Source organism: Polypterus senegalus, chromosome 7 (assembly GCF_016835505.1).
Source record: "Polypterus senegalus isolate Bchr_013 chromosome 7, ASM1683550v1, whole genome shotgun sequence".
Taxonomy (NCBI): domain Eukaryota; kingdom Metazoa; phylum Chordata; class Cladistia; order Polypteriformes; family Polypteridae; genus Polypterus; species Polypterus senegalus.
In genome coordinates this window covers 45,997,317-46,069,405 of record NC_053160.1, presented here as the reverse complement: position 1 = coordinate 46,069,405, position 72,089 = coordinate 45,997,317, and positions in this window count along the sequence as shown.

The following is a 72,089-nucleotide window of genomic DNA, read 5'->3' as shown; positions in this document are numbered from 1 at the left end:
ACAAAGACTTGTCTACCTGCTAAGTAAGACAGAAATCATTTTAAGATGCTGCCCAAGAGGCCCATCCATTGTCTAAGACAATTTATAAGAATATTGTGGTCAATGGTGTCAAATGCTCCACTCAAGTAAAGAGAACAAGAACAGATATATGAACTCTGTCCTCATTAACCTGTAAAACATTTAATACTTCAACCAGTGCAGTTTCTGTACTGTGATGTGTTCTAAAACCTAACGGAAACTTACCAAGAATAGAATGTTGAATTAAGTGATCATTCAGCAGCTTAATTGCAGCCTTTTTTAAAATTTTACTTAAGAAAAGCAGGTTAAAAGTTGGTCTAAAGTTTTCAAAAACTGGATTATTTTTCTTGAACAGGGGTTTAACAACTGCAGTCTTCAGACAGTCAGGGAAGACCCCCATATCTAATGATGAGTTCACTATGTCAAGCACACTATCAATTAACACATTTGAAAAAGCCTGTTGGTATTGGGTCAAGGGCGCAGGTGGAGAGTTTCAGTTGACAAAATATTCTGTGTAGTTCGGGTAGATCTATTCCAGTGAAAGAATTTAACTCGCTTAAAAGGAAAAGGTGGGATTCAATAGAATTAACTTTGGGGGGAAGTACTATATTTTTTTTAATATCATTTATTTTGTGTTTAAAAAAAAAAGCCTTACAAGTTTCACTACTACTTTTTAGGAGGCATTTCATTGAGTGAGCTGGGTTTAAAAGACAATCAATAGTTGAGAATAAAACTCTTGGATTACCATCATTATCATTTATAATTTTAGAGAAATAGGACTGCCTCTCAAGGCAGACTGCATTGTTATATTCAGTTATTTTAGCCTTTAATATTTCATAGTGGAATATCAGTTTAGTTTTTCTCCTTTTACGCTCAGTTCTCTGGCATGTTCTCTTTAAATCAGACAGTCTTTTTGTCTTCCAAGATATGATAGTGCTGGAGGATTTCTTAACTGTTTTTCGAGGGACCTCTTTGTCAGCTGCAGCTCTCAACTTAGTATAAAAATTTTCCACCTTACTGTTAATGCTGTTAGCGCTATTCAGGTAAGCACTAAAATTGGATTGATTGTTTAGAATATTAATAATAATAATAATAATAATTCATTACATTTATATAGCGCTTTTCTCAGTACTCAAAGCGCTATCCACACAGGGAGGAACCAGGAAGCGAACCCACAATCTTCCACAGTCTCCTTACTGCAAAGCAGCAGCACTAGCAAACATTGAAGCTGCAAATGTATCAAAATAACGCTTTTTAACAACAAGCTTCTCATTAGTTGTAGTTATCAGTATTTCTACATTAAATAATAGGCAAAAGTGACCTGATATAGAGATACTTTTAATCCTTTTGAAATCACTAACTCCACAATGTGTCTTCCTCTATGTGTAGGCTAGCTGACATGCTGATTGAGATCAAATGAGTAAGTTCAAGAATTCTCTTGCTGTCTTGATGTCCTAGCATCATAACACCTACCAGTAAAGCATTCATTTGAAATGCACCTCACATATTCCTCTAAAACTAACAGTACTTGTGACCCAAGTGTAGATGTAATACGGTAATGTGCTCAATTGCCAGGAGCACATGTTGATTACATTCCTACATGAGTGAGCATGTCTGGATGAAATGTATTAGTTAATACTGCTAGTGACATAATGAGTTTATATGTTGGCTTCTTATGCTGGGATACAAATGCACTTGTTATTTTTATTTTGTCCATAGTCTTTGTTTTCAGTGTTGATTATTTAATTTCTATATATCAGCAGTTTATTATTGCATTCCTTGTCTTTTGTGGGTGGTCCCCCAGGCAGTGGAGCCACATGCCCATCACTGGAGAGTACTGCGCTCAGCCCTATTAAGGAGGAGGACATCCCACAGTACCTTGTAGTTCATTTCAAATGCACTTGTTTTTGTGCCTTGTGAGTATTGTGAATTTCTTGATTTTTGACCATTTTGCTGTTTTTTTCCATTTGCCTTGGATTTTGTATTGGGACTTTTTTCATACAGGAACTGCTTTATTGTTGCAGGCAATTCTTTTTGCCTTTTGTGCTCCACAGAGCTTTCATTTGTGAAACCTTTTATTTGATAAAGATTCTGTGTTTGCCCTAACATCAAGCCATACATTTGATTGTAAACCCCCAATTGGGCTATTTTACTAAATGCAGAACTCGCTTTGTGGTTTGAAAATCCAAGTTCTTAACATTTATAACACAAAAAATACAAATGCCAGAAAGAAAGGGAAGTTTTCTTTTATAAAAATGACTTTCTGTTGGAATAAGACTAACAGTAAAATATTATCTGATGGCTTAATTTTTTTGTAGTTTTACCATTTAAGTTAAATCACTTAAAATAAATAGAAAAATGTTGAACAGTTTTAGTAATCCAAAGTCAAATTTTAATAATGTAGCCAGTGCAATGAAAGTCCTATTGGATGTTTGAGGATGGCTTGGAGGAGCCAGTCTTCTATGAGGGCTACATCTGCTGAAGATGCCAGCTGATCCAGAACCTTAAACTCTTGGTCTCTGAACCCTAAGGTGGCACAGGAGAAGATTCCAAACCAGACATGTAGAGATAGGTAGGTCATGGTCAAGAAATGCAAAGTAAAAGGTGCACATTGTTTGGGGGCAACAACCCCAGAACTGGAAGCATCAAACTGTTTTCAGGTCCTTGCAATGCTGGACGTTGTCTCTGAAGATTCTGAGGTGGTAGGCAATCATGAGGAGATTAGAAGGCTGAAATCTTAGTGGTGGATAGAAGGCCACAGGTTTATGGGGCATTGGGTCTTCTTTAGGAATAGATGAGACCTGTTCTGCCACGATGGGTTACATCTGAACCAGAGGGGTACCAATGTTTTGGGGAGACATATGAGTAGGTTAGTCGAGGATTGTTTAAACTAGAATATGGGGGTGGGGGCAGGGAGCTTAGGACAGGCCAGGTTTAGAACTGTGCTTAGAGGAACAAGCAATAGTATAAAAAACAAAAAAGCATAGTAATGTAAATTGTAACGTTTAAATGCAAAAAGTACAATGAGTAACACATTAAAAATAGATTGCCTTAATGCTAGAAGTATCAAAATACAACAAGTGAGTTGTATGTAACAGAGCATAATTATGATAGCAAAAACAGAAACCTTGCTAAATAAAAAAGATGGGGAGGAGTATAATATAGAGTGATACACATTTTTAGGAAGCATAGGCAAAACAGAAAAGGAGGTGGGTTTGCTGTTTATGTCAAACAGAATTTAAATGCAAATCCTATTCAGTTGAACGATGAGCACCATCTCACAATCTGATTAAGGAACCATGCAGCCATCTCTTTTCCTGCTTAGTTCCTGGTTGGTGGAATGAATTACCCACTTCCTACCGTACTGCCGATTCCCTCATTGTATTTAAGAAGCAATTGGAAAACCATCTGTTCTGTGAATATCTGTCTAATTGACAGGAAAAAACACAAAACATTTGCTCTGTGATATTTTATTTTGTTGGATCATTTGTTGTTAGACTAAATTAATTACATTATTGAATGTAATCCGTGATTGTATATTAATTAGTTGTTACATCTTTTTCACTTGTGGCAATCAACTTTTTGTTACCTGTCCTACTACACTTGCTGAACAAACAGGCCCTCGCCTAATGTTACCTCTTTTGTAAGTTGCTTTGCATAAAAACATCTGCCAAGCAAATAAATGTAAATAAGTAACAAGCTGGTTAAGTTTGTATATGATACCAAGATAGGTGGATTGGCAAATAATCTGGAATCCGCTGAATTTACTAGCCATTATCAATGATTCTATTAGTGAGGGATCTGTGCCCTCATTTTATAAACATGCTGCTGTGCGTTCCAGTCTAAAAACGGCAGATTTAGATCCTGGAGTTTTAGCCAATTTTTGCCCGATTTCCCAACTGCTATTTCTGGCTAAAATTCCTGTAGTTAGGATATACAAAGTATATAGTGGGTTGGATGATGGATGGATGGATTATTTATAATCAATTGGTTGATCACCTTAACTCCAATAATTTGTTTGAGATCTACCAATTTGGCTTTAGGCGTTATCATGGTGTTGAGATGGCCCTCCTTAAAGTATTCAACGACATCTCTATAATTACTGACTCAGGTGGTGCTGCAGTCATTGTCCTCCTGGACCTGACTGCTGCCTTTGACACTATTGACCATAAGATATTGCTGTAGCGGCTTGAACATCTTGTTGGGCTTAAAGGGGCTGCTCTTAACTGGTTCAGGTCATATTTAATTGGTGACTTTCAGTGACTTTAAATGCCTCTTTTTTGTCTACTGCTCCTCTTAAATATGATGTTCCTCAGGGATCCATTGTGGGTCCTATTTTATTCTCCATATACCTTCACCCTATTGGAGCTATTTTTAGGAAATGTAACATTTCTTTTCACTGCTATGCTGATGATACTCAGGTTTATATTCATATCTGCAACTCTGCAATAAATCAACTGAACAACTGTCTTTCTGAACTAAGATCCTGGATAGCTAATCATTTTCTTGATCTGAATCAAAATAAAACAGAGGTGCTTATAGTGGTCCATCAGCTAAAGCCCAAATTGGTCTTGGACTTCTCGGCTCTTTCTCTGTCTTTTGCAAACCTCAAGTCCGCAATCTTTTTATTATCTTTGACAGTAACCTCTCTTTTGAGAAACAAGTAAATTCTGTAGTCAAGAGTTGCTTTTTCCAGCTTCGACTATTAGTTAAGATCAAGCCTTTTTTATCTTCTAGGGATCGTGAGAAAGTTACTCATGCTTTTATCTTTTCTCGCCTTGATTACTGCAACTCGCTGTATTTTGGGATTAGCAAATCCCTGATACGCAGGTTGCAGTTGGTCCAGAATGTTGTCGCTCGCTTCCTGGTTGGGTCAAGAAAGTATGACTCTGTTTCTCCAATATTAGCTTCTTTACACTGGCTGCCCGTCAGTTTTCAAATTTATTTTAAAATCTTGTTGCTAGTTTTTAAATCTTTACATGGGCTTGCTCCTGCCTATTTATCCAAATTGTGTGTTTTACACCAGCCATCCAGAGTGCTTAGATCTTCTGGTCAGTTGTCTCTTGTTGTCCCTCGTACCAAGTGTAAAACTATGGGGGGCAGGGCTTTTGCAGCTGCTGCTCCTCGACTGTGGAACTCTTTACCTCATCATATAAAGGAGTCGTCTACAATTGAACTGTTCAAAACAAGATTAAAGACTCATTTCTATTCACTTACATTACTTGACCTTCAGTAATACTGACGGTTTTCTCATTGTGATTATATAACATTACTTCTATTTATTATTTACTTTATTTATGTTCATGTATTTTATTTCCATTTATGTTATTTATGTTATTTGTATGTTTTCTTTTATTCTATTATTGTAAAGCACTTTGGCCACAGCATTCCTATGTTGCTTTAAATGTGTTATATAAATAAATTGACATTGACATTGAATTTTATACATAGGGATTTAAATGGTAAATGGTAAATGGCCTGTATTTGATATAGCGCCTAACTAGAGTTCAAGAACCCCCCTAGGCGCTTTACAACACAACAGTCATTCACCCATTCACACACACATTCATACGCTGGTGATGATAAGCTACTATGTAGCCACAGCTGCCCTGGGGCACACTGACAGAAGTGAGGCTGCCGAACACTGGCGCCACCAATCCTTCCGACCACCACCAGCAGGCAAGGTAGGTTAAGTGTCTTGCCCAAGGACACAACAGCTGCATTCTCATGCCGGGAGCCAGGATCGAACCTGTCAGCATACAGGCTTGGGCAGATGAAATTAAATATACAGGAAGTAAAAATGTTAGATTTGAATACACAATGGGTGGTCTGAAAATCAAAAGTACACCTTTTGAGAAGGATTTATGTGTAGTGTACAAGTCCAAGGAGGCATTCTTCAGGAAGACCAGTTCAGTATAATGCAAACTTGGGAAAAACTTACACCTGAGGAAAGTCGAAGTTACCTATTACCAAAGTTGTGTCACTGTTTGTTAGGACACAACCAGCTCACAAGTGTATGACCAAAGAAACATATCTAAATATGACTAACAGAAATAATACATCTTTAAAAAGCATTTTTGCTATAATTATTAAAGCAAAATAAAAGAAACATTTGAAATTTTAAGGCTAAAGGAAATGTTTATCTAATATCAATTTTAATATGAAGATGAAATAATATTTCACACAATAAAAAATAAATTAAATATCAAAACAGATATTCACCTCATATTGTTCTATATTTATACAATCATGTCTTATTTTATTGTAATTTCTAAAGTCTGAATGTAGTATGATACCACTCTTTATAAATGAGCAAAAATATTCAACAAAGAAAAAACTAGCACCATTATTGTAATATAATAAAAATAATTTAATAATTAACTTATGGTCTGCGTTCAGTAATAAATACTGTAATTTTTAAACATTAAAGCAATCATTACTGTCAGGAAAGTCTCCTACCATAAGGGAGGGTCAGAGACAGCTTAAATAATTCATGAAGTAATAGTGAAATCCATGAATAAATCAATGATTAATATAAATAGTCGTCTACTCTTGTTTACATATATCTACATCTTAGTCTTTGTTATACTGAAAAATAATTAAGACTGTGACCACAGGCATCACTTATTAAGTCCTTATTAGGGGCTTGGAGCCCCCACCTTGCTATTGTTGCTGGTCAAAGGTGATCCCCGTGGAGTTTTGAACTTTTGAGTAGTCAAAAAACACTTACTGTAGAGTTTTCCATGAGTCACCTGCTGTATGCATGTCAGAACATTTAACAAGAGGAAGGGTGGGCTAGGGTCTCAAACAGCAGTGACTGGGCCCCGGAGAGCATAACATGTAGAATTGTCTCTTAAACATCGGGGACTTCCAATGACACCACTAGCTAAAATGAAGTTACTAGTACTGTACTTCATTACATATTATATATTTGGAATTAAATGAACCTTCAAATGCTGGTCAATAGACTAAACTCTGACAGTTATATATACTTTTATTCATGTTACAGAGAATAGATGTAAAATGAAAAAAAAAAACTTTAACTTTATATATTAAAATATAATTTCAAGCAAAAATGACTTTGCTGTTTAGTGACAAAAATAACCATTATCATGGGGGTACTAATTGGGATGAGTTAATCCATTGGGATCTGTCAGTTAAGGCTAGTGGTCAACCATAATGTGTTTTTTTACTAATGAAGGACAGAAATTTTAGAGAGGGTTTCACTATATTTCTAAGGGCCATGATGTAAAACAAGAAACTAACAGCCAATGATTAATGGGCCTTCCATGATGGATATGAGTAGACTACAGGCTTAAGATTTAAAGATGATTTCCCCTCACTTGATCAGAAGTGTAAAGTGCACCAGTCTTGTAGTGTAATGTAAATGTATCATTTAACTTAGCTGTTTACTGCTGAAATGCCTGCTGTAAAGGGTATGGATTAAAAGAATTTCACAACAGAAATAACCATTTCTACTCAGAAATCTATTCTTTCTATTAAAATTACTATTATTTTGTTACATTTCCATCAAAGCATTAATGTAAAAGATTTGTACCATATTTGCGACAGTCTATTATTTTTCCTGAAAAAGAACATATTACTTTACAATCATTCTAGCTCTGTTACAGTCGTTCTGCTGATTTAATAGGACATTCCTTTAAAATATTAAAATAATATAACAATTATAGGCAATGAATCAAGTTCTTCATCTTGGCAAGCATTCATTTAAACTGTCTAGATTTGAATGATTTGATTATTTAAAAAACTGAAGCTACTAAAAGAAAATAAATAGTCCACACTACCAGTCCAAAAATGAATTAAAATATTTTCCTCTTGAAAGCCATAACCCAATCGGATTTATTGATGACAGGAATTGAATATAAACTTAAAAATGAATGCTTTGTTGGCTTGTAAATAAAATAAACAATGAATACACACAGATGAAAGTAGGAATCAAAAATGATTTTATTTAGCAGAAGCTACCCAAGAAAGTATAACATTTAAGCACATACAAATTATTGGATATCTTCCAAAAATTTTCCAGATAAGAAGCAAATGAGAAAAACATTGTTATATTGACTGCACAATGTTTAGCACTCCAATTCATTTAGATGGCAAGCTAGTTTACACAGTGGTGTTAGATATCCTGACCAGAGCTGAATTATAGAAAAGTTTGGCATTAATTTTTTATTATTTTTTTCACAGTCATGACAAATATTCAAGAAAATAACACTTAGCTGTGAAGATGACTTTAAAGCACGTGGTTTTAAAAAGTAAAATATTCAGTTCAGTCTTTTCTTTGAGTTAACCGGTCTTTTTGAAGTTGACCCCAAGAAAGGTCAGCCTCAGCAAAGAGTAAAGTCCTGCAGACTCTATGCTTCCTACAGACCACAGCTGAGAAATACACTGATTATGTTATTCATGTAGAAAGATATTTTGCTCACTTAGCACTCGTTTAATTTATAATGATAACCTTAATGGCGTTTGCCAAAAGCATATTGCATTTTTTCATAATACTCTTTCAATGCACTGTTTAGACATGGACTAAAGATTGGCCAGCGTTTTCATTTTTATGTTATGGCTTTAAAATGCTTTCCATAATATTATAAAATTGTCTTGTTAGCTTTTTCCCTTTTTAAAAGCAAAGCTTGCTTTTTGTAAACCCAGGGTTACAAATTCAATGAGTGACTGGCTATTCATTGTGGCAAAGAGATGTGATGAGAGTGAATGGATCAAAGCTGAATTGTCTAAAAATGTATTTGATGATGTGAAACAGGCAGCTGAAAGATGTGAAAACATTTTTGGATAAGCAAAATATCACTCAGCAAAAATAAAACAGAATGAGCTGACAAGGCCATCGTGAAAGCAGGTTTTCATTGCAGCAAAAAAAATTAAGTAATAAAAAACAGTGAAAACACAGCAATGTGCAAAAATGGCTCATGTTTGGTAACTAGCAATTTAAGTGCAGCCTGCTTATATATATGTGGGAAGCATTTACAAAGGGCATACATAACAAAGCTGTTTTGATTCATTAATGACTAGCAGGAGTACCTGGCATTGCACGGGAATCTATAACCGGTGAAATTCCGAAATGAAAGAAACAGAATATAGAAATAGAACAAACAGTTTTCTGATTCACATTTTATTGTAATAGGTATTATAAGTGCTTATTCCAGAGCCTTTGGATACACTATATTTTTTGTTTTCCCTTGTGGTGAGAAAATGAACAGATTCTGAGGATTGCCCACTGTAGAACATGCTACATAGAGTTGTCCGTGTGAAAAGCATGGATTTTTGAAATTGATGCCTGCAACTTGCAGTGATTGCCCTTGAGCCTTATTAATTGACATAGCTAAAGCCAAATGAATAGGAAATTGGAGCAGTTTGAAATCAAAGGGTAAATCATTCGGAATCAGCGGTATTCTTGGTATGAAAACATCTTTATGTCTTGCGCAACGTGTCATGATAGTTGCTTCAATAATATTTGGATAGAGAGTCTTGACAAAAAGGCGAGTGGTATTACGTCTGTATTGAACCGTGCTGCTATCTAACGGACATTGGTGATGGTAACTACAGAGATAAGTGACATACAACTGCTGCTGCGTGTGTGAAAAATGGAGGGGAAGGATGCTGTCCTTTTAAGGCGAGTCTCTGTTCAAATATGCTGGCATATAACAGTCATTGGCGAATGAAATACAGCACTATCAGTGCATGTTGGAGTGTGACTCGCAGAAACGTGGGTGTGTAAGCTGGTCACGCGCACTGGGTCGTTCACGTTTTACATCAATACGGCAGTTCCCCTTCACCCGATCAAAGCAATCGGCCTTCTCATACTTGGACACTTCCTCCATCTCTTGGCAATTTAAAGAAACATGGGTAAAGAGCAACGCACAGGAACCAAAGCTGCCGCTAGATGGTGCTGCGGTGAAGTTCTGTTGCAACATGCGGCCATCTTAAGTACGAGGATGTGTGTCGAACGTTGTGTCGGTGAAAAGGTGCCCTGCGGTTCACCACGAACATTTTTCCAAACCAAACATACCCTATGACCTTCTCCTGGTCACAAAGGTGCCCCATGCCCAGTTTGGTGGCGATCAGATTCCCGGTGCAGATTTGTATGGTGGACAAACAAACATACACATACATCGACTCTGCTTTATATACAGTATTAGACACTAGTAAATAAAAAAGAATTCCCACAACATATAAAATGAAGTACAGATTGAAAAATAAATAAAATCACAGTGTATGTTACATCTGCAATGGGAAAATTGTAGCTTTCTTCTTAGCTTTGTGGAGAGAAGGCCATATCAATTTGATTTCACAAGTCTAAATATTTTGTTAAACAAAAAAGGTATAATTGTGGTTGTTTTGTAAATTGAAGTATTCGTCAATTAAAACAAGTTATAAAGTAAGCTATAATTGTGAAAAATGACAAAATAATCCCCTTTAATATGTGAGAAATATATGCATATTCAGTTGGTTAAATAAAGTTTTTTCCATTATTATTTTATGATTTAATTTATTTGGATATTTAATGACCTGGCATCCACAAAAATTCTTCAGATAAATACCAACCAAATAAAAAACACAAACAAAATGTGGACTAAATCTGGACAAATAAGAAACACTCCAACCTATTAGTAAAAAGAAATGAAATAACAAACAGTATAATCTACTGCAAAAAAACAGAAAACCACTGCACAGCCTAATATTAAATCAGGGATGTTCAACTCCGATCCTGGAGGACTGCAGTGGCTGCTGGTTTTCCTTCCTGTCACTTTCTTCATCAGGACCAATTTCTGCTGTTAATTGACTTTTATTTGCTTTGCTTTAATTGCTATGTTTTAAAGACTCCATCTTCTGACAAAATTCAGTATTCATTCTTTCACAAAAATGAGATGTGAAGTAAGCTAACAGATCAGACAGCTAAATCCAATCTATTTCTCTCCAACAAGTTTTGAAATTAGAAGACGATTCTTGCTGTTAATTAAACCAGTTATATACCTCCATGGCTTGCTGGTGCTCTCTTTCTGCCTGATCAGACCTTTTCAAAATGGCTCATTTTCTTTTTTTCTAAGAGAAATATCAAAATGTTTTATGGACATTAAAAGACCAACATTACTGAAACCATGATGCTTTGTGAAGCCAGTGTGACATCACAGGCCTGTAACAGCCATGTTGTATTCATGACTGTAGTGTAGAAGGGTGTGAGCCCTTCAAATAAGCAGCAGAGCAGGCCAGGATCTCCACTAGTCCACTAATCCGTCTAAAAAACGGAGAGTGCCGTTATTTCAGGTGTCTGTTGCTGCATGCTGTGGCCGCTGTTGCTGCCAGTAGCTGTCACTGTGCAAAGACAGCTCAGTAGCTGGTCAGCTATGCATTTCTGCTAGCCACCAAACTGAGACACGGTGAACAGGTGGCGACAGTATGACACAATCTGATTTGTACCTCTTGTCATTGTAAGTGGCGCATCAGCCACATGAACGTGTTCAGCACTAGGATCAGCTGGGGATCGACTTTCGATCTGTACATCACTTGCAGGAAAATCAGAGTCCGATTTCTGCTTTCAATTTATAAAAAGTCTCATGTAACTTGTTTGTTTAGGAGTATTTCATGGAATTATTTGCTGGACATGATGCTGGTGGTAAGCCTACTATCAGCATTTGAATAAAAAGAACAAAAAGGAAAAAAAAAACTTGGGCAAAATAAGCTGCCAACAAAAGTGTGAATAAGCCTACTATCATTTATACTGTACAATAGTGTATATGTTTTAGAAAAGTGGATCATCAGGACACCAGAAGCAAAACTACAGGCACAGACATTTCAGTGTGATTGCAAGCTCCAAGTGTTTTTTAAAATATGCAGAAAAATTGCATTAAAGTTACTGACAGTAATGTTGATTCTCTGATGTTGCAACGCAATCTAAAAACCATGGAGACAAAACTAAAAAGGAGAAAAAAAAAAACAGTTTATCAAGAAACTAAGCCAAAGTCAAAAACCAAAACAATCCTTTGTACTTGTTTTTCAAAGCTAAGCTAGAAAGAATCTCAAGAAAGACTTTCTTTATCTTTAACATAACCCTGTATGAAAATGTAAGTTTATTAATATGTAATGGACATTACATTTGTTAATATTAATGGCATTTATGGCGTTGCATAAACATAAATCATTAAAAGATATTAACATTGTTAAAAACAACACAAAGCACAAAATAACAAACTCAGGTTCTTTATTAAAAGCCTAGTATAAATTAATAAAATATTAAAGAATAATAACAAACATAACAGATGAGAGAGGTCATAAAAGCTGATTCTATTTCTCAATTACCCTTCAGAGTGTTCCGCTTTTAAAAAAATTAGTACATGTAATGTATTCTGCTACTTATAAGATACAGGGTTTAAGAAAGCCTTAAAGGGTACATCTCTGTGTGACAGATAAATTCCCACCAATCCCAACACGTTTTTATCAGATTGAGAGCTGGAAAATCTGGAGGGCAAATCTACACCTTGACAACTGTCATGTTTCTCAAACAATTCCTGAGCAATTTTTTTTATTGTGGCAGGGCGTATTATATTGCTGAAAGAGGCCACTGTAATCAGGGAATACAGTCACCACGAATGGGTATATGTGGTCTGCAATAATCTTTAGGTAGGTGATACGTATCAAAATAACGTCCACATGAATGCCAGGAGCCAAGCTTCCATTTTGGAGATGCTCTGACCCACTCGTCTAGCTATCATAATTTCTCTCCTGTCAAAGTTGCTTAGATCCTTATGCTGCCTGTTTTTCCAGTTTCAAACTCACCTCAAGAGAAGGCTGTTCACTTGCTGCCTAATATATTCCACCTCTTTATTCACTATTGGTGACATTAATGTTGTGGCTGATCAGTGTATACCAGCTGGTAGTATCATTTTCAAAGTCTTGATTCTTTAACACAAACTGTAGTTGTTTCAAATAATTATATTTAGTGTGAGCAGTAATTGTTAGTGTGAAAGCTAAGTTAGTAACCCTTCAAAGCCATCAGGACTGAGATATCTCAGACAACAAAGTTTCTGTATTTAGGCTACAAGGAAAATACGTTGACTGTGGTCAGGAGAATATTAACTTTGAATGACATTCTGTTGTGCATGACAACATACAGTACAATTCTAACATAAGAAGATGATTTGTTTAGTATGTTAAGATGAATTTTGTTTTGAAAAATGTAAACATTTTGTAATTTTCCTAATGTTTATAGAACACTGCACTACAGTTCTATTTTATTGACTTTTGAATGTGTGGCAGTCTTGGGAGCTTTTCTCAAAATCCAATATCTATAAATTCATCAGGTGTATGAGAATTTTATTTTTATAAATATAAATTGTTAAATGTGTACCTCCCTGAATGCAAAATGAGGATTCTGTCAGTTACCATCACCTCTGTTTTTTTTTTAATCGAAAACCACTTGAGGGTCCTTCTTACTTGGTCATCCTTGCGAGAGCGAAGAATCTATGTTCCAGATACCAATCTTTAGTAAATATTATCTAATACCACAACCCTTAAACTGCTAAAATTTTTGTCCTTGGCTTCTCTGATGAACTGTTAATAGTGGTAGGTAGATTTTCCATCATCTCAAATGCTGGACGCATGGAAACTAAACTTGGGTGACCACACCCACTGACATCATAATGTGGAGGCCACTAGAAACAATGGGAGATTGCCCATAAATGAAACAAAGAGAAACAAATGACAAAAAAGGCAACAGGAAAAATGGCTGAAGAACCTGACACCTGTGTGACCATTATCTCCAGCAAGCCATAATCAGTGTTTGCAACAATTTGCTTATACTAGACATGTTGGGATTAGTCACAGGGAATCAAAGCCTGTGCTAACATTTGAGCATAAGTCAGATGCCAATGACATGTGACACCAATGCACACAGGTAACTTATTATTTCCTGAGAATAAATAGCCTTTTTTCAGTCCAAATAATGCACATGTTTTTGGAAATGACAGAAAACTGGAGTATACATAGAAATTCAAGGGAGTTGAGCCAAGAAGCATACGTTGAAATTATTAGGCAAGTATGCCACCCTTACAGTCTTTCATTTAACAAGATATTTTTCAATAGCTTAATTTCAATTGCAGCCTTGTGTAGTTTGTGAAATGACTTATCATGATTTGATGCAAGAAATGTGCTATGTAAAATAAACCTTGATGAATAAAAAAGACAAATTAAGTTGTGAAAGCTACAAATCTTACAGCTACATTGAATTTTTTTGATTTTACAGAGAGACACAAAAGAAAAAATAGTACACAGTTTTGAAAATACTAACATTTTTTTAAATTCTCAGCTAAAGAAAGGAGCAAAAATTGTAGCCTTATCGTTGAAACCTTTCTGACCCTACCTGACTGTATGTTGCCAGATTTAAGTGTCTTTCTATTTAGCTAGCTCCCAAATAAAACACAGGATATATGAAAAATGGTAAAAGGAACGTGCAAAAAGCTTTATAGGCACAGACATTGGCATAACATCTTTGTACTTATCAATTACAGTTAAAATAGCTAGATGCAAGTTACAGGGATAAAAGCGAGAGGAAATAGGGTGGTTTACAATTGTAGTCAATTTTGAACTAATAACGAAAAGTCATGTTAATACTACATCATTATATCATTAATATCATGTTAATATAACATGGTGTTGATAAAAATGTTAAAAGTCATGAAATGAATCAATAGAACTAAATTGTGGTAAAAATGTAATAGTAACCTGGCTTAACACTATGCTGTTGGTCTTAAGAATGGAAACCAAATGGGGAAAAAGTACCACATTCACTTTCAGATTAAAGAGAACTAGTGAGGAGCTGCATGCTAGTTATTTTTCCAGAAAAACCTGAATATAACTAATGAAAGGCAGGTTTGTGTCACAAACACATTTTTTGTACTGAATCATGAATAATTGGAACATACTTTTAGTACCTGTCATAAAGACTAAAAGAAATATTAAGAAATATACTTCTGTATGCCCTGTTGGGAAGCTAATGAGTGATCTGTCACGGTTGGACTCCCAGTGATTTTGCTTTTTACATTAAATGTATGCCATTTTTCTTCTTTTGTACGTGACATGGCTTTCAGGTACTTTGTAATGTTAATACATAATGGGCTTAAAGAAAAGCAAAAAAACACTTACTTATTGTATACTTAAGGGCTTTTTGTTTGGCATCTTTTCCTGATGTCTTTGAATAATAAGGTAATATTTTGCACAAGATACAAAGGTTCATGCTGTACGTGATGCATAGCTCCATCTGCTCATAAAATCTAAAAGTATGTCACACTCTTGAGTTTTTGTGCCGGTTTCTCAAATACATGAATGGGATTTACAGCCAGAATGTAAAAAAAAGACATCTGCAGAGACACTCAGCCATAACAGATTTGTTTGTTTACTTTTGTCTAAGGTGCTTTATTGAATTTTGAAAACTCTTTTCTGGCTTGGTTTATTCATATTTGATTAAGGCTTTTTAAAGATCATAAATACATTTTGTTGGCTTTTCTTGAATGGATTTATCTCTAGTGGCTATAAAAAACATAAATATTCTGTTTGTGACTATGCAAGAAACATAGCTGAATGTAAAATGTCCTTGCTAGGTCATGTCAGAAAGTAAAAATATTCCTTAGTAATTGAATATTGAACTTTCATTTTAATATCTAGATTACATAAGAAACACTAACATTATTATATTTTATTTACCTCCAATGTGTTTTGTGAAATTGGGATCTTTGTAAGTTGAAAATGGACATATTTAATTTTTATGGCTTCTGTTTCACATTTGGACTGGTGCCCTTTAACTGAATGAAACCTATACGATGGACCATAATTTTAATAACTGTAACTTTAACTTTGTTAATTCCTCAGCCTACTACCTAACACTATTTTTTTGTTTCTATATCTTCTAATTCTCAATGACAGTAATCTGCTACCACATATCAGCTTATCAGATTTTTCAAATAAATGCAATAAATAATGCAATACAACAATGAACATCAGCAAAACGCATTAAGCAAATTCAGATGTACAATCACCCTTTACCCTGTAATGCATTCATTATACGTCAATAAATTATTATATACTGCATATGTTGTTCACATATCATATGAGAATTTTCTATTTACATTTATTTGCTTGGCAGACCCTTTTATCCAAAGCGACTTACAAAAGAGGTAAACATATTGTATCCCTGCCAAAGAAAAAGCAGACTAATAAGAAATCAATTACAAATACAAAAAAATAAAAATAAAGATAGTGATTGAAAATGATCTACAGCCGAAACGGTTGGGATGCTGTGTAAAATAAATAAAATAAAAAAAGAATCTGATGATATAAAAATTAGTTAAACACTTATTAAATTGAAAACAGAACAAAGACAACATATCAAATGTTGAAACTGAGAAAGTTAATTATTTTTTTATAAATATTTGCTTATTTTGAATTTCATGCCTACAATATATTTTACAAAAGCTGGGACAAGTACAAAACTGGAAAAGTAATGGCAAAAAAAAAAAAAAAAAACGCCTGGGGGAACATTTTAGAACTAAAGAGGTTAATTGCTAAACGGTCATTAACATGTCTGGGTATTAAAAGAACAACTCAGTGAGGCAGAGTCTCTCAGAAGTAAAGAGGTAGAGCAGTTCACTACTCACTAAAAGACTGTGCAAGTAAATAACGCTACAATTTAAGAATAACATTTATCGACAGGAAATTGCAAAGAATATATGGTTCACAATATAATTAAAAGATTCAGAGATTCTGGACAAAACTCTGAATGCAAAGGACAAGGCTGAAAAGCAATACTGAATGGCCGTAGTCTTCAGGCCCTCTGTCGGCACTGCATTAAAACCAGACATAATTTTGTAGTGTCAATCTCTGCCTCAGCTCAAGAACACTTCTGAAAATCATTGTCTGTGAACGCAGTTCTTTGCTGAATCGACAAAAGCAAGTTATTCACAGAAGACGCCATATATAAACATGATCCAGAAACACCACCACCTTCTCTGGGCCTGATCTCACTCAAGGTAGACTGAGATGAAATAGAAAACTGTCATGTGGTCTGTCAAATCAAAGTCTGAAATTCTTTTTGGAATTTCTGAACTTAAGAGAAGATAGACCATCCAGATTATTATCAGCACACAGTTCAAAAGCCAGAATTTGTGATGGTGTTGGGGTGCATTACTGCACATGGCATGGGTAGCTTGCACATCTGGCAAGGCAACATAAATGATATATACATATTTTTGAGCAACATATGCTGCTATCTTAATGACATCTTTTTCAGGGAAGGACTTCATTATTTTAGCAAGACAATGACAAACCACATTCTGCACATATTATTACACCATATCTCTGTGGTAAAAGTGTCTGGATGCTAAACTGACCTGCATGCTACGCAGACCTGTCAGGTATTAAAAATATTAAGACATATTATAAAGTGAAAACTACAACAAAGGAGAATTGTATTAACTTTAAAATGACCATATATCTTTCAAAAAACAATGACATTTTTCAGTTTCAACATTTGATATGTTGTCTTTGCACTATTTTTAATTAAATATGGGCTTTCCAGATTTGCAAATCACCAGCTTTAATTTACATTTTACACAGCATTCCAAATTTTAAGGGCTGTAATAAATATAAATGTATTAATAAAATCAAATCTGTATGCAATCAGGTGCAATAATTTCAGTTCTATACTTTAGCAGACTTTATTTGACATAAACATTGCCTAAAATATCAGGTGTATATAATATCTTTAACATAATCTCTGTTCATACTATTTAATTAAATTCTAAGCTTAAAGCACCCAGAGAAGAAATCTCCAGGAAAAGTGGTTGTTTGCAAAGACAAATACCGGTGACTTTCGAGGTGAACTTTACAACAAATCTCTCTTTTAAAGAAAAAAAGACAAAATCCTATCTACTCACCATAAAACTGTACCAAACACATCTGTTGTCAACTTTGATCAGAGGCATGAAGGAGAAATACTCTTTCTCTAATCAATGTAATTTGCTGTAACATAAGATATCCATCTGTTTTGTAGGAACACTTATGACAAAGAAACACTACACAAAAAGAACCATCCACCCGTCCATTATCCAACCCACTATATCCTAACTACAGGGTAACGGGGTCTGCTGGAATCAATCCCTGCCAACACAGGGCACAAGGCAAGAAACAAACCCCGGGTAGGGTGCCTCCCCACCGCAGAAGAAGAACCACAAAAAGCAAATATATCTGTTAGCTTGATTTTAACTAAAACACAGTAGCAAATTAAAATTGGACTAAAGTTGCAAAAAATATCAATAAACCATTGTAACACAAAAGGTTCAAATTAGTACCAAACTTAAAAGTATCTCTCTATTATATAAAAAAAATCCTGGGACGAGACAAGACTTTTTCAGAAAGATAATTTCAAGTCCCACGAGACAAGAGTTTGTACCAAGAGATTTAACCATGCCTACGGTCCAGTCACCTCTCATTCTTGGGAATACTATTCTCAGACACAGTTCCTGTGCTCTCAGCTCTTATAAATTTTTACGTTTTCCTCTTTTTTAAACAAGACATACAATCTATTCATTTCCTATGATGTAGTCCTTTTCTGGACAATCATTTTATACGTTCTAGATGAAACATCAACAACTCAGTGAAGAAGATAGGGCAGCACGTCGAAAAGAGGCCCAAAAGTGTTGGAGAGAAAATAATTTCAAAAAAGAACAATAATAAACTAAGTGAAAATTTGGAAAATAAGGAAAGTTATAATCGGCCTGGACCAAGTGGAATTGAAAACCTAACAGGTTCAAGTGGGGACGGAAATAAAAGACAAAGAGTAGAAGACAAAGTAGAATGTTGCAAAGAGGTTCAAAAATGTTGGCGTGATTACACATGCAGAGCAGGTTAGAGATTATAAAAGTACTAAAATTTGAAAGTCTCAAAAAACTAATAGTAAAGATTGCATTAGCACTAACAAATGGAAATTATTACTTGGTGAAATAACGGAACAGTGAAAAGAGATCGAATATATGGACATAGGTGATATGACAGAAGTATGTAGATATTGTTCGGCTTTAAAGTTTAAGTCGGAGACTTGTAGACTGTCTATTTTGTGTTGTCATCAGGAAAAAGTAGTGTTTCTTCCCAATGAAGAGGCGTATCTGCAAAAAATAAAAGATTTATTCTTTGGTGAAAGTGAAATCCACAAACAATACAGGCAAAATATCCAAATCTACAATAATCTGTTCACGTTCGCATAATTCAATGCTCAAAACGTCTATTTACATGAATCAGGACCATACGCTATGAGAATCTGTGGTCCCGTAACAATTAAAGCTACTACAAGTTTAATTTCAAAGAAAACACAATTCAGTCAGGTTTATATTTATGATCACAGAGAAGCGATGCAACAAAGAGTTGATAGAGTTAAACGATCGGATGTATTAGAAATTCTACAGCCAATAATAGATACAAATCCATACATTCAAAAGTATCGCACTTTGCACAAAATTTATCTGAAAAACACAGACAAAGAAGTTTTCTTTGATTTCTATATGAATACAAAAGATCATGCTCGCATATATAATAATCCAACATATGACAAATTATCAGCGATAATAGTTTTGAAAGATGGAGATATCAAAAAAAGAGTTGATATTCCTGTTTATCCAAAAGCACAGCACAATTTGTCGCAAGCGGCAGATCCAGTAAATGACTAGTGCGTAGGGCCCGCATGGGGGTTGGTGAGCTAAGTGATCAGGGGGCAGAGCCCCTTTGTTTTTCATAAATACATGCAAATTTATTTTATGCTTATTCAGGATACATAAAAAACAGTGAGTCATATAGTCATAATGTGACAATCAAATATATAACCTTTTTTAAAACAATGAAATGGGAAAACATATACATTTCTCCATTGTTCAAATAGCAAGATTATTGAAAAAAATAACTACACATCAAGAAATGCAAACAGGGTTAAAATATTGAAAGACAGTGCACAGTTAGTTATCTGACATAATTGAAGTTGTTCCAGTATACATCTGAGTTAATACAGCTAAAGCCTCTAAGCAGTTAGTAAGGAATCTCTATGTTACCAAGTTACTACATTTTTCCTCTTAAACCCCCCACCTCACCATTATTGTGACAAAGAATTGTTTCTCAGCCTTTACTGTCTTATGACCCAGTTCTACTTTTTCAAGTTTACTGATGACCTACAAGCAGGGGAGAGGGCGCCTCTTGGTGAAACAAGAACGAATAAATATGATTCAAACTGTTCACTCCTCTCCCTCTGCAGTTACAAATGGAGATAAATATTGTGTAGTGCTGATCACTTAGGCAACCAACCATGACACACTTCCACAATCAACAATGGAAACCCGCGGCCAACTAATGGTACCCTGGAACCAAGTTGATACACACTGCTGTAAACTATGGCTGACAGTTAACTGTCTACTGCATCACTGCCAACACTGTGTTGTTTAAAAAATAACATTTTCTCCACAAATCCCTTCAATTCTAAGCATTTAGGCATCAAATTGTTACTAAACATTAGTTCATTCAAGGCTGGTTTTTGTCTTGCTTTTATGGCTACAGAGACTGTTGTTTTGGAACAGCTCAGACTTATTTATTGCATTCATTTGAAAAAGTACATAAAAATTAAAAAAGAAAAAATAAATAAATAATATTAGTACAAATTTAAACTAAGTTATTTCTAAATAGAATAGCTGTGTTACAAATTTCCTAAGATAATGGGTATACATTATAGTGCTGTTAATTGTATCAGAAGTACTTTAGAACAAACTGAACAGTTTTCTGTATATGATTTTTGTTATTTTTTAGCCAGGGATTAATAATATTAGTTCACTGGAGCTTCTTACTCTTGAACATGCTACATACAATTGCCCAAAACTACAACATTTGTGCCATAGATCAATTCTTGCTTCTTTTAACTGACCTACATTGGTTTTTGTTAATGATAATTGGAAAATACATTTTTACTGGAAACTGTATTCTCCTGAATTCAAACATGTAATTAGTGGGAATAATAGAATATACTTTCAACCTGTATCACATCCTGTAATAAAGGTAGATTCCATCAGAATTGAATTTAGCTGTCGCTAACTGTCATTTCCATTCCACCTGCAGCTCTGTGAAGACACCCAGTGATGGCAATTGACCCTGCCCACAGTGGCCAGAGAAAGCCCCGCCCCTTCTGATTCAGGATGTCATAAAAAGAGATGTGCCCAGAAAGAGAAGTCTCATTTCAATCCTGAGCCTGATAGAGTACCCAAGCATTTGTATTGCTTGCTGAACTGGCCTACTTTCGGTTGGGCACTTGACACTTTAACATTTTTGTGACATCATTGTAATGCCATGTAATGTGTCCTTGCAGCAGTTGTCATTTTGGGAAGGTTTTGAATAGGTTCTGCCATTAAGTTCTGAGAAATGAAGCTCATTACTAGCTATGTGGTCAGACACTGGCATTGTCGGTGCATGACATCATCACATAAATGTTATTTATAGCTTTTAAAATAAAACAAATTAACAACGAACATTTGTGATTTTGTGAATACTGATGTTAGAATATGCAGTGTTATTATTCACCTTTTTTTAAAATAATAAGTATTTCTTATGATCATTAAAAAGAGTTATGTTTTTGACAATATTGCAATGCCATTTTGTAATAATTTTTTATGGGTTCTGCCATTTTTATTGTCACTTTAATGTTCATGCCCATTTTGTTTATTATGAAATCATTTGTTGTTGATCTCAGGACTAATATCACTATTCTGTCTAAAGCCTGAAAACAGACGGAAAGACAAAAGTGCAGTAGACCAGATAATGAATCAAAGTCAGAGTGCCAGAAACTGATCAAATAACAAAAAGCCATTAATTCAAATACCACAGGCAAAACAAAAAGCATAAGCTGTAAACAAAGGGGAAGCCAAAGATTTCAAAGGAGCAGAAGGAAGCCACATAGGGTCAGTCGCACAACACGTGGATAAAGGTGCCAGGGATATTAACACCACATAGATTACATAAATGGATAATCCTATGGCAAAACACTGAAATAAGATATAAACAATGTCCACATTAAAACTAAATGTGTCGATGGTTAGGATTTTTATAGACCAGTGATAAATATTCTTGAAGATTTTTCTCCAGAACAATGGTGAAGCAAAAAGAAGTGGTAAGATTGATAAAACAGAGAAGGAATTGCAGGAGATGTAGTTAGAATAGGATAAAATGTGGGGATTGATTTCTTGGAAAATATGGAGCAAAACTTATCATGCAATGGGTGAAGAGGGTGAGAGAAAGAATATAGTATGCCACATGTCTTTAGTACTGACTGAAAGTAGAAAAAGAAAAAGGTAGAAGGGAGACTTGAGGCATGAAAAATATCATATCATTCATTTAAAGCTCCATAGGAAACACAGGAAAGGAGCTGGAGTCTCAGTCCAGAATTAGAAGGAGATGGCACTAACAGAATTAAAGTTGTGTGCCTACTGAGCATGAATAGACAAAGAAAGAGTTGTCCAGGAGTCGAGGGGAGTCCCTGACATCCCCCCAGAACACTGTGGTAGTTGGATGTGATGATATTTTGAACCAGGGTGGAAATCTCAATATCAAGGTATTTAAAGAGTTTGCTGTTGAGTTAGATGTGGGAATAATGACTTTTTGATATAAGCAGTTCAGGGCTAAGAATAGAAGTTCTGGAACAGTTTACTTTATACCCAGACGATATCTCAAAAGAATTAAAGTGATTAAGAATATATGAAAGATCAGAAGGAAACTGCCAACAATTATCAGCATTCAGGGAAATTTTATGAGGAGTATTGTGTATGGCTAATAAGCAAGTGAGGTCAGAGAAAGATTACAAGTAAGGAAGAAGAGGATTGCCTTGTTTGGCAACATTTCTATAAGCTGAAATGATGGGGAATATTTGATTTTGTGAGCAAGATGACAGAGGGAGAGGAGTTTTAATAATATTTATATACAAGCCTTCAAAATCCTATCTCTTCCATGACCTGCCACAAAAAGAGCCAGTCTAACCAAACAAAAGGATTCACTGCATCAAATGGAGGAAAGGCAGCAGGACGTGATATGCTCTGTGCCGCATAAACAATATACAGAAAGAAGTGTATATTTTCAGAGGCCCAGCAAGATTTAATAAACCCTGTCTGATCAGAGTTAATCAATTTATGAACCACTCTCTGTAGGTGATATGCAAGTACCTTTGCAAACAATTTTATATGTGAACTCATAAGTGATAGAGAGCAAAAGAATCCATAATCAGTCCTATCAAAATTCTACCAGCATTTTAATTTTCCAATTAGAGGGTGAAATATACTGGATCTGGTTTATACAAACATATGTGGTGCATACCGAGCTGTACCTCTCCCCCAGTTGGGTTTCTCAGACCACATATCTGTTAAACTGATTCCTGCTTACAAACCAGTATTGATGTGCTTGAAACCAGATGACATCAGAATCTCCAAACACTACACCATAAGAGCTAATAAGAAACCTTGGTTGACCTCTAAAGTGAGAGCCCTGTTGAAAACTTGAGATGCTTGCTGCCTTTAAGGTAGGTGATAAAGAAGCAGTCAGAAAAGCCAGGGTGAGCTTGTCCCGGGCCATCAAGGCAGCAAAAAAGGCATATGGGAATAAAGCAACAGGTCTTTTTTTGGACACCAAGGACTCACTACGCATGTGGCAAGAAATCAAAGCCCTCACAGGCTATAGAGTTCCTCCACCAGACTGTGCTGCTGATGCCTGTCTTCCTGACATACTATATACCTTTTAGGCACACTTTGATGCCCATAAAATTAATACTGTAGAAAAAACCAAACCTCCTCTAAATGATCAGGTGACATGTTTGACAACCTCTGAGGTGCGGGGAAGCTTCTTCAAGGTCGCACAAACCTACCGAACTGAACAACATATTTGGATGAGTGATTAAAGAATGTGAGTTAAGCAGCTGTACCTGTGTGCTTTAAGGCTACCACTATTATCCGATACAGAAAAAGCAAAAGGTGACATGTCTGAATGTCTATTGTCCCATAGCACTTACATCGATGATCATGACGTGCTTTGAGAGAATAGTCATGTCACACATTAAGGCCACACTTCCAAGTTCAATGGATCCACTACAATTTACAGTATGTAATGCTCAAACCAACCCACTGATGATGCCATTTCCATGGTTTTCCATATCTCCCTGTCTCATATATTGGAATAATCTTCATTGACTTCGGCTCAGCACTTAACCTCCTTAGCGCTGCATTTTATTTCAAAAAACATGTAAAAAGCATTGTATTGTTTTAGCATGAAAAATTACATTTTTATTGAATCTTAAAAGTATAATAATGATACAAATAATAATAGTAATGATGAATAAAAATAATAATATGACATAAACAATAATAACAAAAATAATAACAGTAATAATAATACTACTATTGATGCCAAAACAGTATATAATCTCAAAATGAGTCATTTGCATGGTAAATCTTAAAGCACGGAGAAAGCCAAAATGTCACAGTCAGGACAATAATAGCGTGTTTGTTTTTGGGTTTTCTTTACAGATTTATCTGTTTTTGAACAGCACACTGCACAGGTATGAGTTGGTTTATGTTTTATTTTTTTTTTCTGTTGGAGGTATATAATAAAATACAATAAAATGTCTACCAATAAGACACTCTGGATTGATCTGTGATGTGCTGCATTGACTGTGTATCTTTAGCAGTAGTGTGGATGGTGCAGCAATGATTTGTTCTACAAGCTGGTATGTAAAGTTAGTATGAGATACAGTTTTGCCAGCTTTTCGTTTGTAGAACACGATTGCATTCCAAATGCACTGTTCCACCAGATGATAAAAAAATTTTTTGTAATATTTCTTTTGTTGCCTCCACATAACTGGATAGAAAGTCAAATATTGATCCGCACAATTTACACTGCCCATCTAGCTATTGTAGTTGACCAAAGAACAAGGCTTCATAACCTGCTTGTTGCATTTTGCCTGTACAGTGTCTGTAGCTGCATTATGTACAGTGCTAAAAAAAAACATCTTTCTTGCCCTTCCACTTCAGCACAGGCACTTTACCCTTTTGTCAAGCTACTAGCACAACTCACTGTAATTTAGCTCTGTCAAAGTCTTCTGGCATGCCACGATGGTTGGGACACGCTGTTCCATATGTCAGTCTTTCTTTGCAGCAAGATGTCAAATAGCTCTTGCGAGGTATAAAAATTGTCCATGGTTACACAGTAACCTTGATCCAGCAGAGCATCTGTCAGAGTTGGCACCAATGACATAGCAACGCCATACTGTTTGTATTTCGGATCAAACATTGTCCCTTTCCCTGTGTACAGAACCGAATTCCAAATCCTGTTTTAGATTCACAAAGCTTCTAAACTTTATGCCATATCTTGCTCTTTTTGACGTGGTGTACTATATCCATGACAGTTTGCACTTATAAACCACAAGACTTTCATTGATGCTGACATCACAGTCCAGAATGTAAACGCTTAAAAATTTGACTATAATCAACTGCTATATCTCCCAAATTTTCATCATTTTGGGTGCTGGATGAGTATTGTCATCAACGTCTTGTTGGTAAAGTGCAATTATTTCATAATTAGTGAAAACCTACACTCAGACATAATTTCTCTAAAGAATTGAAGCACTGACAGCACTTTTACAGCCCAAGTGATTCTTGGTTCTAATCCTTACACAAGACATATCTGTACAGTAGCCTGAGTGACACTCGGGACTAATGTTTTTAGCACAGATTTTGCAGCACTCGGATCTAATGCAAAGAAGGCTACTACAAAAACCTCACAGAAGCTGACATCCATATTAGAGGACTAGGGCTGAAAGCATCATTGTGCAACTGGATTTTGGACTTCCTCACAGCATTCCCTCATTTGGTTTGTATGCACCAGCATCTCCTGCATTATCACTCTGAGCACCCAGGTACCACAGTGCTGCGTCCTCGCTCCTCTGCCTTTCACCTTGCTGACACATGACTGCACCGCCCCATTTAGTTCAAATCATATCATCAAATTTTCTGATGACACAACTGTTGTAGGACTCAAAAGTAACAATAATGAGTCAGCTTACAGAGAAAAGGTTAAATATCTGACTGCCTGTTGTAAGGATAACAACTTGTCTCTTAATATGGACAAAACAAATATTTGTTGACTTCAGGAAGTCTTGTTCAGCCCACAGCTCTCTCCATACAGTATAAATGGTCACATCATTGAGAGGATTGAAAACATCAAGTTCCTTGGTGTATACATTACTGAGGACATTATGTGGAGCTTTAACCGCTCAGCTGGTGTCAAGAAAGTACTGAGAAGTCTTAAGCAAAATGCAGATTGAAATTGAATATTTGGAAGGATATTTTAAAAGTGGAGAGTTTATTAGAGTCTTACATGATTTCAAGAGATAGAAGGGGGGACCAATCCTTGAGAAATTGTTTGAACAAAAATTAGTGTTTGGCCCTGAAGAAGTGGGACAGAAGACTGGTGTCAGGTGGTTAAAGATACTAAAGAATAATGATAGTAACAATAAAATGATAAAAACCAAATGAAGGCACTCCACCGTGGCATTCATCATTGTTGCTGGGTTGGAATATTGCTGCATTATTGTGTAGGTGCCTAACATGAACAAGATGTTATTGTTTTATGCCAATTCTTGCAATAAGAATTCAAAGTAGCCTATAATAATAATGACACATTATAGGTTCTACTACAGAACTATAGAGTATGTAAGTTATTGTAAGATGACAGGTTGAATTTTTTCAAACTTTGGTCACTTTTTTTCCACCACTTCATGCTTCATTTAATATTAGCTCCATACAAACTATCCATGGTTTCATATCCTGTGTTTTAGCTTGCAGGGTATAAGATAGCACAAACGTTTCAGCAACATTTGATGCTTCAGACCTCATCAATCACATGGTAATAGGAATTTAATACAAGCTTCAATACATTGGGTTGACACAGTGTGCTTCACAAAAGTAACACACACTTGGGAAATATAAACTACTGTAAAGGTCAGAAAGGCATGAATCAGTACTAGTAAAATTAATTCTGAGATAGTGATTGAATTAGATACAGACCTACTGGTCTTAGTTACAATAGTTGGTGCACTGCTCTTGTTTTAATCTGTGAGTATGCTGGTAAGAGCAAAAAGAAATCAAATGTAATAAAGTAATGATCAGAAATGATTTTATGAAGTAATATTTAAATTTTGAATCTCAGCTTAGACAGTAATAATTAGATCTAATATGTGAATATGATAATGAGTTGGTGGGATCCCGAGCTGTTTCATCGTGTGGTGGGTGCGGTAATGCACTGTACCAGTGTATGCTCCTCAACTTGACTTGACTTGTGTTGTGAAATAATCTATACTAATAAAAGGCAAAGCCCTCACTGACTCACTCACTCACTCACTCACTCACTGATTGATTCACTGACTCACTGACTCATCACTAATTCTCCAACTTCCCGTGTAGGTAGAAGGCTGAAATTCTACGCGTAATGGTCATAACTGGAACCTATTTTTTTTGTCCATATACTATAATAGACTTCTGCTCGATGCCCGTGGGAGGCGGACTTACGCCTCCCATGTAATTTAGTGCCTGCCCATATAAGGCCGTCCGTCAGCGGCAATCCAATAGAAACACTGCCGCTAAATATTCATGAGTGAAGTACTGTGCTTATGCAGAGGAAGATGAGATGGTCAGGGTGGTGTTTGGCACAAACTCAGCGAAACTACGAGAGAAACTTTTAAGTGCCAGGTCTTGGCTAACATTAAATACAGCCATGGACATCGCACGAGATGGCACCAGCACAGCTGGGAACCTTCGATGCATGTACACCGAGCGGCTCACGTTAACTGACGCAGTGCACAGACAAAAAGCAACAGTTCCAAAGAGTGCTGAACAAAAACCAAATTACACAATTGAGAAGGCAGCAAAAAAATATGAAGCGTTTGATACATACAAGCATATTCATAAGTGCAGCTACTGCGGAAACAAAGCACACGGTGGAAAAAGTCAATGTCCCGCTAAAGGAAGACAGTGTAAAAAACCTGTGTATGCAGTGTGTCACATCTCAGATAAAGAGGAAGACGAGCTGTTTATTGATGCAGTAAGAAACGAATCGATGAATGAAACCTGTTATCTTTACAACGATTGACAAACATGGAATGTAACTTGAACACAACACATCCTACAAATATGAACCTGATTGAAAGAAATAATGATAATCAAATCCTTGATGACAGCAACACTCTTTTAACACTCACAAAACAATTACTGTATATTGACAATCATGTTACGTTATTTTTAAAATGTTCCCTTTTCTTTTTCATAACTTCTTTAACACACTATTTCTCCGCTGCGAAGCGTGTATATATATATATATATATATATATATATATATATATATATATATATGTATATATATATACCCTGATCTACATACTCTCAAATAGACAAACCACACGCCGTGGCCAATTGTTAGAGGCTTCGCATCTAGTGCCGACATCTGAGGTTCGATTCCCAAGAGGGGGTGCACTGAGTATGTACGCACGCTTCCCGATTCATTTTACCCTCGCATCCCCTTGGTTTGAGACGTTTGAAAAAATATGCGGTTAACGCAGAAAGACAGATCACCAATTGAAGCTTTATGAATAATGGATACTTTATTCGCCATCACTGATTGTTTTGGTAAAGCCATACTCAGTGTATTCATTAGATGAATGGTAAAAAAGTAAGAGCGAGGGGAGGGTGACTTATTGAGGCACGCAGGCGAAACCACAATAGCACGCGGGCTCGATGTAGTGCGCGTCAACTCGATCTGAATTGCGCGATCTCATTCGAAAAAATATATCTTTTCAAGTTCTATTTATGCAATGATGCCTACATTTAACTTACATTCCTAAAAAAGATATTTCTGTCGACAAAATAAAAATTCCTTCTATTTAAAATTTAAATAGAGCTTGAACAGATACGATAGTTCATAATATCCATGCAGACTTGCATGTAAGAGCGGGAGTCATCCGTTTTAACAAACAGCGTATTGCACTGATACGAAATAGCCTGCCCATTCAATTATTTAGGAATGGATAAGTAAATTAAGATTTTGTACAAATAATGTTTTTCATTTTTCTTCCTTGATGGATTCTGGAACCCTCAGCAACAGTTGCTTGCACCCCAAAGAGTGTATATATAAGTGTGTGTGTGTATATGTATATATGTAGATATGTATGTATATGTATATATATGTTTATATATGTGTGTGTATGTATGTATGTGTATATATGTATATATATATATATGTATGGATATGTATATATATATGTTTATATGTGTGTATATATATATATATATATGTATATATATATATATATATATATATATATATATATATATATATATATGACAGCAACACTCATCACTCACAACAGTGACAAAACAATTCCATTGGCAATCATGTTACGTTATTTTCAAAATGTTTCCTTTTCTTTTTCATTACTACTTTAACACACTACTTCTCCGCTGCGAAGCGCGGGTATTTTTCTAGTTAAGTAAATAAAGCATGCACACTATCCACTACTCTACAAGATCAATCTGTTTCAAAATATCTATAACAAATAGCTGGATTGATACTAAACAATTACTATGTTTTTATGTTTCTGTTACTGGATTGCACACAATTTTTTTTGACTGACTGTGCAAATATACACTCCACATTACTCGTGTGCCGTCCTCCATGTTTGTTTCTTGCCTTACACCCTATGCTGCTATGATAATCAAAGGCTGTCTCTGACTCTAAATTTGAAAGATAAAATTAACCCCTCAGTACATGTAAGAATCAATTCTTGTCACTTGATTAAAAACTGCATGCATGCTTAACCTCTCCTTCAATATCTGCCACAGGTTTACCAGAGTACATGCTTGTGCATTGTTTTTCACAGTAGCAGGCGATATCTTTGTGAAATAATACAGCATTAACTTTTTTGAGTGGCAGGAATAACATTCTGTACTTTATCCTCTGTTTTATGAATGATATAGATTATGCTTCAAGGTTAAATTTATAAGCTGTCCTACTAAAGGGATTCAGTGTAGCATCTAAAGAAAAAAACAGGTAGGATAAACTATATCCTATAATTTAAGATTACAAGGTTTCATCCCAGACAGTGCTCTGGGTAGTCAGCCAGGCAGTTTTGCTGCCATATATAGTATTCAAATAAAATAAAAGATCCCCTCCAGCTGGGATGAAGACCATCTCTCTTGAAAAATCAAGGGCTTTACAAAAGTAATCCCAATTATTACTAAAGCTATCCTTTTATTTGTACACCAGGTTTCTAACCAGCAGTGAAGGAAATGCAATCTCCAAAAGGATATGAAGTGCCTCTTTAATACCTCAGATTTCTGAAAAATTATATCATTAGTGTAACATGTAGCAATAAAGTGGAATTTTCATTATCATCCAAAATATCCAATTTAGCTTTAATATCAGATACCTTCACACTCTGTCGCCATATGCTTTGGCAACACTGCACACACTCAGGTTCTGAGCGTCTGTAATGTAACCGAACTGATCAGTGGGGTATTTGAAGGTACACAAAAAAAAATATTCAAAAGAAAACAAATCTTTACCAAACTGCCAGTAAGAAAATAAAAAGAAAATGTCATTGTCATGCACTTTAAAAATATATAGATATAGATATCCATCCATCCATCCATCCATTTTCCAGCCCGCTGAATCCGAACACAGGGTCACGGGGGTCTGCTGGAGCCAATCCCAGCCAACACAGGGCACAAGGCAGGGACCAATTCCGGGCAGGGTGCCAACCCACCGCAGTAGATATAGATATAATAAACAAAAATAAGTGAAGGTGTATCTGCACAGTACTGATGAAAGAAATAAAGAAAACCTACAATTAGACAACTCTTCTTCTTCCTCTTTCTCTCAAGAGAAATATCAAGAGGACAGAAAAAACAGTCAACAAAATAAAAAGTGAAAAAAAAAACGGCACAAGCACAAAATACAGAAGAGTCAGTGCAGCAAATTAAATAACACTCTGTATATAGGAAAGCTAGATAAGGATTGTTCTATCACAATCGCTCACCTATCTTCTTTCTCCTATGCCTGTCCCTGCTGGGTACTTCTCAGTTTTTCTGCCAAGCCAAACTACCTGGCCAATCATTAACTCCGGCCTGACACCAGCCTATCAGAGATGTCGCTTGTGACCTTCCACCCCCTATAGCCCTGATCTAGGCAGAAGTCTCCCTGTATTTCAGGAATCTTGTATGCATGTGCGTATGTGGCTGCTGGCACACACACACTCTCATGTGCATGCACCTCCCAACGTCAGGCAGCTTCCTGAAGTTACTTTCATCCTTTTTTTCCTCTTCCCTTGGGACTTTGTTAATCTTACAGCTACTCTGCACACACGGCTTACGTGCTTTCATTTTCAGCCAGTTACTCTGCTGCAACTCTTGTGGCCAAATGGACATCCTTTACCCAGGATGTCGGCATGCTAGTGCTCGTGTATTGACATGAATGACATGCCTCCTCACTCATGTCAAAACTGCCAACAATGTTTCCACCTGTGGCATCCCTCAATACTACGACCACAGATCTTTGCTCCTGTAGCCTTTTCACCTTCCCTGCAGTAACCTATACAAAGATCACACTGCTCTAGTTAGTTATTAGTCTCCCAAAGTTCTTTGATACAGCCTATTACTTGCACCTGGAAGGCATTTTACTTTTTAAAATAATTTAGAATTCTAATATTCCGTGCTACATGATCACCAGTTATGAGCACTTCTTTGTTCTCAGTGTCGACATCTGTTCTGTGTGTAAATTGAAGACCTCTGTGCCAAGTGACTAAATTTTGACAACTCAAACCCTCATGTCTCACTGTGATCCACTGTTATCTACTTGAATTGGTGGTGCTGATTTTGCTGTGGCCTGTCAGTTTCCTAAAATGGTCCTTCAAAGCCCATATTTTCAAGACTAACTCTAAATTAATTATACATTTTTGAAGGTGAAGCTATCTGTATTGTTAGCATGAAAACCTAAGCAGTAAATGCTACAAGACATACAACATATAAACCTGTCCTAGACAGACAGAAAACAGATTGAACTTATGTTTAGTGCAGAGTTCATTCTTATCTAGGTGTTTTCATTTACACCTGTACCTTTGTAGTTCAGGAAAAAAATACAAAATATTACATAAGTGGAATGTGAGGGTGAGTTAATACAGCAGCATAGGAAAGATTTTTGTCAAGCGGGCAATTAACATTTTTATATTCTGCAACTGGATGAAGAGCAAAACATTCTTAAAGGATTTTTTTTCCTAAAGGAATGCCTATACTATTGTATTACCTCCCCACCACCCAAATTGTAGTCATTGTCAAATATTGTGACAATTGTTATGCAACCTGGACTAGGGGCTTGTACCAAACACACATAGGTAGGTAACACTGGATATCAGCTGGTGTATTGCAAAAGAAAACATGTTTGACAGCTTACACAAAACAAAAGCAGCCCTCATGAGAAGCACCATAGGAAAAATCAAAACAACACAGTATAGGAAAGAAATTAAGTATTCTGATAGAATTAGTAGCAGCATGATATAAATCAGAAGTAGTGCTGTGGTTGCAGATTACACTGGTGAGACACATCTTTGAGTAGTATGTGTAGCTCTGTTCTCCACACTGTAGGAAATACATTGACTTGTATGAAAAGATTAAAGAGAAATGAATGACCCTGCTGATCCCTGTATTAAAGTTAAAATGGTAAAGAGAATATATAAAGCTATAAAAACAGAATCCCACAGAAAGAAGGAGAATGAGGTTAGAATATATAGAGGTGGTTAAGTCTCTGAAGTTTATGGAAAATCACTATATGTTTTAGAGAGAAACGACTGTAAGACCACAAGGCTGCTGGTTCAATTCCTGGCTTTAACTTACTATGTGACCCTAAACAAGATACTCAACATTCTGTAAACGTAGTCCAAATGTAAAAAAACATGTAAGTAGCTCTAACATTTCCTCATCTTAAGTCTCCTTGGATAAAGGCATCAATTAAATATATTATTTTAAGAGCAACTGTTTTAAGGTTTTCTTTAAGAAAACAGAATGCTGCACAAGAAGCAAAATAATGCATGGAAGACAAAAGTTACAATATGACATCCAATTTTATTCAGACTGAACTTTTTTCAAGATACTAAACACAGAATTACTTCACAAGCACAATTCTTGAAAATAAAACTTTATTTCACCATTTGGATAAATATCTATATTATCTTGTTCCTAACTAAATTTTTTGACCTTATTTAATTGCTAGAAATGTCTAACAGTGGCAATGACCATTGTCATGTAACCATGATGTAAAAATTTTCAATTTTCAAAATTTTCAGCTAAAAATTGTCTTCAACCTGGATCCAAAGATCACTGTTTATCTGGTTGCTATTTGAAATTTTGTCATATCAGGTTGGGGAGCATGCACTGGTACAACGTAAAGAAACAGCTTGGGATCGCGGTTGGTAACCCCCTAGGCAGATATTTGGTTCAAGCCCACTCTCTGGAAACGGCCATCTATCTGTTACAGACAGGTGTTACGTGGGCATTCCCTTGGCCTGGTCCAGCCGTTCAGGTCCTCAACAATGAAGATCCTCCCTCACAATGCAGGTAGTGTGCCTCATTCAGGACTCCGTGAGCAACATCTCATTTGACATAAAGTTAGATCAGCAGTACTCAAAGATTCTCCAAAGAGACACAGTACTGAAGGAGTCTAGTCTTTGTCTCATACCATATAGCACCAAGACTCTAAAGACCTGGACCCTCATCCTTTTTCAAAGATATCGGGAGCACACACCCATTTCCAGCAACCGCATGACACCCCATGCTGTCCCAATCTATCTACTGACTTCATAGTAAGAGTCACCAGAGACATGACTGTCAATAGGTAAGTAAACCTCTCGACATGGTCAACACTCTCTCTGGAAACAGACACACAGCTGATGACTGTGCCCAAGAGGTCATTAAAAACCTGGATCTTGGTTTTTAATGCAGGACACTCGGAAGCACAGACACTCATACTCTTCATTCAGCCTCTTGAAATCCTAGATCAGACCCTTCATTTACTCCATGACTCCAACATCATCGGCAAAGTCAAGATCAGTGAATCTTTCTTCACCAACAGATGCCCCACAGCCACTGGAGCGCACATCCCTGCCCAACACCCAGTCCTGCAAGCATTGAACAGGGTAGGAGCAAGAACACACTGGGAAAAATGCAGAGGTTCTGTCTAACTCTGCACAGCACTCACAGTACCAATGTAAAGGCTAGCCATGATCTCCAGTAACTAGTCTCAGCATATCCCACAGGGCAGCTCAATCAACTCAGTTGACAACGGATACAAAGAAACTCTTGAGAATATTCGTAATTGCCTCAATGAGAACCCTCGGTGCCAGGATGCAGTCGATGGTAGACCTCTTAGGTGTAAAACCAGACTGCTCTGGTCGCTGGTAGGTGAACAAGTGGTCATGGAACCTATTGAGTATGACCCTCGCAAGGACCTCACCTGGCACCATGAGCAGTGTTATCCCCCTGTAGTTTCCGCAATCCAGGCAATCACCCTTCCCTTTCCAAATAGGGACTGCAAGTCCCATCTTCCAGTCAGTTGGGATGATGCCCATCTCCCAAATTAAAGCAAAGATTGTTTGCAATAGCAGGAGGATAGCCTTATCACCAGCCTGGAGAAGTTCCCCCTGGATACCACAGATTCCTTCTGCCTTCCCTACCCTCAACTGGTTCACCACTTGTGTAATCTCATTGAGATTGGGTAGTTCTCCGCAAATTGAAGGATCAGCCTAAAGAATTATGGACCCAGAGATATCTGACACCATAGCCAGAGAATCAGATTTAAACTGCTATTCAAAACAGCCACCCCAGCAGGTCATAACTGCAGCATCATCCATAAGGACTGTTCTGTCATCCATCCTGACTGTGACTGTTTGTGGAACAAATTCTGATGTGCATAATGCTTCAATTCCTCAGTAAGCAGGATGCGAGTTATTAAACCATAGATCAAGTTGTGACAGTAGGGTGCAGAAAAGGCAGAAGAAGGAGAAGTAGTAGAGGGGGGAGACGTGTCTGGGAGAAAGAGGAGAGGAGGAAGGTAAAGAGAGTGGAACTGAGGGTAGGAACTTTGAATGTTGGGAGTATGACTGGTAAGGGAAGAGAGTTAGCCGATATGATGGAGAGAAGGAAGGTTGCTATATTTTCCATGCAAGATAATAAATATAAGGGGAGTAGGGTGGATCAGAGGTGGATTCAAATTGTTCTATCATGGTGTGGATGGGAGGAGGTTATTTTGAAGTACAAGTATGTCAAGAGTGTTTTGGAGGTGAAAAGAGTGTCAGACAGAGTAATGAATATGAAGCTGGAAATTGGAGGTGTGATAATGAAAGTTGTTAGTGCATATGCCCCATGAGTTGGGTGTGCGATGGATGAGAAAGAGAATTTCTGGAAGGAGTTGGATGAAGTGATGGACACAGTACCCAAGGGACAGAAAGTGGTGATTGGAGCGGATTTTATTGGACATGTTGGTGAAAGGAACAGAGGAGATGAGGAGGAATGAAGAAGGTCAGATGATAGTCGATTTTGCGAAAAGGATGGGCATGCCTATGGTGAATATGGATTTTAAGAAAAATGTGGAACATATGGTGACGTACAAGAGGGAGGCAGCTGCACACATGTAGATTACATCCAGTTCTGAAGATTCAATCTGAAGGTGATTAAAGTCTTCAAAGTGGTGGCAGGGTAAAGTGTAGTTAGCCAGCACAGGATGGTGGTCTGTAGGATGACGTTGGAGATCAAGAAAAGGAAGAGAGTGAGGGCAAAGGCAAGGATCAAATGGTGGAAAGTGAGAAAGTAAGACTGCAAGGTTGAGTTTAGGGAGAAGGTACGACAGGCACTGGGTGACAGTGAAAATTTACCAGGTAGCTGGGCAACTACAACAGAAGAAGTAAGGGTGACAGCAAGAAGGGTGCTTGACGTGACATCTGGACAGAGGAAGGAGGAAAAGGAAACCTGGTGGCAGAATGGCGAAGTACAGGTGAGTATACAGAGAAGGAGGTTGGCGAAGAAGAGGGGATAATCAGAGAGATGAATAAAGTAGACAAGAGTACAAGGAGACAGAAAAACACAAAGTGAAGAGAGAGGTGGTGAAGGCTAAAGAAAAAGTGTATGATGATTTGTATGAGAAGTTGGACACTAAGTAGGGAGAAAAAGACCTGTACTGATTGGCAAGACAGAGGGACCAAGCTGGGAGAGATGTGCAGCATGTTAGGCTGATAAAGGATTAAGATGGAAGCATACTCACAAGCGAGGAGGGAGTGTTGAACAGATGGAAAGAGTACTTTGAGAGGCTGATTAATGAAGAGAATGAGAGAGAGAGAAAGAGAAAGTTGGATGATGCAAGGTGGAAATAAGGACAGTTATGAAGAGGATGAAGAATGGATAGGCCATTGGTCCAGATGACATACCTGTAGAAGCATGGAGGTGTTTAGGAAAGATGGCAGTGGAGTTTTTAACTAAATTGTTTAATGGAATCTTGGAAAGTGAGAGGATGCCTGAAGAGTGAAGAAGTGTACTGGTGCCGATTTTTATGAATAATGGGGATGTGCAGAGCTGTAGTAACTACAGGAGGATAAAATTGATGAGCCACAGCATGAAGTTATGGGAAAGAGTAGTAGAAGCTAGGTTAAGAAGGGAGGTGATGATTAGTGAGTAGCAGCATGATTTCATGCCAAGAAAGACCACCACAGATGCAATGTTTGCTCTGAGATTGTTGATGGAGAAGTATAGAGAAGGCCAGAAGGAGTCGCATTGCATCTTTGTGGACATGGATAAAGCATATGACTGAGCTAATACATAAAACTGGGTGGAAACCCATCTTAAAATTCAAAAGCGAACATCCCCACAGTTGTGCTTAATAATACATTACTGGAAAACACAGGTAGGGAGAGCCTTTCAATTTAAGTCAAAATTTTTCAGTGTGTACCTGAAAAATTTCTCCAGTTCCTGACTTACTTCCTCAGTATGGGCATTACCCAGCTGATGGTAACCTAACATAAGGCTTATTTGTATTCTTACCCTGAGTATTTTTCCATAAATTAAATATGAATCAAAGACATTAATTTGAATTTACTTTCCTGTGGAATCCACATAGTCTTTTACACTCACCTAAAGGATTATTAGGAAAACCATACTAATACGGTGTTTGACCCCCTTTCGCCTTCAGAATTGCCTTAATTCTACGTGGCATTGATTCAACAAGGTGCTGAAAGCATTCTTTAGAAATGTTGGCCTATATTGATAGGATAGCATCTTGCAGTTGATGGAGATTTATGGGATGCACATCCAGGGCACGAAGCTCCCGTTCCACCACACCCCAAAGAAGCTCTATTGGGTTGAGATCTGGTGACTGTGGGGGCCATTTTAGTACAGTGAACTCATTGTCATGTTCAAGAAACCAGTTTGAAATGATTCGAGCTTTGTGACATGGTGCATTATCCTGCTGGAAGTAGCCATCAGAGGATGGGTACATGGTGGTCATGAAGGGATGGACATGGTCAGAAACAATGCTCAGGTAGCCCGTGGCATTTAAACGATGCCCAATTGGCACTAAGGGGCCTAAAGTGTGCCAAGAAAACATCCCCCACACCATTACACCACCACCACCAGCCTGCACAGTGGTAACAAGGCATGATGGATCCATGTTTTCATTCTGTTTACGCCAAACTCTGACTCTACCATTTGAATGTCTCAACAGAAATCGAGACTCATCAGACCAGGCAACATTTTTCCTGTCTTCAACTGTCCAATTTTGGTGAGCTTGTGCAAATTGTAGCCTCTTTTTCCTATTTGTAGTGCAGATGAGTGGTACCCGGTGGGGTCTTCTGCTGTTGTAGCCCATCCGCCTCAAGGTTGTGCATGTTGTGGCTTCACAAATGCTTTGCTGCATAACTCGGTTGTAACGAGTGGTTATTTCAGTCAAAGTTGCTCTTCTATCAGCTTGAATCAGTCGGCCCATTCTCCTCTGACCTCTAGCATCAACAAGGCATTTTCGCCCACAGGACTGCCGCATACTGGATGTTTTTCCCTTTTCACACCATTCTTTGTAAACCCTAGAAATGGCTGTGCGTGAAAATCCCAGTAACTGAGAAGATTGTGAAATACTCAGACCGGCCCGTCTGGCACCAACAACCATGCCACGCTCAAAATTGCTTAAATCACCTTTCTTTCCCATTCTGACATTCAGTTTGGAGTTCAGGAGATTGTCTTGACCAGGACCACACCCCTAAATGCATTGAAGCAACTGCTATGTGATTGGTTGATTAGATAATTGCATTAATGAGAAATTGAACAGGTGTTCCTAATAATCCTTTAGGTGAGTGTATAAAAAAAGAGGGTTAAAGGTGAATAATAAGATCTATGGAAATTTTGCTCCATGATCTATCCGGGAGAAATGGGCTGTAAAAGACTGGAAGGGCTACTACCTGTTGTTTTGGAAATGTTAGAGTATGCAAGCATGTACATATGTTTTTTACTTCTTTTCCTAAAGATAGACACCAAAAATACCTTTTCATTAATTTCTGGATTTTAAGAATACTGGATTGCATGGCTGGCAATGATTCATGACCCCACTGAAGTATCTTAGGGCCAGTTTTCTTGTTTGTAAATTTGAAACTTGCTGGAATTTCTTCCATTAGATGGTAATGCCCTCTTAAGCCAGTTACTGCTTTGACCAAATTTGTTATTTTATAAAGGGTCTTCTTTGAAGACTGCAAAGTGGTGGCAGGGGAAAGTGTAGTTAAGCAGCATAGGATGGTGGTCTGTAGGTAGTCTGTAGCTAGTTTAAGAAGTGAGGTGATGATTAGTGAACAGCAGTACGGTTTCATGCCAAGAAAGAGCACAACAGATAGAATGTTTGCTCTGAGGGTGTTGATGGAGAAGTAAAGAGAAGGCCAGAAAGAGTTGCTTTGTGCCTTTGTGGACCTGGAGAAAGCATATGACAAGGTGCATCGGGAGGAGCTGTGGTATTGTATGAGGAAGTCAGGAGTGGCAGAGAAGTACGTAAGAGTTGTACAGGATATGTACGAGGGAAGCATGACCGTGGTGAGGTCTGCGGTAGGAGTGACGGATGCATTCAAGGTGGAGGTGGGATTACATCAGGGATCGGCTCTGAGCCCTTTCTTATTTGCAATGGTGACGGACAGGTTGACAGATGAGATTAGACAGGAGTCCCTGTGGACTATGATGTTTGCTGATGACATTGTGATCTGTAGCGATAGTAGGGAGCAAGTTGAGGAGACCCTGGAGAGGTGAAGATATGCTCTAGAGAGGAGAAGAATGAAGGTCAGTAGGAACAAGACAGAATACATGTGTGCAAATGAGAGGGAGGTCAGTGGAATAGGGAGGATGCAAGGAGTAGAGTTGGCGAAGGCGGATGAGTTTAAATACTTGGGATCAACAGTACAGAGTAATGGGGATCGTGTAAGAGAGGTAAAAAAGAGAGTGCAGGCAGGGTGAAATTGGTGGAGAAGAGTGTCAGGAGTGATGTGTGACTGATGGATATCAGCAAAAGTGAAAGGAAGGTCTACAGAATGGTAGTGAGACTGGCTATGTTATATGGGTTGGAGACGGTGGCACTGACCAGAAAGCAGGAGACAGAATTGGAGGTGGCAGAGGTAAATATGTTAAGATTTGCACTGGGTGTGAGGAGGATGGAAAGGATTCGAAATGAGTACATCAGAGGGTCAGCTCGTGTTGGACGGTTGGGAGACAAAGTCAGAGAGGTGAGATTATGTTGGTCTGGACATGGGCAGAAGAGAGATGCTGAGTATATTGGGAGAAGGATGCTTAGGATAGAGCTGCCAGGAAAGAGAAAAAGAGGAAGGCCTAAGAGAAGATTTATGTATGTGGTGAGAGAGGATATGCAGGTGATGAGTGTGACAGAACAAGATACAGAGGACAGTAAAATATGGAAGAAGATGATCTGCTGTGGTGACTCCTTACAGGAGCAGCCGAAAGAAGACAAAGAAGAAGTTGTGAATGTGAATGGACACCATTAGTTCACATTTGGGAGGTTGTTTGATTTGACTCAGTTTAGGATATTTAGCAGTGAAGTTTTATAAAAACCCACAATTTTTAAAACATTTTTATTAATTTTGTTATATTGTGATTGTACAATGCCATCTGGTCATCAAATGCACCAGCCTCCCAAACTTGACACACACAGACACCAGGCACAAGTTTAAGCACACAGTACACGTTTATTTACAAGAGGAATTCTTTCCAGTAGTTCCCCTTAGCAGCACAGTACAAAGACTAATCAAACATATGTTTCTTCTTTTTCTGTTTTCTCTCTCTCTGTCTTTCTTATCCTTGTGCCTCCACTCCTTTTCCGGCATGTTTTGTCCACCTCCTTCCAATTCTGGCTCCTCGAGTAGTGGCAGCTTGTTCCTTTTATAAAGTAACCTCAAAGTGCTCCAGGTGTCCCATGATCTCCTTCCAGCAGCACTTCCAAGTGTGATGGCATTCCTGACATGAAGGGTTCTTCACAGCTCACCTTGGAAGCATCCATGGAACCCAAAAGGGCTTCAGTGAACTCCAGCTCCCAGCGTGCCCTGTGAGAATCTGTGGACCCACAGCAACTTATTGGGCTGCCCTCTAATGTCTCGGGGGAGATAATGCCCTAACCATGTTCTCTCTCCCAGTCCTTCAATCATATAGGCGTCTCAGCCGTCTACCACATAGCAAATTAACCTTAGTTATTGAACTAAGTTCTAAAACGTGAATCCATTATTTTGTGCTTCAAGTATAATCAGTGACACTACTGAAAGAGAAGAAAAACAAAACACTTTGTGAACTAATAAAACTATAAAGACTGTACCAGTGTAAACGGTGGGGCTTAATACATAGTGACAAAGCCAGAGTCTCCACATTCAGCAGTGCTTCAATTCCATCACTCAGTCTTAATAGTGCTCCTGCTTTGAGAGTCCAATGATGACTTTCCCACTTTTATTCTCCTCTTCTGTGTCCACTGCTCACACCATATTGAAATCTTTCATGGCTCATACTAGGTCTGTGGACACAATTTCCTATTTCTTCCTTGCCTCTTTGAGTCTCTCCATGCCAGGATGGAGATAGAGAGCATCTGGGGTGTGTGCTCTCTTTCTCACCCCCCTTCATCAGCATGATCTGAGTGCACATTGTGTCTGTCTGCCTCTGTCTGTCTGTCTGTCTCTCTCTCTCTTTCAGAGAGCTGGTCCTACAAAGTTACAGATTTTTAATGTTGGTTAACTAATTTTTTGGACAATTATTTTTATAAAAGTTTTAAAAAATGACATACTAAGGCCAAAGAATATACAATAATGAGCAAAGACTCATTTTTATCAATTGTTAATAATAAAAAAAAAATCATCTAACAATTCATTTTAATATTTTTGACATTAATCATAAGCAAAAAGCATTTGTTTCAGAGAGAATTGCCAATTTTCAGTAACTGTCATTCTTCCTTTAAAAATAAACACAAGAATAGGTTGAAACATAAATTGTGCTTAAACTTTTCATAACTGAAACCCGACTCTGACAATGAAGACCCTATAAAACATAAAGACACTCAAACTTCACAACCTTCACCTTCAATGACTTTAAGTTATTTTCCTCTTTTCTCACGTGTACTTGTATGTAACTTGAGTTATTTTTCTACTACTTTTGATCTGGATTCCTATGTAACTATATCATTTTTGTAAATTAAAAATATGGCAAATTTTGGCTTTCAGATTTTATTCCTTATCAAACCATGCTGCTGTTTTCACAATTAAAAATAATTTATTAAAAAATATGTTGATATACATAAGAAAAACTAAAAGACAACCACACAAAAAACTTTCTGTAACCACTTCTTAAAATCCCCAAGTACAATATTATTAGGAGCAAAACACATATGATGCTGCTGTTAAAATCTATTGTTAATCAGCAAAATCTGAAGCAGACTAAAATCTATGAATGCACAACTCGACTTATGTCCATGAATGAAGAAAAACCTAAAGCATTAACTGCTACTTTTTATTGTAAAATGAATCACACCAGACGGCACACCTCTAAAAACAATATAAGATACAAAGCTGAGAAACATCATTTAGCAAGAACTGACCATTCTTACACATTGTCTTCATATAAGACAACTGTGTCACGTATCAAAAAACTTTTTTGAAAGTTACAAGTCATTGCAGTTTGTGCAGCTAAGAAGTTGTACAGTAATCAAAATCAATGGGGACCACTGAACTAGTTTAGGTTAATTGAGTGACATTTTAAAATTAATCGCAAAAGATAAAAGTTTTAATTTTTTGACAGCCTTAGTTAAAACACTTTACTACTACTATGTTATAAAACATTTTTGTGGTTTTGTTCCGTTATGAAAATTGTGACATTTTTAGGTTGTGTGAAAATAACAGGCTAACTTCACCCACTAAGTAAGCAAAACAAATTATGTTTCGTGAAATTATAATTATAAGCATCCAAATAATTTAAAATAATTCTATGCAAATGCTACTAAGTTATTAAAAATATGAAATAAAATGTTAAGTAATACTGTATATATATCAGCTTGCCACATTCATTCTATAACTTTCTAAAATATTTTTAAACATTTTTTGCATTTATTTATGACAACTTACCCACACAAAGAAAAGGTGATATTTGTAGGGCATATGCAAAACCCACATAAATAATTATCTTTTTAAAATTTATTGTTGTTGGAGAAGTGGGTGGAATTATTCCCACACATTTTAAAAAGGATGTATTTTAAAGATAATATCCATGTGTTGTTTAATTAAAATGAGTGAGGTTTATACAAGTTATATAATCTGAAGTTTATTGTCACATGTTGCGCTGTATATACATTTTATTAATAATTTAAGTATGCAGTCAATCCATAAATAGAAATAATTGCAAAAATCAAACTGTGTAATGATGCTTTCAGGAGCGTCACTGTATATCTTTCAGCTAGATTTTCCCAGGAAAAATTGATAGAGTAAACAAAATAAAAAACAGTCTGACCCATTGATATTCACAAAAATACAGTACTTAATAAAAAATATTTTAATTGCATTTAATTTAACATATTTATACATAAAACATTAAGCACACTTTTTTGCATTCAAAGCATAAAACTTGATCTTGTTTCTTACCTCAAATGTTAATGATATTAACCCTCACCTGCTCCATATAATCCATCGTGTACAGAGCTTTCAGAATTTGTACAGCTGCTCCTTGCCTTTGGTCACTGGCAGATTTCAACATTTTAGATCACTTGTCTTCACTAATCTGCTTACATAAATAAGGAACAGTATGGCTCTACCCTATACCAGTTACCAATATTTCATATTTCTCTTGGATAAATGGTCCCTGTAATGGGAATAGAGATGAATAAAGGCACAAATAGATTCACTGACAAAATTTCCCCCTATACTTAACTGGGGGCAGAGGTTAATATTACGTGATATCCTTGCCATGAGTGGGAGTACTGGTGGACAAGATGGGAGAAGTCAGTACTCATTTCCTACAACAATGGGCAGGCAGCTCTATAAAATGGAGGCAAGATGAGAGATTGTGGAAAGAAGATGGGAAAGGTACTATTTTTTTCTAACTTAAGTGGTTAAATGGAACTGCTACCCCATAGTAAGGCAAGTAGTCAAACCCCACAGAGGCTGACCCATCAGCAGCTTCATTATTAATGCCTTTATGTGTGTGCTTTATGTTGTTATTTCCTATCTCAGTGAAGCACAAATGAGAGAAACGGACCTCAAAAAACATTACACCAAAGCCCAGATTTCCCTTTATTTCAAGTCTGGGATCATTGGATTGGCCTCACCCAAGTCAGCCTGACCCCATACTCAAAAGGCAGCCTTTCTGCTAGGGCTCTTAAATAATACAAGTTTAATAATGTTCACAAAAATGTAGAAGTGTAAAATCATGAAACCTCTGATCCAACACAAAACAAGGTACTTTTCTTTATACATAAAGATTTATTAAGGTGATTCTAAAGGATCAGAAAAAAACAGAAGACAAGGCAAAAAGGAGAATAAGTTAGAGAATAAACCTTGTTACGAGCCAGGAATCATGACCAGAAAATCCCATCCAAATGTAAAAATCAAGAAACAGAAATCCAGTCAAACAGGCAATGCCAAAGCTGTTGTTCCCTCTTCAGCTTGTTCCTAAATACTGCTGGAGCCAGTAATCCAGCTGCCTAATTATGTGACCACCCCTCTTTAGGTTTAACTAACAAAACACTATGTTCTTAAAGTAAAATAAATTAGCAAAATTAATAAACAACACACATAAAATTACATTGTTACATTGAGCAAAGAAGAAACCAAAAACAGAACTGATAACATAGTATGAAAACTTACATTTAAATAACAACAAAAAGATTAAATAAACAATATATGAATATGCCAAGTAATGAATCAGGTGGTTCCTGTTTTGCAGGTGATCCTTCAAGAATAGGTTCCCGCAACCACCACCCTAAAACAGAACAGGCGGGTTCTGAAAATAGATAGACATTCGGATGTTTCACGCAGGTACTGTAAATTCTGCCTCGAGGAAAAATATGAAAAGTTAGATTCCCTCCTATTTATGGTCATGTCAATGCATAGATGGCATGTCCTGCAAAGTTTTCATGAAAACCTGAACCTTTAATATTTCAATGAACTTTTAGTCTTCTGTAAAAAGTGACTGATACTGTATACTCAGCAGGTACCCAAAATCCCACCTTAAACTCACAGAGATGTACTTGTCCTTGTGATAGACCTGAAACTATACATCAAGTATTTCCCTCTTAACACTTGTCACAAGAACAACACAAAGTCATCAAAAAGGTTTGGGGTAGCCACCCGTATATTGTTCCTTGGCTGGAAAAATGGTTTAAATAGAACAGAGATGTTCACAGATGTGAGTCCAAAACCAAACTGAATTAGGTAGTTAAGATGGCGGCTATATGCCGAGAATTGGATGTGACATCATTAGTGGAGGCTGAAACTGGAAGTGATGTCATTAGTGGCGCCGGAACTGTAAGTGACATCATCAGTGGTGCCAGAACTGGGGAGTGACATCATCGGTGGCATCGGAACCCTGCAGGATTTCCCGTGGATGGTCTTCAAGGGATTGAGAAAGACAGTCACTGCCATGGAATTACTATCATTCAGACCCTTTAGCTGTCTCCCAACCGAACATTTGTGACACACTCTTAATTCATTATGATGGTAAGACACTTTTCCAGTTTTGAATTTATACCCTGTGGAGGATGGCCGGGGTCCGTGCCCGGCCAGGATGCCCCTTCTGCTTATGTTCCGGGGGAGCAGCCATAGACTCCTCAGTACCTCCCCCGGGACGTTTGGTTGACGATGATGCCTCAGTTTTCCGCAAGGTTTCATGGGAGATGGAGTTCTACACAACCCTGTGGGGACCTGGGATGGCTGCCAGGGGGCGTGGCAGAGATCGTTGATCCAACTGCTCTAATTATCGGCTCCACCCGGGAGTGCAATGGGGAACAGGTGAGCAAGCACCAGGAGCCCTTCCGGGAGGGCCATAAAAGGAGACAGCAACCACCACTCAGGGCCAGAATCGGGAGGAAAAGGACGAGGTTGCCTGAGAGGAGTGGTGGTGCCAACGAAAAGATTGTTGTGTTGACAGTAAGGTACTTTGGGACTGTGTTATACCTGTGGGGTTCACGGGGAAGACGTGCCTCACAGGTGAAGAAAAATAAAAGATGTGCCAGGTTGGATGCTTATATAGCGCCTTATTCACAACCCCTATATTGTGGAAGGCCTGTGGAATTCCAAAAACGGCCATTTTGCAAGCAATCACCAGGGGCCTCATGTATAAACGGTGCGTACGCACAAAAATGTCACGTAAGCCTGTTTCCATGTTCAAATCGAGATGTATAAAACCTAAATTTGGTGTAAAGCCACGCACATTTCCATGGTAGCTCATACCCTGGTGTATGCAAGTTCTGCGCTCGGTTTTGCAGACTGGCGGCACCCAGTGTCAAAGCAGTGGTACTGTTTCCAGTGTGGTGTCCCTTTCTTTTTTAGATCCACATCCCTGACGTGGTTTTATAAAAACACTGAAATTAACCGCATATTGTTTATTAGTTTAATGCATCTGATTGTAATTAACCTGTAACAATATAATGATCCACAGAATGGTCAAACTAATCTAAATGCCATAGCTGCTTTAGCATTGTTACTCTCACTGCATCTTCTTTATCTTCTTTCAGCTGCTCCCATTAGGGGTTGCCACAGCGGATCATCTTTTTCCATATTACTCTCACTGTACCACTCAGAGTATTTATATCACTGTATCTGAGTGGGGAATCATAGCTCAGCAGCTGATTGGAGAGAGAATTATCGGGATACAACATCAAGCACACGCTGACTGAGCCATGCTGCCTATTGAACTGTTCTCATACGGCAAACGCTTCAGAGCCTTTCCTCGCAGTTCAGAAACAGTTTCATCCCAAGAACTATAAACGCACTTAATCAGTCCATCAAGTGCTCCTTGTAGAACTGTTTGTACTTATAAGTACAATCACCTCACTGTAAACTTGCGATACAGTTATAATATTGCACAACCTGAGCCACTTTATAAAGCGCATGGATGACAATATCATTTTTAAGATGAAATGCAGCAAAATATGTTTATTGTATTATACAGATAAAACTTTAACTTCATTTAAATAATCTATATTGTTAATAATTAAACATGTGAGGACACGGTGTCGCTGCGCTAGCGAGGAGCTAGCGCTCCATTCACGGATTGTTCCTGCCTTGCGCTGTATTCTTCTAAACATGTGCTACAAAGATAATTCAATGTTCCTTAAAAGTTTTGAAGAATTGGTGTTCTAAGTTTACAGATGGCTTAACATCTATTAAAGAGCTGATTGTGTGGCGATTGGGTATTTGGAGAAAGAAAAGGAAGGACAGGAATTGGAGGTTAGTACGTTTGAAAGAGACAGTACTGCTGCAGTAAATTATTTCTTCGGAGGTCACGCATGGCAAAGCAAGCATCTTGCATGAGGCAGGAACAATCACTGCGCCACCGTGTTCCCATGTTTAATAACATGCTTTAACTCCTATCATCATGAAAATGATATCAAGTACGTATACATCTCAGTATTTTAATTATTCAGAGAGCTGTAATATTACGAATGTAATGGATTCTGTGTCCTGTCAGAGGAAGAGAAAGCCCAGAAACACGTAGTGATTCACATGCATAGAGCACAAGGAAAATCAAATACAAAAAAAAGCATTTAACATGCTACTTTAGTTACGATCAGGTTTGAGAAACTAGTAAATTAAACGATTTTAAAATGAAGCTTATGATGTTTTACTTTAATAACAAAATAAACTATATGATTAAAGTGTAAATTTCGAGATTAAAGTTGACATTTTGTGCTTTTTTCCCACTGTGTGCCTATTTATTTTTTCTCTGTACCCTAATAAGCTTTCATATGACACTCAGACAGTGGGCTACAACTTGCCTTTTCATAGCGACATTGATATCTGACAACTTCTTTTTTATTTCGGGCACTGTGCGACTTTGTGAACTTCAGCTTTCCAGTTTCTCTGACACTCTATGTCACTCGATCAACTTCCTTTTGTTGCTTATACCACTGTTTAAACAAAAAAATAGTAAGTTTTTCCTTGCCTCCACTTGGTATTCGCTGAAATTCTTCGATTTCCCTCTGTGCTTTTGCCATTGCCTTTTCAAAAAATGCTGAGCTTAAAGGCTATGTATATTGATTTGCATATTCAAAGAGGCGTAATTCTGGGAGGAGACAGGGTGGGACAGCAGGCGCATGCACGTGCGTTACTTTTCACACTGACCGGGATTTATGTAGTGGAAGAACGTGGAAGCTGGTGTTCGCACAGATTTATGCATCTGGATTTCTTTGTGCGTAAGCACATTTCCGCTTTTGTCTTTACGCCATGTTATAGTGTGAATTCTATGCACAGCGTTATCCATTAGGCACCAGGTGCCACTTTTAACCTCCGTTTATGCATGATACAGATCTAATTTAGTCAAAAAATATACTGTTTACAGAAGAAACCCCGATTTAAGATCAGTAATTTTATTTTTATATGCAATCATAGTATATACAATATACATTAAATATAAGACTAAGTAACATATGCTAATAAATCTATGGCATTATTAACAATGCTTGACATTAATCTCATTTTAATGCCAATGGGATATAAAGTAGATTGAAAATTGATTTGTGATTATATGAGAGAACCTAATATAATGAATAAATAAACAATGCTAAACAGATTGTAATGTAAACAATGAAAATCGATTAGGTCTTGATTTTTTCTTTTTTATTTCTTAAGCAGCAAAACATTTAATGTGAGGTTTAAATAAAAAGGCAGCAAACATCTAAAAATTAGCATGTTAGATTTTACATATGATTGGCATGGTGGCACAGTTGTTTGTGCTTCTGTCACATAGTCTGTCTTTAGGGAACTGAGTTGAAAAGTCAAGCAAAATGACACCTTTTATTGGCTAACTAAAAAGATTACAATGTGCAAGCTTTGAGGCAAATCAGGCCCCTTCTTCATGCAAGATGTAATACAGAAACTGGAGTTCCCAAGATGTAATATAGAAACTGGAGTTCCCTGTGTTTATAACTCCAGTTTCTGTATTACATTTTGCCTGAAGAAGAGGCCTGAGTTGCCGCAAAAGCTTGCACATTGTAATCTTTTTAATTAGCCTATAAAAGGTGTTGTTTTGCTTGACTTTTCACTACATTCATAATGGCTAACACAGTACAGTACAGAACTACTGGGAACTGGGTTTAAATTCTGACATACTGTAATTATTATATTTTAGCATGCTGATACACACAACATTTAATATGACCCAGTACTCAGCATCAGTACAAGATCACTGCCTATCTGTCTAGTTAACAAGCAGACCAGCAGAAGCTCAGCAGATATGCTGGAGGTATTCCAAGACTGATTTTAGCAGGAGATGGAACTAAAGTAATAATACCAAGAGTTAGTGTACCTTTGTGCATAAACAAAATGTGGTGAGAGCAGACACAAATGGCAGAGTACACTGTAGTTAGTAATTTTTTTAACTGAAAAGAATCTGAGGTTCACAAAGTAAATAATACATTTGTAATCGTCCAGGTAACTCCCTTACTAGGATCAAATCATGAAAGTGAATTGTGTGCAAAGGCTGAGTACCAGAAAAACTAGCCTATAGTCAGGATTTGAGTGACCCCAAAGCATTCTGGGGGTACTGTAACTGGTCAAACTCCTTACACTAAAATATAATCGAGGAAATGAATTATGATATAAATTGTGTATTAGCTTTAAACATATATTCTGCTCAGTGACATTGAGGTGTTCCCACTCCCTTCAAGTAATGCACATTTTTCAAAGCAAAATGTATTGTGCCGTCTGATCAAAATGTGACTTATGTGGACTGTCCACCATGAGCAGTTTGTTTTTCAGTTTGAACCCCCTTTCACAATAGGACTGCAGGTTTGGTTTTAAACCCCTACTGCCAACTTGTTTTTACCCTGCATTAGATGTACAGTTTCAAATATTTTAAGGAACTTTGTTACCATCATTGTCATATGTCAAAAATACACTGCTATGTCTCAGACACATTAAAGCCTAGCATTCTTAACTTTCTTTGACTTATTTGTGTGATGGCCATGTAAATGTCATTTAATTTACTGTAACTGCATTCTGAACAACTCCAATAGTACCATATTGTATTGTATTGACCCCCTTCTTTTTGACACCCACTGCACGCGCAACCTACCTGGAAAGGGGTCTCTCTTTGAACTTCCTTTCCCAAGGTTTCTTCCATTTTTTCCCTAGAAGGGTTTTTTTGGGAGTTTTTTCTTGTCTTCTTAGAGAGTCAAGGCTGGGGGGCTGTCAAGAGGCAGGGCCTGTTAAAGCCCATTGCGGCAATTCTTGTGTGACTTTGGGCTATACAAAAAAATAAATTGTATTGTATTATATATAGAATGGGCGGCACTGTGGTACACTGGTAGTGCTGCTGCCTTGCAGTTATGAGACCCGGGTTCGCTTCCCAGGTCCTCCCTGCTTCGAGTTTGCATGTTGTCCCCATGTTTGTGTGGGTTTATTCCCACAGTCCAAAGACATACAGGTTAGGTGCATTGGCGATTCTAATTTGTCCCTAGTGTGTGCTTGGTGTGTGGGTGTGTGTGTGCACCCTGCAGTGGGCTGGTGTCCTGCCTGGGGTTTGTTTCCTGCCTTGTGCCCTGTGTTAGCTGGGACTGGCTCCAGCAGACCCCTGTGACCCTGTAGTTAGGATATAGCGGGTTGGATAATGGATGGATGGATGTATATACAACTTGTACACCTTGTAAGCCAATCTTTGCCAATGTGTTCTAGCAATTACTAAATCCATTAATGAACATGCTTTTATTTTGTGCATAGTGATTTCACAGATATACAGAATTTAAATTTTCTAATGGTCACATAATCTTCCTATCATGTATACAATGTTTCAAAATTAGTAAAATGAAAAACTGAAAGCTGTTTTATGGTTTTAAATTCTTTAAATTCATTTGTGGAACTAAATTTTAAATGTTATGTGATGTTTGCTTAATTTTTGGTGCAGTGGTAGATAGAAGATAGATATATACTTTATTAATCCCAAGGGGAAATTCACATAATCCAGCAGCAGTATACTGATACAAAAAACAATATTAAATTGAAGAGTAATAAAAATGCATATAAAAGCAGACAATAACTTTGAATAATGTTAGCATTTACTCCCTCGGGTGGAATTGAAGAGTCGTATAGTGTGTGGGAGGAACGATCTCCTCAGTCTGTCAGTGGAGCACTATTTCAAAAAGCACATGCAACTGTGCGGAGCTGTCATTTTTATAGGCACTCCTGCTACTGATGATGTAATGCCATCTTATTCTTTTGGGGACTCATCCCTGGGTGACGTAACTTGTCCAGCACAGTTGCAGTATCTTTATGGTAACCATTTTAAAAGTTCATCAGTATTCACCCTTTATTAATAAACTGACTTTGAGAATACCAAAAGAGCCACTCCTACTATAGACTTTATTATATGTTCAAGAATGACACAAAGGAGCCTGGTCTTTATCTTTTGCTATAATATCTTTTGCTGTAATGCTGTAGTCATCTGATAGGCAGAGCAAGGCAGGAAGGCAGCCACATTAGACTAGCTCTTTGCTCTAGCGTATTATATAGTATATTTCATGGAAGATTTTATTCAAACTTATATTTAAAAAATTCAGTTTTTCTGATTCATTTACCCGTTTTTAGCCTTCATAGCGTACATAGACCTCTCTTTTTTCCAGAGTTAAAGATGTAAGTAGAATACAGATAAAATTCCACTACAACGAATATCTTTACAATGAAACTTTCTTTACAACGGAGTATTTTTATGGTCCCGACAGCTTCCCCATATGACACAAGTCTATAGAAATCTTGTTACTACGAAGTACATTCAGCAGATACTTTCATTACAACGAAGCGCCCAAAAGACCTTGAAATGCCAGAATGTATCATCCACAGAGCAGCTAGTTCTGTGGCCGCAGCTCAGTTGTGCACAACAATCCCCAAACAGAAACTTTCTTTCTTTCTTTGAACTTTCCTCGTACTGTTTCAAAAGAGTTCAGAAACCTCACAATATGAGGAAGAAATAATGATTCAGCTCCTGATTGATAACTGTGCTGCACATTTAGATAAGGATTGCATTGAATTTCTCCCACCCAATTGCAGGGTAACGCTTCAGCCAATGGATTTGGGCATCATTCGCATCCTGAAAGTGTATTATAGCAAGGAAATGCTGAGAAACATTCTCGTCAGCATAACTTGTAGGCAGGAGGAGATTAAAATTAATGCAAAAGAAGCTATTGAAATGATTGAAAATGCCTGGATACAAGTTAAAGAAAGCACTATAGTAACAAATACAGAATCTCATTACAATAAAATTTTCATTACCACAAAATACTTTTTATGTCCCAGGGAGTTCGTTGTAACAGAATTTTACCTGTGTTCAAAAATTAAGTTTCCTGTTTGGCACTAGTTTTACATCAGTCACTTTTGTCCAGGACTGCATCCACATTATAATGTGTCCTGTTTCCCTGCTTGGCATAGTACCCATGTGAAAGATCCATGTGCCTAAATGTGAAAATTGATAGCACTATAACAAAAGTTATTTGTCATTTGTGTGCCTTTTTTGGCAAGTCCAATTTTCTTTCCGTATCCCAAATTATGTGCATGTTAGGTTAATTAGCATTTTTTAATTGGTATTGTGTGTGTGTGTGTGTCACTAGGCCCTGTGATGGACTAGTATCCTGTCTTGGAATCGTTCCTTTTTTGGCCCTAATGCTGCCAGGATAGGCTGCAGCCCCCTGTAACCATGAATGTGTCTAAGAGGTTTATGCTGCATTATGTAATTTGTACAAAGACTGAGTACCTCAGATAGAATTAAAATTATTTTCCAAGTCAATCTATGCACTAGGGATTATGTTACTGCCTACCCCATTAGCAGTGTGCATTCAGTCCATGCCTGCTGTGTCTTTATATGCCCATAAATTAAAATAGGATTAATGTAGCATTCCACTCTAAGGAGCTGCAGAATAATTTTGTATGGCATTAGCTCTGAAAACAATATGACTAATGAAAATTAGAGACTGTTATGAAGAAATGCTTCAGAAATAATAGACTGTGGCTATGGACAACAGGTTGCAGATGAAATCAAAGGTTTCCAAAACAAGATTTATTAACTCTTATGTAAGAAACACTTTTAGAGGTATTTGAGCCTTAATGTGAAGATTTCATCTAAAGCAAATAATAACCATAAAACTATAACTAATCCAATAAAAAAATATAAATATATACTTTGTGATGGACGGCCAGTAGCTCAACCCGGCTGGGATACCCAAAGAATAAAAGAACGGGGGAAGGCAGCTACTTGTGGACACTGCCTCACACAAAACGCTAAGTGGCAGCTTCCCTTGAGTGTTGCGGCGCCCTGGATTCCTGCAGGGCACTATGGGACATGGAATCCAGCAACGCATCCCTGCTGGGTACCGCTGTAAGAGGACTGGAGGAGTCATACGTCATCCATAGCCTGGAAGTACTCCCAAGTCATGAGGACAGAAGATCTGAAGAACTTGCAGGCTGAAAAAAAAGCAAATTCTCCATCTTCCAGGTTAAGGACTATATAAAGGACGGAGTGGAGGTGGACAAAGCTTGCTGGAAGGTGTGGAGGAGAAATAGCATTGTGTTTATTATTGTATTTAGTGATTACTTGCCTGTTTATTGGTGGCTGTGGTGCTTAGGGCACTATTAATAATAAGAAAAAGTATTAAAATACTTCTTAGTGCTTTTACCCAGTGTCCTGAGCGTCTATCTTGTGGGGTTTAAAGGGGCAACAGCGACCCCTAGCATCTTACAACTTTTATTAACAAAACAGTTCAATTAAATGTCCACTAGGTGTAGAATTGCAAAATAATGTGAAAGAAAAAATCAAGAAATATCCAAATGATAAAAAATAAGTATATTTTGTACTGTCAAAAGACATGCTGGTTAGATGATTTTACTGTTGCTTAATTGGTCTTAGTGAGTCTGTGTGTTCAACCACAAAACCCTGGCACCCTGTCCAGTTGTTTCTCTTGCCTTGTGCACTATAATTACTGCCCTGGAATAGCGGGTTAGGAGAATGGATGGATGGATGGATGGATGGATACATTTTGACTACACATAATTTGTTAAACATTAACTGAATAGAAATCAATGCATTGTTAATGCTCATTACACAAAATTCTGCTGATCGTACTGCTTACATAACAAAATGTCTACTACATATTATATGTATTGGATAGCTTTATTTAGCATCTACAAAGTCCATTAATTGTGTCCATCCAACTTTTAACTATTCCACAAAATGAAGCTCAGCATTTGAAAAATTATTAATACATTCTATCAATTATATACATGATCTAAGGAAGTGCAAGTCAAAATACTCATTTTGCCTTAAGTACTCACATTATTATATATATATACTTCAAGACATACAGGGGCATATGGAATTCATTTACTAAATGTAAATGTTTGGAGAAAACACAAATCAAAAGCTCCTGAGATACCAAACACTTACAAGTTTGAACATTTTGTGTGCAATGATTGACATAATCTATCTGGTAAGTTATTTGCTTTTTTTGTTTAAATTGCTTTAAGCTGAAAAATGCTGAGTGGGGTCCTTAGCTTTCTGTCCGATTCCATGTGAGTCAGCTTGGTGTAAAGAGCCGTATTTATGTTTTCCTTCAACATTGGCTCAGGTCAAAAGAACCTAAACGCGCTAAACAAAATGCCCTACAAATATCTAACAAATTAGTGTGCTGCCTGTTAAAGTCTGTAAGTATTACTGGGAAAAAAACCCAGGAGCTGCATCTATTGTTGAATGTGAGTTAAAACAATGTTTTACTTAACGCTATATTTCTAAATAAAAATAAGCAATCATATTTTCTACAAGTGACCCTTTCTAAAAGTTCCTTATTCTCATTAACTAGTGATGTTTTTAATCGACTATCAAACTTTATGAGCAAGAAAACCATATTGAGTTTGATTCATCCAGAGCTTTGAATGTGTAAAGTGTATAATGCTTGTATCAGCCATGCCAAACTATTTATCAGTTCTGAATGAAAGTATTTATTGACCGAAACCTTTTCTTAATCTGGTTCTCATATATACAGAGCATTTTTTTAATTTTAATTTTGTATTTATTCATTTATAGTGTAACTTAAAAGTAATAACTAGTAATGATTAGCAAACAGAATATAATATGAAGGGTTTATTTCCAATGTGCATGTAGTGCATTCAGAAAAAAAGAGACATATTGTAGTGGATATCTTAAGTAAACACAAATCAAGTATCTGCTTTTTTAAAATTAAATATTCAAATGCATTATTAATTACTTTGGTGGTTTCAGAAGTACCACAAATTTCTGTGTGCAGGAATCCATAATGTAGGAATGACTTGCAGCCTGTAATGTCAGATTTTGTATTCCTTAATGCTGCCAATTTGACTGCAGTTCCCACCATTGCTTCAGGCATAGATAATTCAGATGACTAAAGTATTAACAAAAGCAACAGCACAAAATGTCCATTGTAACAGTCCCTAGTAAAATTTTCTCAAGTGAAGAAGCTCTGAAAAGCTAGAAAAATGCCAAGTGCCCAATGAGACACCATACACCTGAGATATGGAGGAATATTTCGGACAAAATGAAATAAATAAATAAACGCGTAAATAAATAAAAGTACTGTGAAATGTGAGCATAAATAAATAAATGTGTCATGAAATGAGAGCCTTAATAAATAAATATGTCATGAAATGAGAGCATAAATAAATAAATGTGTCACGAAATATGTTTTTCGTTGCTTATTTATTTATTTCATTTTGTCCGTAATATTCCTGCAAACCGTCATGAAATAAAAGTGTCACTTTCACTCGTCAAAGTTGAGAGGGTGGGCTCTAACACGCCCTCTAGTTACTGATTGGTGAATCGATAGCACAAGAATTAATTAGATAAATGCTTACTACTGCCGATGAAATGGATTTTGCTGAAGATATTACGTATTTCAGAGAGAGAATTGAAGATTTATCGGAAGAAATTACAATTTTGGCGGCCCGATAGACTCCGATATAGATGAAACTGTTTTGAAATTATCGAAGAACAGGTGGAACGGACTCTACTACACTCCAGTTCAGGTGATGCAGTACCCTGCTCTGGACGTCCATCCTTTGACATTCCAGCTGAGTCAATAGAACACCTTCTGTTATGCGGTTTAAAAGTACAACAAATTGCAGATCTGTATGATGTATCGGAGAAGACGATCACAAGGCGAATGAGCCAGTTTGATATACGGTAAGCTGCAACGGCTGTACTGTATTAGGTTAGGTACTTTGACATGAAATGCCCAAAGCAGCTCCAACTAATATTTTGAACTGAACAACTTTGCCACTGATCAGAGCTGTACAGTTGTTTGAAAAAGTAGCTGCGAATATGCAACTGATTTTATACTCGTAAAACAAGGGTCAAATACTCAGTTCTAAAAGGGCCGCCAACATTGTAATTTCTTCCGATAAATCTTCAATTCTCTCTAAAATATACGTAATATCTTCGGCAGAATCCATTTCATCGGCAGTAGTAAGCATTTTTCTAATTAATTCTTGTGCTATTGATTCACCAATCAGTAACTAGAGGGCGTGTTAGAGCCCACCCTCTCAACTTTGACGAGTGAAAGTGACAGTTTTATTTCAAGCCGTATTTCATGACGGTTTGCAGGAATGTTACAGACAAAATGCAATAAATAAATAAACAACGAAAAACATATTTCGTGACACATTTATTTATTTATGCTCTCATTTCATGAAATATTTATTTATTAAGGCTCTCATTTCATGACACATTTATTTATTTATGCTCACATTTCAAAGTACTTTTATTTATTTACGCATTTATTTATTTATTTCATTTACTGAGAAGGCTAGAGACAACCATGAGAAATAAGACATACTCAAAAAAATGAGCAAGGTTATCAAAAAATAAATAAAAACAGCAAGCAAATATTCAGGTTAACGGTATCAAAATGTATTAATGTATGGTATTTCTGGCACAAGTTTCAATTTGCTTTAGGGCTGAAAATGTCCGCTCGACAGAAGCAGTGTACACAGGAATGCTCACTGCCAAATATACCAATGTGAACAGCTGCCCCATGCTCTCATTCAGATTTTTCTGATGAAGGAAGTCAAGGAGATCAGTGGGAGATTTTCCTGCAAAATCATCCATGGCATACATTACAGTCAGTTCTGTTTTTAGCCGAGACAGATCAAAAAGCACTCCGTGTCTCTTGTGTTAAAGTGGAGAAGGCTGCATGCGTGACATTTTTCTTGTATTTCCGAAACTTCTGGGGCTCGAGGAGCGTGACAAACATCAGGTTTTCGTAGTCTTGGAATTTGGTCTGTGTCTTGCAAATAATATTGTCCAGAATCCTGCCATGGAGTTGGCCGTAGTGCACGCGACGATCTTTCGCTCGGAGCATTTGGCGGTGCGTTCAGTGGCCTCAGAGAGTTCCTCATATCGGCTTCTATCCAATTAATGGGTTTGAATACAGTGACGTTGCTGTACGCCTGCTAGAGGGCCCTACTGACACCAACTCAAAATCTGATTGGTTGAAGCAACAGGTTAATCGACATTTATTCTGTGTTAGAGTGCCTCCACAACAGATTGTGAAAGCCTCTCTGCCTGGCAACAAATGACGGCTGAAATGTGATTGGTTAAATATTTTAATACGAAACTCCGCCTCCCATGGCTATCGAGCTGCATTCTATTACAGTATATGGACGAAAATACGTTCCAGTTATGACCATTACACGTAGAATTTCGATATGAAACCTTCCCAACTTTTGTAAGTAAGCTGTAAGGAATGAGCCTGCCAAATTTCAGCCTTCTACCTACATGGGAAGTTGGAGAATTAGTGATGAGTGAGTGAGTGAGTCAGTCAGTCAGTCAGTCAGTAAGGGCTTTGCCTTTTATTAGTATAGATAACCTCCATGATCTTAAGCCTTTGTTACTTCCTCCAAAAATTCATGCATTTATATGAGCCTATCCTATCACCTATCCCAACCCATGCTGACTGTTCACTACTGCACACAAAGCTTTTAGTTTTCTATACACAAACTTGGACAAGGGCTGTCTACTGATGCCGGCTTATATAATGTCACACAGATGAAGCCTTTGCACACGACGTCCCAGGCTTTGCCTCTAACATTGAGTAACAGTGCCCTGATGAGAGGAGCACCAAAATGGCAATGCACACTAAAAACAAGATAAACAAAAAAAAACCTAAAGATAAAATAAAGCTAAATGTACTTAAACAAAATGTAGCAGCAAAAGGGTATTAAATCTGAATTCAGTAAAGTAAATGAAAAACTAAAAGAAAAATACCAAGGATCAGAGGAAAATTGATTAACTGAAATAAAATTTGAGTTGCAAGAATTGTAAAAGAAATAAAGCATTGTTTCACAATGGCTTTTTACCTCTAATTCTGCTGGCAAACAATATGGGCTATGGAGGAAAATAATATAGAAGGCTATTTTATTAAGTCATTTGTAGAATTTCTACAGTACTTCATACAAACAGTGAGGAAAATATGCATTGAAATGAAAATTGAAATGTCTTCAAGAAAAATCGGCAGGGTATTAGTAAAGAAATTTTTTTTCTCCCTAGCAAGATAAAAAAAATAAAAATGGGTTTATAAAATATCAATGTTTTGTACTATTTATGTATCAGACATATAAACCTGTCTAATTTGACTCCTTTATTTCATGTTTGGTAATTACTAAAAGGAACCAACCGTTCAGAGTGATATTCGCAAACAACTAGCCACCATTAGTTTAGTGATTTACACAGAATAAGTGCTCATTTAACTTGATAAACAACTTACTTTTTGTCCTGCAGGGCTGTGTATAACAAACCACACCGGGGTGTTTGAACATTTACAAAATTGCTTACGCTGGCATGTGTCCATCTAAAGTGATCTTATTTAAATCCACAGGTCATGATTCCAAAAAGCAGCATGGAAATAATGCTATGCCTCTCCCTCACTAACAGATGCACTGTAGATGCAGATTGCCAGTCCAATTGATTATCCTGCTCTAGTGCAGACCTTGAATAATATTATAGGATGAGTAAAGGCTCACACTCACCAAGAAAGAGACAGTCTTTAACTTTCTGGTAGCTAGTGTTACACAGTAAGGTCCACGTTTGACTAATAACCTTAATATTAAAGATGATGGTTAACTAGTAATATTTTCTGACTATTCCTCCAAACACTGACAATGTGCGGTGTGTCAGTGAGACATGCAAGTAGAATTTCACTGTCCTGTGATATGTAAATAAATAATAATAAATTAGAATTTAATATTCACAACTATAATGCACTATTGTAAAATAAAATACAACATATACTGTATATATTACATACATAAACACCAATGTATTGAAACATACAATAAAATCAAAAGGTAACTGAATGATAAACCTAAACATATCATGGCGAAATAAAATATTGATATCATTAACAATAAGTTATGACAAGTTGACAACACAAGAGAAGAAACAAAAATGCCAGTTCAATAGGCAAATTGACAGTTGTGATAATCAAGGCTCACTGGCCATTCTAGAATATCTTAAGTACATAATAAAAACTATAATAAAAGCAGATTGAATTCCATTACTGGAATTACTTAATTAGATCCACAGCGAGGTTATGCTGACACTAGCCACTCCTCTCAGTGTATTTTCACCTTTTGTACTTTTTCTTACTTTTTTCACAGTTGTTTGATTAGTTTTATTAAAGAGTACAATTTTTTTGTGGTTCGCTGAATAAACCTTTACCAATAGCTTGCTGCCTCATTAATGAACAGTTTGACTATTTTGTACAACATCAAGGTCCAATATTAGGAATGTTCTCTTTTCACCAATATGCAGCTTTTCTACCAGTGCTAGCTGCTCATGTTTTCCGTGGAGTGGTGTTACACTATTGCCTTGTTTTGCCAGCTGTGTCTTTCGGTTATATGGTAGGTGTGCCAACCCCTCTGAGTGTTTTTTTCTGCAGCTGTATTTCTGTACATTCGAGTGGATCACCACACATAGCATCAGCTTTCCTGTCAGCACTTTGAGCACTTAGATAAATAAATAGTCTAATTATTTATTTAGAATTTTTAAAGTCTGCCTTTGTTTACATAATTCTTTTTTATAAATCTTATATTATTACCCCACCTACAGTATTTATACTGGATAGCATCTCCAGTACTATCAGCTTGTGCTTCCTTGTAGTTTTGGTGCACTATGGTTGGTGTTCACCTTTCTTTACTACTTAAGCAAATCCCACAGCCCATTCTCTATGAAGCTTTGCCTTACTGAAATAGCACACGGTCCTTTCATCAGCCTTGCTGTTTGCTAACTAAGGGTTGCATTGCTACTTTGTTGAAATACTCACATGATAAACTTTAATTTGTTACATGCTCAGTCCAGAGCAATTGTTCTGCCTGGTCATAGTCATAAAAACATTTGGCATGGTGCAGTACTGTTTGCTCTAAATTACGCCATCCACTTCAGAGTTTTCATCAAACAGAGTAAATTGGCCAAAACTGCACTGCACTGAAATACACTCAGGATATGGATTTGTATGTAATGAACATTCTGCTCTACTACTGCTCTACAACTGCTTTGTTATGGACTGCAGTGGCTGTATGTTATGCTAAACTGTCACATTACAAGTTCATACTGAGTTTGTGTCTCTGAATGAATCCAGTCTGTCTCTACGGTGTCCAGTTTAGAACAATATGATTTTTCACTTCTCCAAATGTCAGTATTATTCCATATTATGTATCAGTCGTCACTCATCATACATCACTTGTCACTACTCAATAGTCGCTCATCACGTATCACTCCTTAGTACTTAGGTTTTACTAAGCAGTACTCATTTGTCACTTATCAGGCTTGATTTGTTACTTTTCATTTTCAGTCTTTTTTAACACTGCCAATCAGTGGTGTGTGCAGTGGCAGGAATGAGGAATTTAAATTAATAGCATATAAACACAAATTACTTAGATTTCAACCTGTCTTAGATGGGTAGCAAAGCTATTATGTATTACAAAAAAGATTTTGAATTCTTCCCCAAATTTAACTGTAGACTAGTGCAAAGTCCCAAGGACAGGGTTAATATGATTTTTCTTCCTAATTCTGGTAATGATCCTCTTAGCAGCATTTAAAATGAACTGAAAGCTACAAACAGAACAATCTGAGCTTCCTTTGAATAATTCATTGCAATAATAAATTCTACTGGTGATAAATGAATGAATTAACATGTGTGTGTCCTGCACACTAAGAAACTCTCTTAATATTCCTATAATTGTTGTCTGGAAAAAGCAGGGTTTTTGATAATGTGGTAATGTGTTTAGTAAAAGATGGACAATTGTGAAAGATAAGTTGTGTGTCCATTCAGTAAAACTAATGTTAGGCCTTCTGAGTAAAACATGAGAGAAACTCATTGTTCATTTTATAATTCCCACTAATTAATAACATTTATGTTTGCTTTTTCCTTAATTTAACATGTTGACTCAATTAATTGGGGACACAACAGTAATGCCATTTGTTCTGAAGAAAACACACAGCTGAATATCATCTGTATGCAAATGAATGTGAGCATTATGTTTTACTTTTACAATCCCGTGGGTAGCATGTGAAGCGAAAACAGTAATGACCCCAGTACTATGCTCTGACATATCTGACTTCACAACATGTCGATGAAGTACAGTCATCACATTTATTACATACTTAAGTTCAGAGGTGGGTAGAGTAGCCAAAAATTGTACTCAAGTAAAAGTAGCATTACTTCAAAATAATATTACTCAAGTACAAGTAAAAAGTAGTCATCCAAAAATTACTCAAGTAAGAGCAAAAAAGTATTTGGTGAAAAGACTGCTCAAGTACCGAGTAACTGTCTGAACATAAAAATGATTTATTTTTTGGAAATGTTGTAATTAGACAGACAAAAATATAAAATAATGTGCAAATTCTGCTATTTCCAAATAATAAAATAAAAAATGAGTAAAAATAAATAACATCTTTACAAAATAAAGATGCACTAATAACACAAAGTTCCAAATCTCAGTTTTTCACAACAAACCTTTTGAATCCAATGCCTACAGTAGGTAACATGTATGTCTGAACAGTGCAAACTACTTACAGTGACAAGATATACTGTACACTGACAGTATAATACTGTATATTCACTTTGTGGTGTAGTGGGTCTGCGGCTTCAAAAAAAAAAAAAAAAGGCCAGTTTCAAATCCATAAAGCCGTGTCACACTCTGTGGGCACAATTGCACGACTGCAGGGAGTTAATGAGATAGTTGGAGCAAGTCGCATCTGTGGGTGCAATCGTTCTCAATTGCTTCATTGGCTTCCTGCGGTGTGTGATTAAGGCCCACGGGGACGGGAGTGTATATATAGGGGTCAGCACAAAAAAAGAAGGGGGAATTAAAGAAAAGAGGTTAAAAAACATGAAAGGCAGGCTTGGGAACACCGATCTGGCCACCTGGAGGGAGGACTGTGAGCTAGGGCCCCATGAAAGACCGTTAGCTGTGCAGCTCTAGGGGCTAGTTTGCCCCACTGAACAGTCAGGTGGTGTGTGTTGAGCAAGGCAGGTTCCCTCCCTAGGATTCCGAAGTGCGACAACGTCAGCGCGAAGGAAGAAGGGAGAAGAACCGACCTCGGACGGTCTGACCGTGATGCCTGGAGGCAGCCAAGACGGAGGTCGGCTGAAAGGAACTCATGGCTGCTGAGTCTCCACCAGCTATGCGAGCAATGGGTGAGCCAGGAGAATGAGAAGGAGGTGGGCTGAGATCAGGAGGATTTAGTCTGCATTTTAACCTAAGAATTTTTAACAGATTTATTTATTGACTTTTTTATACTTACTTTTCGCAATGATTTGTATGGATTTATATATGTACTGTTTTTTAGAACACTGCACCATTGACATTTTTGTTGATTTTACTTTTGTTTTGACTGATTTTTAATAAAAGCACTTGAGCACTTTTTCCACTATCTTCTGGCCTCATCAGTGAATTGTCCTCATATGTCAGCTCATCTCGGTCATAACTATCGATGCTGTGGGTTCAGCAGACTCCCATGTGGGAAGAGGGAATCTGTAGGGGGCGGGCATCGTCACACACTCGCCCTCCAAATGGCACAGCTGATAGAAAATAACATTAGAACAAGGCAGCTTGTGCACGTACAAAAAGTCTCACTTTACCATGACTGTCTGTGTCTGTGCATGTTTGGTTAAAACGTGCTTGTTCTTAAGGAAGAGAAAACATTATTATTTAACTCACATTCCTCATTTACGCAAAAAAGGAGTTGGGCTGTGTGCACAGCATTAAGGGACTAACTTTTATCATTTATAAGAAATGCTGATCTCTGATACTAACAGAAAACCCTGTGAAGAATGTAAGCTCTTTATAACTAATGTAATGAACTGTAAGAATGTTTAAATTGGTTCTAAGTGTGCATAATTAGAAAGGTGTATTCCTTAGGAACACAACTGGCTGTTTGTTCTATGTTTTAGGATACTCCAGTATGTCATAAATTAAGATTTAACCTTAAGCTATGTATAACCTCGAAATGAACTGGTAAGGTTTTTTTTCTTTTCTAGGATATAAAAGAGAGAATGTTTTTACTTTAGGGATTCTGCCTAAATCCAAATCAGTTGGCTGAGTTGGGAAAAGGCAGTCTCACAATCTCTCTAACTCACCAAGAATTAAGAATAAAGAAATTATTTTTATTTAAATTGGGTTTAAGTTCTTCCGTTGTTTTTCGACTTCAGCGCTCACAGTTTTTGGCGCCCAACTGGGGTAGAGACGGTCAAGTGATTCCTTGAGCAGGATCATCCAGAGGACCAGCAAAAGGACCGATTCCGGCCAGATCGGAGGACCAGCTCCGGAAAAAAGTTAGGACTGGCCTGCCTCGGGCAACTCCTGCATGAGGAATCCTTGACCTCCTCTGATTTTTTTTTCTGAAAGTCAAGTGAACTGGGAATTTCCAGACGGGAGGAAAAATTCTTGGTGAGTAGACCGAGTGAGTCCGACCGGGGAAAAGAAACCAGGCAGTGAGTGGACTGGAATGTATAGATAACCTCACAAAAATAAAACAGTGTGAAAAGATTATGAATGTTAAGGACGCGCGTTAAGTACATTCCCTAAGAAAAGGAGAAGAAGTCTCTTTGAGGCTTAAAAAATAAAATAATGGAAGGGAGTGGGAAGAATAGATAAATAACTGAACATTTTGTGATTGGGAAAAAGCACTGTTGCGGGAGGGCGAGACTCTTTGCTGTAACGGTCTGGTTATATTCTGAACTCAACGGGTCACTCAGAGAAATGATCACTTAAACAGCGGTAACCAGCGGCCTTTGGGTGAAACTGTCAGTCCGCTAATCAGATTGATCATCCCAGTGGACCGGGGGGCAGGAGGGACCGAGAGTGAAGCAACAATTGAAGCTGGTTTAGCAAAAAGAGTGCGGAAAACTCACTGACCATGGGGAAAACTAATAGCAAACCAATTAAAACTCCTTTGGAAAACAGAAAGCATGAATCAACATACTCATCTGTGACTGAATAAGGACTGATTGAACTATTCCTGTCTTCCTCGGGTGTTACTTCCACTGTTTATTTGGCACCCGAACAGTTCCCCTCGTGTTGGAGAACCCGAGTGAAGGTGCGAATTGCAGACAGAAATAAGATCGTTGACCGCTGAGTACAACTGCTTTACCGTCCGGGAGAGGTACTGGGGACATAACGATAAAACCATCACTTGGAATGAGACAGAGTCTTAAGTAGAGTCATAATTAGAAGGGAGAGGTGGAAGTTTAATAAAAAAGGGAAAGTACCTCCTGGTCGGGGATTCGCTAAAGAAAGAAATTGAAAGAACAGGGTGTAAATGAGGAGCATCTGTTCGGAGGATTGTTTTCGGAAAATGTACCAAGGAAAAAAAAAGACAGCTCTCCAAAACGATACATAGAACAGAAAACAGAGTTAGATTTCAAAAATAATGTAAACGGTGGAATAAACAGAGCGGGGGCAGGTAGCCAGTAGAAGGCTCTGGTGATATGAGTGAACTACAGGAAGTTAGGAAAACTGTATATAGAAATGCACGAGGGTGCTGTAGTCGAGAAAATGGAAATGTTTTAATAGATGGGAATTGATAATTAAAGATAGAGCCCTGAATGCAATGCAGAAGTGCAATGAGGGACTGCAAAGCCAAATTAAACTTATTGCAGAAAGAGAAAAGTTGTTCTTGATAATGCAAGAACCATCCCAAAAGTCCGGATAAAAGAAGGAAGAATAAATAAATAAAAATTTATGAAAAGAAGAAGAACAGATTATACCTTGGTTTAGCGACAGCATGCGTTTAAACTCCCTTTGAGGACAATAGTCCATCACCACCCCTTGGGGCAGTTGGAGGAATTAATGAGGGAGAGGAAGAAGATGGTCCCGATGATTTTTAAAAATGAACAGTTTCAGCCAGAGAGGGATGAAGACGCGGGGAAAGGGATGCCTCATAAGCCCCGATTCTGACCCCTCAGGATCAAAAAAACATGAATATGAAAGGATGGAATTTCAAGCACCATTAATACAAGTGCCCTTTCCACAATATAATGTACAACAGCCTGACTCAGATTAAAACTTTGTGGAGCCGACCCGGACACAGACAGGCGGACATGTTGTTACTCACCACCACACGTTTATTATGTACAATATTTACAATTAAATGGTCACTCAGACCCAGTTCAAATAAGTGCACAAACCCCAAACAGTCCAGGCCACACAATGCCTTCTCTTTGGGCCGCCTCCACACTCTCTTCTGCCTCGTCCTACTTCCACCCGACTCCAGCCATGAATGAAGGGAGACGGCCTCTTTTATAGTCTCCCGGATGAGCTCCAGGTGATTCCTGGCATTTCCCTCTTGGCCACGCCCCAGCGTGGCGGAAGTGCCAGCTGTTCTCCCGGCAGCTCTCGGGGTGTCCTTATAAATCTTCCCCCCAGCACTTCCAGGTGTAGCAGAAGTGCTGAGGTCACAAGTCCCCAAGGCATTGGGGCGCCTCCCGGCGGTGACCACGGGCCCCTACAGGGTGGGGCTTCCATGCCCTGAACCCGTGGCCCCCAAAGCAACCAGGAAGGCGGCCCCCACGTGATCCCAGATGGGCACATGCCCACTTCCGGTCCTTCAAGGCGTCCTGGCCGGGTCGTGGCCCCTGGCATCCTCGACAACTTTCCCACCTTAATGGTGCAAAGAAACTGGGACCTGCAAGAATTAATAGAGGTGGTGCAGGAATTGCTGAACCAGTTCATGACAACGGAGAAACAATTACCATAGATGACATATATAAGCCAAATGCTGCAGAATGGATTCAGGTCCTTAGAAGAAAAGTCCAGGCTGGAATGATGTGAGAGGGCAATGAACAGAGTCTCTGGGACAACAGGGTGTTGATAGTGGCCAGTTCAGTGTTCAGTGGACAGTTACAAGCACAAAGAAATGCAAAATATATCAGCCCTCTAATGCCCAGTGAACTTGTTTGGACAAGACTTGATGGCCCGCCTGTGCCTTTGCATCTCAGTTATGAAAAAGGGAGTGAAGGTTACATCAGAACAACACACCGCCCTTCCACTGACCACCACCATTACATCCTCTTATGCTGCCTTGATTGTTCATGTTTTTCTCAAAATAATAAAAATATCTGCTGTCCTGGGTTCCTCTTGGATTACAGTATTCAAAATCATTTTACTGTATTGCATGATTTTTTGGACTGTATTATGATGAAGTCTGGCTCTTGGACTTTTTAGATGCTACTGTATGAAAAAGAGACTGTTTGCATAACGAACTATTATATCCCTGCAGAACTGGCTGGAGCAGTATCTCTCTTTTGTTACAACAATCGCTTTCTTCTGGAGTGGTTCTATCACATATCCCCATTGCTAAATCCTCTCATTTTCAGTGGCATAATGTGAGACAATGGGCATAACATGTCCACATGGGGAAGATTGGGAGTATGTGGGACCTAATATTTAGTTTACCCAGAGAGATCTGTTAAGAAAATTGCAGTAGGACTAGTTGTACCTGTAACCCGATCCGTTCTGTCATTTATCTTTCACCTCTCCACCTACACCCATGCTGTTTACCCTTCTAATTTTTTAGTTAGCTTCTCTCCACTCATCTCTCTGGGTACAATATAAATAATATTTTGTCTGAATAGCTCATGTTGAACACTTGGTCATTTTCCCCAAGTCATCCTTCCATTTACATTGTGCACAATATCTTATTTCGTTTGAGGCTGGGACCAGTATTACAATTGTTTATGCTGATTTAGTTAAGTAGGGTGCTATTATTCTGATCCAATACTCTCCTATTCTTCCAGTTAGAAAGCAGATGATTCATTACAATTCATTCAGGACCTCTGTGGAGTCAATGCTGCTATACATCCTAGGACTCCTATAGTCCCGAAACCTTCCACTATTCTCTCTACTGTCCCGGCCACTGCTATGTGGTTTTCTGTTACTGATCTTGTGAATGCTTTATTTTCAATTCCTGTACACCCTGACTCCTAGTTCTGGTTCGCATTCACTTTTAAAGGGAAGCGTTGGACCTGAACTGTGATGCCACAGGGATATACAGAGGCTCTGTGTGAGTGCATGTGAGTGTGTGTGCACGTGCGTGCTTGTGTGTGTGCGTGTGTTCATTTGTGTATGGACAGGAATTAGAAAAAAAAAATTGAAAGGTTATTAGCCAAAGGGGGGTGGTGTCCTGGTGTAATATGTAGATGAGTTGCTTTTATGTTCTGAGGCTCAGGAATAATGCGAAGAAGAGACAAGGGCTTTGTTGGTCTTCCTAGTGGAAATCGGGCACAAAGTGTTCCAGAAAAAGTTGCAACTGGTTGAAAAAAAAATGAAATACCTGTGTCATGATTTGACTTCAGGGGAATGTGCACAGTCTGCAAGATGGCAAGTTATGTCTGTTCTTGGAATGTTATGATGTTACCAGCAATGGGTTAAAAAAGATTTTTTTTGTTGAAAAGCGTAGCCACTCCAAGAGTTAGCGACCTCTTCTAATTTTGTTTTGACTGATAAAATTTCATGGACAGAGCAGGCTGAGAAGGCTTTAACTGATATAAACTAAATTTTGATGTCTGCGCCTGCGTTAAGAGTTCCGGACTACGGTAGTCTTGTCCTTTCACTCTGTTTGTGGATGGGAAAGGGGGGTGTATGACTGCAGTATTAACTCAACAACAAGGAAATAGACAATGACCGGTCGCATACTATTCTATAAATAAATAAATAAATAAAAAAAACTGGATCCACTGGCCGCTACAATCCCGGCCTGTTTGAAAGCAGCTGCTGCAGTAACAGAGGCCATATTAGCATGCTCAGATGTTGTTCTCATGAGTTTATTAACTGTTAAGGTACCACATGCTGTACATTCCATCTTAGTACAGACAAAAAACTTCTCATCTGACAGGTGCGCTTGCAATAGTGAAGTGTAAAGCTCACAAGGGGAAAACGAATCCAGTGAGTAAGGGAAATGCGCAAGCACACATGTGGGCAAAGAAAGCCACCCAGGATCCTACTTCACCACTAACTTCTTTATTTCTTTAACAGAAGGAGGAACAAGAGTCACACAAGGATGCAGTATTATCTCTACGAACTGTAGCAACGGAAAAGGAGATAAAGACATTGCAGAAAGAGGGATCAGATAAAGCTCTGAAAGGAATTCGGATCCTTCCATTAACTAAACATTCTTTTTTCCCAAAAGCTTTCTTTCTAGGTATTGCAAAGACTGCTCATGGTTTGGCCCACCCTTCCAGAAGATGCAATGATGGCACAGGTGCAACAATCCTGTCACGCCCAAGGTTTTTCTAACTTTGCTGATTAGTTCTGTAAGAGGTGTACACTATGGCAAAGATTTAATGTAGGAAAAGGCTTGCAGGTCTGTGTAGTGCCTTACAGATAGAGTGCATGAACAAGTGAAGGAAACGTGATGAACTACCTCACTACTGTAAGGGCAATACACTATTAAAATGTGCTCTGTACCCTGTCAAATGCCACTATTGAAAGATGCTCAACTCTAAATCCGGCTACCTTACTTCCCCCTGAGGGAGAGGGGGAACCACACGACTGCCAGGATGAGATGCCAAAGGTCCTGAAACCTAGTCCGGACCTCCAGGAAACTCTACTAGAAACAGGAGAAATTCTTTATGTGGACGGCTGTTCCTTGGGATTGGATGACAGAACACTCTCCACCAGTTACGCAGTGGTCAAAGGGGACCACTTATTTGAAGCAAATCAAATCTCTTCTAATTCAAGCGCACAAGCAACTGAGCCAATACTGTAGCTCTCACCCGAGCTTGCCAGTTGTCTGAAAGGAAGGTCATAACCATTTACACAGATTCCAGATCTGCCTTTAAGGTCTTCCATGATCATGGGGCATTATGAAAATTAAGGGGAATCAAAACCAGTACTGGTAAGCCCATGCAACATCAGAAATTAGTGGAATCCCTTCTCAAAGCTATAACAAAACCATTGAAACTGGCAATAGTTAAATGCCAAGCCCATACTGGGAAACAAGATTCAGTTATAATAGGAAACAAACTGGCTGACCATTTTGCTAAACAGGCCGCCTGTAATAACACACCAGTCTCTTTATTCCAACTGAAGGACGACAAAGGCCCTGATAATCAAATTATTTCTTTACAGAGCGCTGCCACTGACCGAGAAAGGATAAAGTGGTCCCGAGAAGGATCCCTCTCTGCTGGAGTCTGGACCCATAAGCAAACTAACAAACCTTTCCTCCCAAAGGCTTCTTTTCCATGAATGGCAAAATCGCACACGGCCTGGATCACGCAGGGAAAGGCGCTATGACTCAGGAAGTCGAGCGACATTGGGAAACCACAGGGTTCTCTACATATGCCTAACAATTCTGTAGACAATGCACACTATGCCAAAGGTTTAATGTAGGTAAAGGTACTCAGGTAAGTCCCGCCGTCACTCCTAACCCAGTGGGTCCCTTTGAGCGTCTTCAAATGGACTTCACTGAACTAACGGCGTCCAAAGGATATCGATACTGCCTTGTGATTGTCGATACGTTCTCCTGGTGGATAGAGGCTTTTCTCTCTAAACATGCAGATGCAAAAACTGTGGCTAAAGCTTTAATACAAGAAATTATTCTAAGATGGGGAATACCACAAAAACTGAAGACTGATAACGGAACCCACTTTATGAATTCTATAATAAATGAGCTGACTACTTGGCTCCAGATAGATGTACATCATTACTGCAAATACCGTCCCCAAAGTGGAGGTATTGTAGAAAGGTACAATGATACCTTAAAATCAAAACTGGCAAAAATCTGTGAGCAGACAAACTTAACCTGGCCAGATGCTCTACCCCTGGCCTTGATGGGGTTGAGAGGGAGGACACATCGGCAGTTGGGACTGTTGCCATTCGAAATTGTAACTGGGTGCCCCATGCCCATTGGCATGGTTATCAGAAATGTCACTTGTGGACAATGATCTTCTCTCCAGTCTTACGGGTCTCTAAGCCTCCCTGAAGGAAGTCCACAAACAGGTTAACCAGGCTTGGCGGACCAGTCCCCCACTGACGGAGTTCCAGATTCCCCTTGGAACCTAAATACTGGTCAGAGACACCCGAAGGAAACATTGGCATCAACCTAGCTGGAGGGGAACCATTCCAGGTGCTGCTATCTGCACCCCACATGCTGTGATGGTTGAAGGATTCTTTTCTTGAATGCACATCTCTCACTGTAAAAAGTGGACTGAATCATTAAGCTTTTGCTATTTTTGGATTTTCTATGTTGGGACTCTGTCATGGGATTATTCCCTTTGTTTTAGGGGATAATCTGTGATATAAGTGGTTTAAGGTTACTGTTACACAATTAAGAACAGATTCTTGTTATGCATGTGCCACTGCTAAACCCAATCTCCTAGTTGTATCCCTTCACAAAAATCTACCCATGCTTTACCTGGACTCACCTCCCTATCTATCTAATCAGCAGAAAACTCAGGAACACCTGACTCTTTTTTTTAACTCTTCCAAAGATTGGTTCAGTTATTGGGCTGATTGGATTAAAATTATTCTCATAACTGTCCTTATTTCTCTGGCAGTTTTCATGCTCTTGGGTTGCTGTCTTATCCCATGAATCTGAGCCCTTCTACAAAGGTTTATTAATGCTTCCATTACTAAGGCGTATCTCCTCAGTGCTGACCCTGACTCCCAGTACAAACCTTTTCTTCCATTCCCAACCCTTTCCTGAACTCTGATGATGCAGAAGTCTTATTATTAATGTGCACATTTTATGTGCAAAGGGGGGAATTGAGGAAGAGAAAACATTATTATTTAACTCACAGATATCAAGGACTGTGTTTTGAGTTACTCATGCTGCAGAGAGCTATATGATTTGTTCCTCGTTTATGCAGAAAAGGAGTTGGGCTGTGTGCACAGCATTAAGGGACTAACTTTTATCATTTATAAATGCTGATCTCTGATACAAACAGAAAACCCTGTGAAGAATGTAAGCTCTTTATAACTAATGTAATGAACTATAAGAATGTTTAAATTGGTTCTAAGTGTGCATAATTAGAAGGGTATATTCCTTAGGAACGCAAATGGCTGTTTGTTCTATGTTTTAGGATACTCCAGTATGTTATAAATTAAGATTTAACCTTAAGCTATGTATAACCTCTAAATTAACTGCTAAGTTTTTTTTTTCTTTTCTAGGATATAAAAGAGAGAACATTTTTACTTTAGGGATTCTGCCTAATCCAAATCAGTTGGCTGAGTTGGGAAAAAGCAGTCTCACAATCTCTCTAACTCACCAAGAATTAAGAATAAAGAAATTTTTTCATTTAAATTGGGTTTAAGTTCTTCCGTTGTTTTCCGACTTCAGCGCTCACATTCTTCACTCAGTGAAGTGATAGTTAAGCTTCAGCAGGAGTTGGCTCTCAAGGTTCTTGCAGTGAAGCTGTGACCATTTAGCAGTGAACTGGAGCCCCACATGACAAAAAAGTTTCTCACAGGCGGCAGACTCAGGACGTTGGTGTGGTCATGTGACTGCATGGCTACGTGTGATTGGTGAAACTGAGTCATGTGATTATTGTAGCTACGTCTGATTGGTGAAACAGTCATGCAGTAGATACACTGGCGACTTCTCTCTGGCAAAAATATAGCGTAATTTATAAATGTAAAAAATGTAACAAGTTGAATGTTGCCCAATGTAGCG